Below are 72,089 nucleotides of genomic sequence, written 5' to 3'. Positions count from 1 at the left end.
TACACGCTATCTGCTGCTAATTGTGGTAGATCAAATGCATTCAGTTATTCGAGGGACATCTCCAGTGGTGTAACGAAACTTGACTGGGCCTCCTTGCAAAGTACAGGGCCGCTGTTCGTGCACAGTGCTGGAAGGGGGCCCCTAGAGCTTAGAGGGGGCTAATGTAACACCACTGGACACCTCCACATTTGCCATTCTTTGTGGTTTACTGCAATGGTAATGATTAATTGTGGGCACTGCCTGTAACACACAGAGAATTGCTGTCAGTATGTTACTTTGAGATTGCGTTATCGGCTGATATCCAGTAGGAACTCATTATCCACCCTTTACCTTCTCGTAACTTTCCTTTTCATAATTACAATAATTTGGGTAAACCAAAAATGATCATCCCATCATCTGAATTACAGAAGTGGCTAGTAAACCGATATCATGCAGCAGAAATGGCACTACGCAGACGCTGCATTGGCATAATACATCATTCTTTGAGAGCTCCTAATTCAGAAATTAGTTATCAACAGAAAATATTCAAGAACACCGCTACAAAGAAGAAACTAGAAGCTGCAGCTATGGCACCGAAACTTGAAACACTGCAAAAATCTTGTTTTAAACATTTGACAGTCTGACTTGTGGAGACACATTTGTTCAACCCTCTACAATCGGCAATTACAGACTCTGGGTTGATGGCTATGGGGTAGGTTGGGGGTTCAGACATAATATTGAAGAGAACTTTCTTTAACTTAAGATATGCACAACAAATTGCATGCCAAAAACATAAAGCTCGAGATTCAAGCAGATTTCAGATCTGTAAGACCTCTCTATAGGGTATTCGAAACCTAAGCAGACATGAGGAAGGAGAAACCATGTGCCACCTTAAACTCCCTGCGCCAAATTTAGCCATCAAAGAATAAAAGGGTAACTGTGCAAAGTGGGAGAAGTAATTACCAAACGACATACAGTGAAATCACTAAAACACAGCATGATATGGAAGTCTAAGAGACATAATTGAGACCAGTAGCAAATCATTTGCTCAACATATACAAGTAAGTGAATGTGCAACCGGTGAGGGCTTGGAAAACATTTCGTACAGCAACAAACATTGCATGCTGGAACTACGCTTTCTGCAGTAACGCCCACAACCCACTAATCTAAGGATAACTAGAAGTGCTTCAGTGCCAAATCTAAGAATGTCAAATTGGTTCAAAGAGTGACCAGTCCTTAATGCACAGAGGTTTCTCAGTAAGATACAGCAGCACCTTGCCCCCTGAGGCCTCCTTAACTATCTTTCAGTTACTATCCTGTATATTAAAATTGGTTTGACAAATATCCAACACAGAAACGAGCACTGAATACCTACACTATCAGACAAAGTAACTATCACGTTATGGAGTCTTACAAACGCCTGTTATGCTTGACTCAATTACTATCATGGAGAAGTTTCTCTTGGGACTACAAAACCGTCCAGAATAAAAGGCACACAATTTAGGTGTTTCACAATAGTCTGAGTGTTTTTTATGTGTGGTTTTATTTGCAGGAGCATAGTAGATGCAAATATCTTGTTTCTAAAGTGTTACCTTACCATGGATTTGGTTGTGAAAAATCCTTTCTGGAAGAGATCCTTGAGCTGACGCTACCCTGACTTTCTCAAAATAATTTACTAGTGTGGAAATTCAGCACATTGATGGAAATACCTAAGGATGAAAGAGGGTTGTATTTATGGAAATGTTAAGCATCAGTCAACTGGTGTTGGTCCCCATCCCCACATTTTACACAGACGTGGGTCCCGTGCTCACTATATCACTGGATTCATGCTAGTCTGGCTGATGCGGGATGATACCCTGAAACCGGTCCCAGGATGCTTGTTTTTCAGTCCAGGGAGGACCTGGCCTGGCAGTTCAGGCTGAACCGTTCCTATGGGGAGCAGGGTCAGGATTGATTTGTATATGGCTGGGTCCGAACTGGGGTGGCGTGATGAGCAATACCAAAAACCAATGGATTTAACCAAGATCTGTGACTGGGGGTGAATTTTGATTTGTTCTGTATTCCGTCCATCATTTGTGTGTTGTTGCTTTGCCGATATATAGGTCAAGTATTTGTAAGATACATTGACCAGAAGATCCTGGACCCAATATAAACAGCAAAATGTCATCTGTGTAAAGTGCTATATGGTCCTCTGCCCCTGCTCTCCAACCAAACCCCTCTATTTGTTCTTCACATCGGACCAATGTTGCCAGAGGTTCTATGGCAAGAGGAGACAGAGGGCACACCTGTATGGTTCCCCATTCACTAGGAAAGGGATACAGTAAGGCTCCATTTGCCCAAACTTTCTCTTTGGGGTTCTCGTATAGTAGCTCCACCATCAAGATGATTTGAGGTCCAAAGCAGATGCGGTTCAGAACATCCCACAGGAATGCCAAGTCTATGGAGTCAAAGACTTTTTCAAAGTCTGAGGAATAGCATGTTATCTCCCTGTATTGTGTCACTGCCTTTTGTACCCTGCGGATGCAATCTCTGGTGTTTCGTTGGGGCATGAAGCCGCACTGGTTTACATGCACCAGCTTTTGAATGAACGTAAGGAGTCATTAGGAAATGCTTTATTCAATGTAAACACAGTAAATTATAAAAGTGCATAAAACATAGAATTCATCAGTGAAAACCAGCATTGAATGTAAACACACACATCACCTCTCAGTTTGTAAAAACCCGTGATACATAGAAACAATCCTTAATATTAGCTAAAAACTGTAAATATAGCAGTGCTGGCCGAACTTGTTAAAAATCCTTGTTTAATAAAAGTGCATATGTAGGGCAAATACAAACTACATGTAAGGTATTAGTTACACTAGCTATGTTGACAGCTCTGAGGGTCTATGCCAACCTACTAACAGTTGAGGAAACTGATTTGGACAGAAATAAGATAGCAATCGTCTGTGCAAGATTGGCATATCTAAAATCAAGTACATTTCTATATTACTTATGGATTTTACCATAACATAGTGCGCCCCAGATTTTTTGGCCATCATACCGTTGAGTCTTGATTCATGTGCTTTTACTCAAAGCCTCCCTGACCCGGTCAACATCTATTTTACTAATTTGCCCTGGGTTAGAAAATTGATGTTGATTACCCAGATCACATCGGGTGCCTTTGACATAATGTAGCCAAGAAATATGATGACTATATTCTAGTGTCTGATAATATTTCATGATCAATCTATTTAGGTCCAATTATTTTTTCAACAAAACAGTCATCCATAATAGTGAGGCGAACTTTGATAAGATTGGAAATTATATCTGCCCCTAACTCAGCATGCACTATCTCAACAGGCACACTCTGCAGCAACCTCAGTAGTCTCATCAAAAATGTGTTTACTGCTACCTGGATAGAATGACATTGCTTGTACCCACAGACTTCTGAGACTAAAGTAACTTACGAAACACACTTTGCTCTGTAAAGATCTAATATGGATTTAACGTCAACATGGCCCAGACGTCTTGCAAAGGCCTCAATAATATGGGCAATCCTATTAACATGGGTTCTCAATAACGAGTACCAGTTCAATTTACTATCCAGCCAGATACCAAGATAACAAAATGTATTTGTATTTTCTTTAAGATGACCATCAACCATACAAGTCTTCGTTTTGGCATGTTTAGGGCCTATCACCATAGCATAAGATTTTGAAAAGTTTGTTTTTAGGCCCATTTCGTCCATAAAATCATAAAAACAATCTTATAAAAGTTGCAGGCTGTTTGCTGTACGTGCCATAAGTACAGTGTCACCATCGAACAGCAAAGCTGGAAGCAGCCTGTTGTTTACCCATAGGACATCTTTGCATCTTTCCAATAAAAATCGCTCTAACTGATCGATGTAAAAGATAAAAAGAATGGAGGCTCAAATACATCCCCAGGAAACTCCCTGACCCAAACTAAAGTGCTCTGTACATTCCCCTGAAGGACCATATCTAACTAAGGCCTCCAGAATAGCATGTAGATTACACAGGAAATCTACAAGAGATCTCCATTCTCATGTTTTCCAGCTAAACCCACAGTTTTGATCTCTCCACTGTGTCAAAGGCTGTGCTGAGGTCCATGAAAGCCAGATGAACAGACTCCTTAGCCACAGTATATTTAGAGATCAATAAGTATAGTTTCAAATTTTGCTCAATCGTCCCCCGCCTTTGTGTGAAGTCGTATTGAATGTCTGATAAGATCCTTCCTCCCTCAGCCCAGTCAATAAGTTGCTTCAGCACTAACCGGCCAATAATCTTTACCTCATCGTCCACTATAGTGATAAGCGGTAAAAGGCTATGTCAGCCCGATTACCATTCTTGAAAATTGACACTATAACAGATTTGTTTCCGGTAAGGGGGAATAACGCTCTCCCACATCCGAACCTCCCCCATGGGGCTCTGTACCCTCCCACCTGGAGCGGCACCCCCAGAAGACAAACTGGTAGGGGCACTGTTAGTAGTTGCCCCTTCCCACAGGTCAGGGGGGACACCCTAAACCTGGTCCTCCAACCCAGGGTCTGTACCCTCAGACTGACCAGAGGTCTCGGGCGAGGCTCTCCTCTCTTCACCTCTCCCCCTGGGGTCCTGCACACTCCTCCCAGGAGAAGCACCCACAGAACCAAAAACTGTCAGGACGCTGGAACCGGACCTCCTACACAATTCTTCCACCATTTCAGAGCCTTGACCTCGCAACTGATCCACCACCCTCGGATCTAAACCCTCAGGTTGAACCAGGGTCAGAGGCAAGGACTCCCTCCCTCTGCACCCCCTTTCAGAGTTCTGCACCCTCCTACCTGGAGTGGTATCCCTGGAAGACAAACCGGTCAGGACACTGCTTACAGTCGTCCTTCCCTCCAGGTCAGGCAGGACCTGAACCTGGCCTCCCAACCCAGGGACTAAACCCTGCGGCTGAGCACCTGCCGGCGCACCAGGACTTCCTTGGGAGCATGCATGCCCCCCTGAAGGTAACGCAGGACTCCTGTGTTGTGTGAGAGTCTGCCTGGGGCAGATCTCCCAACCCCTGTCCATCTGACAGTACGCGAAGATCCCCCAGGACTGAAGTGGTGTCACCATGTTCACTTCTAGGAGGCTCAGCCCTTTTGGCTGGCCCCTGACCCACTGGTTTTCCCACTGGGGAACGCATCCCCCTCTCACCCCTCAATCTGGACTTCTGCACCCGCCGCTTAGGAGTGGCAAAGCCAGACACCAGACCCGCTGGAGCTCTGTTTACAGACACTCCACGTTCTCCTGACACTTGGAGATCCCCCTCAAATGGACTACTAATACAGCCTAGGCTCCCTACCTGGTGTTCCTTTAAGGAGCCATCCAGGCCCTGAGACTGAGTTTCGGGCACCTTGGGACGCATCCCGTTCTCACTCCTTCTCCGCAGAGACAGGACGTGAGTCTCTGCACCCCTCCCACTACACCGGGACCCAGCTGGGCTACTCTGAACCTCTCCCACCACCCTTGGTTGGGAAACACCTAAGCCACTTCCTTCCGGGTCACCCCCAGATACTTCTCCAGACCCTCTGGAATCCACCAAAAGGTCTGCCTCCAGTGCAAGCTCCCTGGGTCAGAGAACTCGCACTCCACTGTGTGTTGGCATAGCTCTGGAAAACAGGGACTTAAAATATGCTCTCCTACAATTGAATCATACAGCCCCACACAGGTGTTAACCACACTGCCGTTCACAAAACCATCCAGTGCCTCAGAAAAGTACTCCACATAATTCTCACAAGACTGGTGAGACAGTGTCTGACTGTTGCTGTCTTTTGACCCATACTATTCTGGTTGGTCTCCATACTCACTTCTATCATGGAGGAATCCCTCTCCCTGCACCTCTCATCTAGGGTCAGTAGAGTGTCCCTCCCACTACCAGGAATATGATCCCCTGTGCAAGTTCCCCAATCCACCTCAGGGACACTGTGCGTCACTGGAGTAACCTCACAATCTTAAACCCCCTGGTGTACGTCAACCCCCTCCTTGAAGCAGGTCCCCAAATCTGTGTGTGCGTGCACCTCACTTGCAGTACTGGACACTACATTTTTGCTGCCACCATCTGGGCTGGGCCTAGCCCCATATGCTTCCCAGTCCAGCTCTCATTTTAAACTCATGGTCTAACATCATCTTCCTTTCCTCCATGGCTATTCTTTTGTCTTCCCTCTCACTTTCTATCCTGAGTTTTTCCAACTCAAACTTCCTCACTTCCCGCCTGTCCTCCAGCTCCTCTGGGGACAGACTGCTGCTGCCTGGTTTAGAGGGTACATTCCCTCCCAAAAGCACATCCACCCTTGGAATAGGCTCCTCTGCCTCCATGCCAAGATCTCCAGACAGCTCACTAGCATGACTGGCTGCTACCCAGGCCCTCAGCGCCTTTTGTAGCTCCTCCTTTCTGGTGAGGCCCCTGATTTGGATTTTGAGGTTTTTGCAGATCGCCTTCAATTCCTTCACATTGTGGGTTTCTAACCTCTCCTCCTCAAAGGCCACTTCCAAGAATGCAACAGATGATGCAATTGATTCAGGCATGATGAAGTAGCAAGTGCAAACTGGCAAGATCAAAAATGGGCCAAAAAGAAAAAGAACCAGTATGTGGCACATAATGGTCTGCGATATAGTAGTAGTGCACACCAATCACTGTAAGTCAAGTGCAAACGCAAGTCCTATCCTCACCGCTAACAACCAATGTTAGAAATAGGATTTTTGGTAGGCTAGGGCATATGCCAAAGCCAGGCAGAAACCACCACTCTAGTCAGGATAAGGGAGTTACACTCCTAAAATAACCCCTGCTCACCCCCTTGGTAGCTTGGCACGCGCAGTCAGGCTTATCTTAGAGGCAGTGTGTAAAGCAGTGGCGCATAACCAACAGTAATACAATGTAAGCACTACAAAAGGACACCACACCAGTTTAGAAAAATATCCAATATTTTTACATACTTAAGACCAGACCAAAAACGATAAAAATTCACAATACAATACAGTACCTAAAAATCTTCAGTTATCAAAATATGCTTGAAAAACAGTTCTTTAATGTCGATAGCTCAGTCCTGGGCTATCACGGCGTCGTGAGCAAACAAATCCAAACAGTTCTGGCTGACCGCGGTGTCGCGGGCCAGCTACTGTGTCGGGAAGACCCGCAAACAGTACCTTTTAGAAATGCAGGGCATCGGCGACCTCTCGTTGGGCGTCCGAAAGCACGGCATCCGCAGGCGTCTGTTCCAGAGGTTGTTGCAGGAGTCGTTGGGGCCCTCGAAGTCACACGTGTTGCAGGTCGAACTCCGCTCTGTTGAAGTCAGGAGTGCTGGAGTCGGGTGCTGCTATGCCAAGTGCAGCGGTGCCCTCAGGTCGCAGTGTGAGCAGCGGCTCTGTGGTGGCGTCAGATGGCGTCGTCGGTGAGACCAGGATCGCCGTGCGAAGTGAATGCGGTGCTCGTCGCGGTGCTGGCAGGTCGCTGTGCAAGCAGCGGCGTTGTCGTTGCTGAAGCGCTGTAGTTGGCTGACGAACTGGAGTCGATTGCGTCGGTAGGCCAAGGCTGCGGTGTGGGATGAGGGTGGTGTGTCGTATAATTTTACGAGCGGTGCCCTTGAACCACGGTGCAAGCAGCGGCATCTATTTCGGCATGGAGCGATGTAGTCGGGGAGGCCAAGAAGTAGTCGTGAAGCGAGGTGGTGCGGAGTGTGGTGCCCACAGGTCGCGGTGCGAGCAGCGGCTCGGTAGCGGCGTCAGCATGCGGCGTCAGTGAGACCAGGGTCACGGTGCAGCGGTGCCCTCTGCGTTGCCCTCTGCGGTGCCTTCAGGACACGGAGTCCGCAGCGGCATCATAGACGGTGTCAGGTTGCTTTTTCTTCTGTTGCAGCACAAAACACACAGTCCCCAGTGCTGAGGGCTGAAGAGCTTGAAGTCTTTGTTGTTCCTGAGACTTCGTGAACAAGGGGCAAGCTCTACCTCAAGCCCTTGGAGAAACTCACAAAAGTAGATTGCAGAAAGTTCAGTCCAGTCCTTTCACTGCCCAAGACAGAAGCAGCCACTGCAGGCCAACACAGAAAAGCACACAGCAATGTGGTAGTTCCTCTTCACAGCTTCTCCAGCTCTTCTTCTTGGCAGTCTTCTTGGTCCAAAAGAGTTCTAAAGTTCATGGGTCTGGGCCCCAATATTTATGTCCCAAAATCCTTTGATCGCTTAGGCAGAGAGTGTCTGTGCCCAGCCAGAATCAGTTCTGCCTTCTCTGGTGTGACGTCCTGGTAGGAGGTGGAAACGGCATTGTCAGAGGCAGACCAGGCCCTTTGAGGTACAACGAAATCTCCTCCCCCTTCCCCAACTGCAGCCCAGGTCTATTCAGCCCTTTCCTGACCCACCTAGACTATCTGGAGCCACTCCTGCTCCCCAACCTTCTGTCATCCAAAACCCATACAGGCAATGACTGAGCAAGAAAATACCTACTTTTTAAAAGTAGTATTTTCAAAGACAGAATGTAAAAATCACCTTCACTAAAAGATGCATCTTTAGATTCTGAGTTCAGGCATACTAAACTTTATTTTCATATCTAATTCCCCGGGCCAGTTATGTTTATAAGATGTTATAAACAAACTTCCCATTCTGTCCTTTGGGGAACAGGTAGCCTTGCAATAGCGAAAAACAAAATGGGCCGTAATTCGCTACTAGGACACGCCACACACACCAGGGCATGTCCTACCTTTCACATACACTGCACCCGGCCCTACAGGGGTACCTTGGGCCTACCTCAGGGGTGGCAGACATGTACAAAAAGGGAAGGTTAGGGACTGGCAAGTGTGTGCACTGGCCAAGTCGACATGGCAGTTACAAACTGCGTGCAGACTCTGCAATGGCAGGTCTGAGTTACCTTTTCAGGGCTGCTCACGTGGGTGGCACAATCAGTGCTGCAGGCCCTCTAGTAGCATTTGATTTACAGGCCGTGGCACGCTCAGTGCACTTTACTAGGGACTAACAAGTAAGTCAAATATCCAATCATGTAAACACCAATCCATATCACAATTTACAGAGAGCATATGCACTTTAGCGCTGATTATCAGTGGTAAAGTGCCCAGAGTCCTAAAACAAACACAAACGGGTCAGGAAAAAATAGGAGGAAGAAGCAAAAAGTTTGGGGATAACCCTGCAAAAAGGGCCATTTCGAACACGAAGTTTCATGAAAATTGACAGAATAAGGCCAGTACAGAAATGTTGAGTTTCAGGCAGCTATGACAGTGGAGCATCAAAAAGGCCAAGACTTGAAGCCAATCCCTTGCTGCACATGGTCACAGACTTTGCATAGCAGAGGTTGTCTGACTGCGAGCCCTGGGCTCAGAGCATTGCCTGGCTAAGTAATAAGTGTTGGGCGACCTTGATAGCAATATATAACTCTAATTTGCTAAAATATATCTGTATGTATGTATATTGTATTGTAATTGCATTTATATAGCGCTTACTACCCCTTATGAGGCGTCAATGCACTTTTTCGGCAACTAGCAAGCTACTCCGGAACCCTTAAATGATTAGTGGTGAATTAGTATAGTGAAATATGAAAGTAATTTGAGTGGTGGATATGTTAGTCTGTCATTTGGATTGAGAGGGATAGTGAAGGGATTGAAGAGGGAAAAGGTTTTCATTTATATAGTGCTTGCTCCCACTGATGAGGGGTTGAAGCGCTTTTTCAGCAAGTAGCACGCTACTCTGGAACCCATAAAGGATTAGTGTTGAATTAGTATAGTGAAATATGAAAGTATTTTGAGTGGTGGATATGTTAGTCTGTCATTTGGATTGAGAAGGATAGTGAAGGGATTGAAGAGGGAAAAGGTTTTCATTTATGTAGTGCTTGCTCCCCCTGATGAGGGGTTGAAGCGCTTTTTCGGCAAGTAGCACGCTACTCTGGAACCCATAAAGGATTAGTGTTGAATTAGTATAGAGAAACATGAAAGTAATTTGAGCGGTGGATATGTTAGCCGGGTATTTGGATTGAGAAGGATAGTGGAGGGATAGAAGAGGGAAAAGGTTTGCATTTATATAGCACTTGCTACTCCTGATGAGGTGTTGAAGCGCTTTTTGTTGAGTAGCACGCTACTCTGGAACCCAAACGGGATTAGTGGGGAATTAGTATAGAGAAATATTAAATTAATTTAAGTGGTGGACATGTTAGTATGTTATTTGGATTGAAAAGGAATAGTGGAGGGATAGAAGAGGGAAGAGTCTACATTTTTCTTTATTTTTTGGAGTTCATAGCAGTAGGACAAGGTTTGGGATGAGTAAAGGGGAGGTGGAGTGGGAAGAGTCAGAGGGAAAGGGTTAGAAAGGGTTGTTTGGGAAATATGAATAGTAAAAGGTGTGAGGAGGGAAGAGTCTAGAAAGGGTTATTTTGGGGATCATAGTGGTATGGGATTTTGGATGAATGGGAGTGGAGGGAGAGGGTATATTGATAGAGGCATAGGATGATAGGGTGGTGCATTGGAAAGAGTAGTAGAATGAGGTTTAAGAATTAGTGTTGAGGTAGAGAATACTTGAGTGGTATAGGGTGATGTTGGAAAGTAGGATCTACTTCTTATGGTTACCCCCACCTTGTGCATGATGTGATGCTGTTTTTGACCTTAAACTGTTATGTTATGTACTTAGGTACACTCCAGATTGGATACTGGGGTACCCTTGTCAGTTCCTAGTATATAGTACACGTGTACCCAGGGCATAGGTACCCCAGAAGCCTCCCATGGTCTGAAGCATGTATTATGCCACCCAAGAGAGGCCATGCAAAATGGAACTACAGGCCTGCCATTGCAGCCTGTGTAAGTTGGTGCATGCACCACTTACTTAAGATATAGGTTTATTATACCTAGGGGTCACTGCACTTAAAACCTAAAAGTCACCCCTATAGCAGGCCTTCACAATCCTAAAGGCCAGGTGCTTGGTTCTAAGTGAGAGGGTGCCACTGCATGAGCAGGACAACCCTGCAGCCTACAGAGTCCATTCTCCCGGGTTGTCAGTGAAGCAGCCATATACGACATAGAGGGGCATTATGCGACGGCATGATGACCAACTCTAAAAGGGCTGAAACAAACCCTATTGTGTTTGGTGGCAAACATGTTGGAATCATTCCACCCCTCAGAAATGAGCTTTATGGGGTCCCTGGTGTTCCTGGTACCAGCCTTCTAGTCCCGGACAGCCCAAAATGGTTGCTCCCGAACAGAGACGCATGTCTGCCCTCCTCCTGCTGCTGAGCCAAGCTTGAGCAGGGGAAGGCAGAACAAAAGGCATCCTGTCACAGAGAGGTGTGACCACCTCCCAGACGGGATTTAGTGTATTAGGGCTGGGTGGGCGCACTTGCCAGCGACAAAGTCTGTATGAGGAGCACATTTGGTGTCCCTGTGCATAGTCCAGTTCAAACCAGTCCTGGGAGCCGTTGGCTCCCGGTCTTGGTGCAAAACTGGACAAAGGACATGGGAGTAAACTCCCCACTGTACAGACCCTCCCCTGGGAGGGTCCCCTGAATCTTGCCAACCCTCTTGCTTGGGTACTTAAGGGCTTACTTAGCTGTAGGACCTTAGATTTGACGTGGACAAGATTCTGAACAAGAAACCACTGCACTTCAACCTCCTGGGGACACTGGACTTTGTTTGTGCCCGACTTAGTCTCCCTCTCAGTCTGCTGCATCGTTGGTGCCTGTGCACCATACTGGATCCGTGTAGGACCTGTGGACCATCAAGGACAACCAAAGATAATCTCCCTTGGCGTGAAGGTGTCACTCCCCTGCATTCACGGGCACCTCAACACTGCTGACCGGTCTGCTGATCCCGAGCTCCTACAGACTCTGAAGGATCCAGCAACACGGGAGGTGGGTTTCTATGTCCCTTGACGCCCGAGCTGCCCTCTTACCGAGTTTGAGGCCAGTGTCCCTCATGGGGGCTGCAATACCCGGACCCCTGTGCACCGCATGTATTTGAAAATGCATATGCTTGTTGGCATTTCCCGAACAAATGTATTGGGCTCCGAGTAGCCCCAACCTCTGGCACCATTTCCTACAAGAACTTCGACCTCCTCGCACTGAGTGCTCCGTGGGCTGTTGTTTGGTGAAATCGCTCGAGGTCCTCTTGCGACTCCTGTGCCTCCGATTGAGGGTCAACTCTGCTTTTCTTGGGCTCTCCTGGATGCTCAAGGCTCGCCCTGACTCCCCTGTGTGTGGTGAGTCTCCTGGGCCTTGCTGATCCGAATCGTACACCTTCTTGACCTTCTGCGTGGGTTGCAGTTGCCCAGGCTTGTTGGTGCTCCCGCAGGACACCGACCCCTCAGCACTCAACTTCCTTCGTGGTACAGCTCGCATCGGACTCCTGGTCATCATCGACGTATCCTGGTCCCTGCAGCTGCAGAGTCAAGGACTCCATCAACCAACCTCCCCGGTGACCCAGACTCTGTCCCCTCTGCTTTCAGGTACTCCTCAACAAGATTCCACCTTTGGGTTCCAACGGACACTTTTCTCCCTTCCAGCAGTGGCTCTTCTTCGAAGTCCTCCATTGGGTTCGACGGCGGTTTCTGACGCCACTTCAGACCTATGCACCCAGCTTGGGATAGGTAACTGCGGCACCTCAGTATCCACGGGTGGTGTGGCTCTCCAACCTTCAGTCTTCCACTGGGTTTCTTCGAAGTCCACTGGGAAGGGTCCTTAAACTCTTAAAACTTCAACCACGACTTCCCCATAGACTTGTACGGAGCATGCGGTTGTGTTCCCACCCTGCACACCCTCCGTGGGCCCCTATCAACTCACCTAGGGTGGTTCCTTGGGGTCCCAGCAATTCTATGTCCTCTTGACACTGTCTTGACTCTAGTCGTGGTTCTTATACCACTTACAAAGTATATGGTTTGGTCCCCCCCGGGCCCACTGTTAACCCTGGGCGGACAACTACGCTACGCTCGCGAAGTTTGCGTGGTTTGTGCTACTTTATGCGAATTGCACGTAACACAGTGCAAAATCGCGTAGCGTAGTTGCCATTTTTTGCTCGCTCACGGTCCTCAACGTCAAGTTGGCGACCGCGAGCGAGCAAAATGACATCCCGGCGAGACTTTATCCTCATTCGCGATCAGCAACATCAAGTTGCCGATCGCGAGCGTGGAAATAAACCTCCCGGCGAGATTCTCAATGCGGGGAGGTCAGGTTTCTCATTGTGAGTGGTCGCGTATGCTTGCGACCGCTCTCAATGAGAAACTACCAGTCCCAGTTGAGAAAGCTGCCGCTCGAGTAAAAATCTACTCGAGCGGCAGAAAACGACCACTTGCACTGTGCAAGATGCCGTTTGCAATGATTGCACAGTGCGGACAAGCATCCGGCACTGTGCAATCATCGCGAACAGCGTAGCGTACTACGCAGTTCGCGTAGCACTACACGTATCTCACGAAGTGCACTTCGCGTAGCGCTACTACGTGAACTACGCCCAGGGTTACCCACTGTGTATTAAGTATTGTGTTCTTTGTGATTATCTCTGTGTAGGAGATACTGTGTCATACTAGATAGTATTATATTAATAAATACATATTTCAATGACTACTGTATGGTTCTCCTTTCATTTAGTCAATACTATAAGGTTGCATTCTGGTAAAAAAAAACTGCTTTAGATTCCTTCAAAACTAAGCCTGAAGGCTGCTCACCACAGCTACCACTTGGATTGCTTTCAAAGGTTATCTTTGACCTCTTAAATCACCATGAGGGTTGTTTGGACTGGTGCACGGTGCCCACTTTAATTAGTGGACAGCATATACCAGGCCAACTTCTCACATTGGTGTGCAGCAGTTGGGATTCAAGCCTGCATTGTTTTACCAGATAAATCTTTGTATTGATTAACTGAAAAACCACTAGTACTAGGTACCTAAAATACAGGCTTAGAATAAGTAAGTATTACTGAACTTAGGGTTGGGTAGGTCAAGGGTCTAGCACACCCTTTCTCCAACCTCGGGGAGTTTAGTTCCCACTAGGTTATGAAGGTGCAACACCACACCACACTTAGTATTTCTGCTAAAGGAGATGTCAGTTGCTCTCTGCCTTCTAGATACAGTGAGCTTTCGTTCCAAGAACTGTAAGCTCTGTGTGCCTCTAGAAAGTTGAAGACAGGGAGAAGTGCCAACACTCAACACCTGTTATAGCAGTTGGCCCTTGATAAAGAGTCCCTAGAAGTCCAGAGAGCTAGAACAAAGTTGGTACTAGAGTCCCATGGTGGCAGTAACAGTGTTTCTAGAGTTAAGGAACATTCCTTTGATAATGGGAACCTGTGCAAGATAGTCCTTCCTACCATGGTGGGGATGAGATCCACAAATGGATAACTGCTTTAGAGAGGGCCTGTAAAGTTCAGAGGGTCCATCAAGAGCAGTGGGCAGCTATCTTGTGGCTCTCCTTTGCTGACAAAGGTAGAAATAAGCTCCTCACTGTTAGAGAAGAAGATGCTGACAATTACTCAGTCTTGAAGGGTACTCTCATTGATGGGATTGGCTTAACCACTGAACAGTACAGGATCAAGTTCAGAGACACCCAGAAAGCACAGAATCAGGACAGGGTAGACTTTGTGGATAGTGCTATTAAGGCTCTGGAAGGCTGGTTACTTGGCAGCAAAGTACATGATTTTGAAGGATTGTATAGTTTGATTATGAGGGAGCAGATGCTTAATAATTGCCAAAATCAGTTATTTCAATACCTGGTGGACTCTGATCTGACTTCTCCCCAAGAATTGGGAAAGAAGGCAGATAAATGGGTGAAGCAGAAAAACCAGAACACTGGTGGTGGCCAGGCAAAGACACACCGGGAGGGTAATAGAGCGGGATCCCTCCTGGCATGGTTAGTCAAACAAGACACAACACCACACACCTCATTACAGAACTCATGGCCTCAGATGGACAGCTTAAACACTCTCAGGCAGACATCCTGCACATCTTTCACAGATACAACGCGGCATTGTACCGGTCCACACATGCCGGGCCACCGAGGGATCTGGTTAGTTTCCTATGTCCATGTCCAAGATCCTCCCCCCCCCCCGCAGACAGAAAGGAACTAGACAAGAAGATCAAACCCGCGGACGTAAAGCACGCGACCAAATCGCTGGCGCGTAAGAAGGCACCAGGCACGGACGGATTCCCACTCGAGTACTATAGTACGTTCGCGGCACAACTGGCGCCCCGACTGGCCTCCATATACGAGGAGGCGTTAGCCCACAAAATACTCCCGGAATCGCTGCGGACATCGATCTTAGTGACCTTCTTGAAGCCACACAGAGACCCCACGCTCCCGGCTTCCTATCGACCGATAACGCTCCTAAATACTGACTGCAAGATCCTGGTGAAAATCTTAGCGGAACGATACAGTCAAATACTTCCAGCATTGGTACATCCCGACCAAAGTGGGTTCGTTCCCCGACGCAACACCTCGCATAATTTGCGTCGTTTATCTCATATCCAGGATCAAACAAAAGAGGGATATCCCTGAGCGGCATGTCTGATTTTAGACCTAGAAAAGGCGTTCGATACCTTGTCGTGGCCCTACCTGTACGCGGTCTTGCAGAGCATAAATGTTGGTCCCACACTACTGGCCTACACCCAGCTCCTGTACAGAGATCTCATCTCCAGGATGCGAATCGGCAAACTTATATCGGCTCCATTACCGGTGACCCGAGGGACCAGACAAGGGTGCCCCCTCTCCCCTCTCCTTTTCACTTTGGCGATGGAACCCTTAGCCATCAGACTACGACGGGAGGGGGAGGCATGGGGGATTCCCATAGCGGACACAACCCATTGCGTGTCGCTCTACGCGGACGATCTCCTGATATATGTCCGTGACATATCGGACGACCTTACACCAATATGGACAGTGTTGCGGGAGTTCGGAGAGATCTCGGGACTCAAAGTAAACTGGAAGAAATCGTCGGTTTTCCCACTGGGTGCCCAAACAGAGCCTCGGGTGATAACGCTGGGCGCTCAGACACTGTCGTGGGACGAGACGGCCCCCAGATACTTGGGAGTGTGTCTGTACCACTCCCCCAAAGACCTCTTCGAGGGTAATCACCGAAGGGCGCTGACAGGTCTGAGGTCGGCGGTGGGATTCTGGAAGACGTTGCCATTAGCACCCATTGGTCGTGTCGCTATAGCAAAAATGATTATGGTGCCGAGAATGCTCTATTACTTTGCGAACCTTCCTATAATCCCACCAAGATCCTTCTTCCGGGAGTTCGACACACTATTAACAACCCTGATTTGGGGAGGCGGCCGCCATAGAGTGGCGTTACGCACGCTATACCTACCCACGACAGGCGGAGGTCTGGGTGCACCGTCCTTCGAATCATATTTCCTCACGGCACAGCTCCAATGGTTGTCCCACTGGACGGCGGAGAGACACATGGGAGAGACAACCACCGAGAGAGGCAGAATGCCCCTTCCCGCGATCAGACGAATGCTCTTGCCAGGTACTAAACCGGCTCGCACGCACCCGTTGCAGGTCGTCATAGCCCGCAGATGCATGATGTGGATACACCGCTTATCCAAGGGACAACCACTATATTCCCCCTTACTTCCCCTGGTGGGATTCCCCCGGAGAAGCAGGTACTACACCGCGGGAGCCCTCCGAGTATGAACCGACCATGACATCACAGAGATGGAGGCGTTATTCCATGAGGGACAATTGAAGACATACGCCCAGCTGGTCGAATGGTATGACCTTCCTCACGGACGGTTCCTGCGACACAGACAAATTTGGGAAAGTGGTAGCCAACTCTGGAAACTACGGGATGGGGAACCCCCGACACATCCAGTATTACATACGGTGTTGCGCATGGGGGCAGGCATGCACCTAATCACGTGGCATTACAAAGCGATCCGGGAATTGACGGATGTCTCCTTGGGCAGGCTACGAGGTGCATGGGAGGACGATGCGGGCCGAGTGTTCCATGACACAGAGTGGCGCAAAGCTCTGGAATTTCCCAAAAAGGTATCCAGAAACGCGCGATTCAAAAACATTCAGTTCAATATCCTACACCGTGCGTATCTTACACCGGACAAGCTTCACCGGTTCTACCCCGATACGCAATTCCGATGCCCCCGCTGTCAAATGTTAGAAGCAGACTTCAAACATATGTTTTGGACTTGTCCCTCCATACAAAGATATTGGAATAGGGTGCACCAAACCATTCAATCGACGACCAATCTCCCGAATGCCCCTACGTGGGAGGCGTGCGCTCTGGGGATATCCCAAAAACGGAAAAACGCAAAAGTACAATGGAAGTTCACAACTTTAGCCTTTCTCCTCGCGAATAGGAACATTGCTATGCACTGGAGGGCGCCGGCGGGGCCCTCGGAATCAGCCTGGACGGGAGCACTACTCAAATGGGGTGCGGCGGAGGAAGAGACACTGCGAGAGGAAGAGGTGAGGGGCACCCGCAAACATCCAATATCCATGGAATGGGCACAACTCCTAATAAACTTCAAACAGAAGGGGACGCACAAGACACACCACAACCCGCTTCCCGCGCTTCTCCCGCTCCCCCCGCCACTCAGGACCCTCAGACAGCGCCGGCGGTTCAATAGATAAGTAGGGCGCTTAACCAGGAGAGGCGAACGAAGATCCCCAGCCCTTACGGCGCGCCCGCATATAGACCCGCTCCCTCCCCAGCTTACCCCAGAACACGTCCAACACACCTGCACTCAATCTACGCACAGTTCACCGCGGTAGCTTATCCTTGCCCGCCCTACACCTTCTCCCCCCCCTCACGATCCTCTCCTTAATTTCCCTTCACCCCTGTTCAGTTTCTCCTTCCTACGGTCTTTTTCCTTTCCTCCCCACCGTTCGAAGTTGATCCCATCAGCAGTTCAAACACCGATGCACCAGTTACACGAAATAGACGAATATATCTGATATGAGGGAAGAGCTACACGGACAGTATAGGGGAGACCGAGTTGACCCTAGATAACACATGACAAGTAGGCATAGTTGCGACGACTTACATGACGGTCTATCGGACCGCTTCAGTAGGAGACATATGGTATTAGTAATATCTGGATGTTCCAAAGACTAAGTGATTAATGCAACCACCCATTGCACCCAGAAATGATAAATCACATTGTTGCATAGAAACGATTAGTCTGTAAAATCAGTTGAAACTCAATGTGGAAAGTTGTATGCAAAACCCTAATAAAAAAATTTAAACAAAAAAAACACTGGTGGTGGCCGGAAGAATCAAGATTCTAAAACCCAAGATAAGGATGGGGACAAAGGTAAAGACAAAAAAGAGTCATTAGGGCCCCAAACACCTGCATCTATGGGGGGGGGGGGGGGGGGGGTCGCAATCCAACAAAGGTAAAGGCAAAAAGAAACCTTGGTGTTACTTTTGTAAGGTAAAGACCCATTGTCCAAAAGATGCTGATTGTCCAAAAGCCAAGGAAAATCCTCCTACCACCACTGCCCCTAAGGCAACTGCGTCCCCTAGTACAAGTTGTGGTACAGGGAACAAGGGATTAGTAGGGTTAACCTTTGGTTCTGAGATGGGTTCTAGCCTAGTCAGAACTCCAGCTCAAGCCGTGCTTGTCTGGGATGGTGGTATGGATATGGCCACCCTATTTGTCCTTACCAGTAATCTGGGCAAATACAGACAACAGCTTTTAATAAATGGTAAAGAGGTCACAGGGACACAGGTGCAAGTGTCACTATGGTGACAGTGTATCTTGTGGCCCCTGACCACACAGGGACACAGGTGCAAGTGTCACTATGGTGATGGAGAATCTTGTGGCCCCTGACCAAATCATACTTGGAGAGATGTACCAAGTGACAATGCAAACAATGTCAGGACTGACCATTCCTTGGCATTTGTTAATTTCAGTTGGGAATAGGGAATACCAAATGCTTGAACTTGAGAAAGCTAGGTTCGGGCTCAGACAAGAGCAGCTGGCCCTTGACAAATAGTCCCTAGAAGTCCAGAGTGTTAGGAAGAAATTGGTATTAGAGTCCCATGGTGGCAGCAACACTGTACCTAGAGTTAGAGAAACTTCTCATGACCATAGGAACCTGAGCAAGATAGTCCCTCCCTACCATGTTGTGGATGACATCCACAAATGGATAACTGCTTTAGAAAGGGCCTCTAAAGTTCAGAAGGTCCCTCAAGAGCAGTGGGCAGTTATCTTTTGGCTCTCCGTTGCTGACACAGGTAGAGATAAGCTCCTCGCTGTTAGAGAAGAGGATGCTGATAATTACTCAGTGTTGAAGAGTGTTCTCATTGATGGGTTTGGCTTAGCCACTGAAAAATACAGGATTACGTTCAGAGACCCCAGAAGGCACAGAGTCAGGACTGGGTAGATTTTGTGGATAGCACCATTAAGGTTCTGGAAGGCTGGCTATATGGAAGCAAAGTGTATCACTACCGAGGATTGTACAATTTAATTATGAGGGAGCAGATCCCTAATAATTGTCAGAACCAGCTTTTGCAACAGTACCTGGTGGCCCCGAGGGCCCCGAAAACCGGCATCTGGGGGGAGAGTAACAAACATTCAAGAAAGACAAGAAGAAACCTTGGGTGTTACTTTTGTAAGGTGAAAACCCATTGGACAAAGGATGCTGAAGTCCTACTACCACTGCCCCTAAGGCAACTGCTCCCCCTAGCACAAGTACAAATGATCGTACAGGAAACAAGGAATTAGTGTGGTTAACATTGGGATCTGAGATGGGTTCTGACTTAGTCAATACTCCAGTTCAGGCTGTTTTGGTCTGTGATGGTGGCATAGATCTTGCCACCTTTCTGGTAAATCCCACTAATGTGGGCAAGTACAGACAACAGCCTTTAATAAATGGAAAAGAGGCAATGGCCTACAGGGACACAGGAGCCAGTGTCATTATGGTGACAGAGAACATTTTGCCTCCTGACCAGATTATATTTGGACAAGCGTACCAAGTGACCAATGCTAGCACCCCAGTTAGTTGACGGTTAGTTACTGGCTGCAGCCCTATAGCCTCTACGATACCCCTTACAGGGGATTACTCACATTGCACGGCCCCCAAGTGGCGAGGCGATCACTGCGCGCTCCAGTAGGGCATACCCAGAGGCAGATCCCGGACACATGCCTGCAGCCCAACTCAGGGTAGAGGCGAGAAGCCCGAGGGCCCACGAGATTGAGAGACCGAAAGGGATGCGACTGGGCTCTCCTGATATGTAAGCCTATATGATAATAGCGCTATCGCCTGTGCCTAAGTGTATAACTGTTTATAAATGCCAATAAAAATGTTTTACAAAAAAAAAAGTGACCAATGCTAGCAATGTCGGGACTGACCATTCCTTGGCAGCTGTGAATATCAGCTGGGTAGGGTAACTGGACCTAAGAATGTTGTGGTATCTTCAGACCTACCTGTAGATTGTATGTTGGGTAATGATTTGGAAACTTCAGCCTGGGCTAAAATAGAGTTCAAGACTCATGCAGGCATCTCTACAGGTGTATTTGCTGTCACCAGGGTTCAGGCCAAACAGCTTACCACTGAACAGGCCCTGGATCCTGGAACAATGGACCAGGTGCTTACCAAGAGAAGGAGCACGAAGGGTAAGGCTTTGACCTCTTCACAGACTCCCTGTGAAGATCAGTCTCTTGAGGGAAATGATCTTAGCCCCTGTGAAGGAACTGCCTCAGAGGAACTTGGACCTGATCAGGCTGAGTTCTAGGGGGCATTGGACCCTTCCAGGGCAGGTTTGAGTTTGGAGCAGCAGACCTGCCCCTATCTTGAACCCCTTAGACAGCAAGCTGATGCTGAGGCTACAGGGTATATCAGGGGGTCCCATAGGATCTACCGAGATGAAGAACTTCTTTACTTAGAGGATAGAGACCCCAAGCTTGGTGCTACCAGGAGGTTGGTTATGCCCCAGACGTTTAGAGGTTTCCTACTAACCCTTGAACATGATATTCCTCTGGCAGGACACTTAGGGCAAAGCAAGACTTGGGACAGGCTTGTACCTAATCTTCACTGGCCCCATATGTCTGAAGACACAAAGGAGTTTTGTCGCTCCTGTGCCACTTGCCAAGCCAGTGGTAAGTCAGGTGGCATCCCAAAGGTCCCCTTAATTCCACTTCTAGTGGTTGGGTTCCCTTTGAGAGAGTAGGGATTGACATTGTTGGTCCCATGAACCCTCCGACTGCATCTGGGCACAGTTATATCTTGGTGGTGGTGGACCATGCCACTAGCTACCCAGAAGCTATTCCCCTTAGAACCACTACAGCTCCTGTAGTGGGAAGGGCCCTCCTGGGAATTGTTTCCAGAGTGGGCTTCCCTAAGGAGGTCTTGACTGACAGAGGTACAGACTTCATGCCAAGTTACATAACTGCAATGTAGAAGGTGTGTGGAGTGAATTACAAATTCACCATACCCCATCATCCTCAATGCAATGGGCTTGTTGAAAGGTTCAACAAGACCCTAAAGGGTATGATCATGGGTCTCCCAGAAAAGCTCAGGTGAAAATGGGATGTTCTACTACCCTGCCTTCTCTTTGCCTACAGGGAGGTTCCTCAGAAGGGGGTTGACCACAGCCCTTTTGAGCTTCTGTTTGGACATCCAGTTAGGGGTCCTTTGTGTCTAGTGAAGGAGGGATGGGAGTTACCTCTCAAACCTCCCAAACAGGACATAGTGGACTGTTTACTTGGCCTGCGTTCTCGCATGGCTGAGTATTTGAAAAAAGCCAGCAAAAACCTTGAGGCCAGCCAACAACTTCAAAAAGCTTGACATGCCCAAAAAGCTGTCCTGACTGTTTAGCAGCCAGGTCAGAAAGTGTGGGTGTTGGAGCCTGTGACCCCAGCAGCTCTCCAAGACAAATGGAATGGACCCCACACTATACTTGAGCAAAAGGGTGAGGTCACTTATTTGGTGGACTTAGGTACTCCAAGAAGTCCCCATAGGGTACTTCATGTGAACAGGCTAAAACCTTTTGTGGACAGGGCTTGCTTATAGCAACTGATGAGGGACAGGAAGAAGAGTGACCCTCTCCCTGATCGCCTCTCTCAGAACCCTGATTATGGATCAGTATGTGGAGTGGCCTTGGCAGGCAACCTCACTGATCAGCAACAGATTGATTGTAGGAAAGTCCTCAATCAGTTCAGACATATGTTTTCCCTGTCACCTAGTCAAATCACCTGGTGTATCCATGAAGAGAACACAGGTGAGTCTACCTGTTAAGAATACTCTCTACAGGCAGCCTGACCATGTCAGAGATTGCATCAGGACAGAGGTCCAGATGATGCTGGAGTTGGGAGTAATTGAACCCTCAGATAGCACTTGGGCTAGTCCAGTAGTACTAGTACCCAAACCTCACACCAAGGGTGGAAAAAGAGAAATTAGGTGTTTTGTAGTCTACAGAGGTCTCAATGCAGTCACTAGGACTGATGCTCATCCAATTCTCCTAAACGCGTTGACAGTTTTTGCATCCAAACAAGTGTATTTTATATAACAATACTATGGCTTAAAATTAATATTTTTTGATGAATCTGTGATTTCTCTCAGAGCCCAGTACTCTCACTGTTTGGTTCTAGCCCACTAGAAAATATGTATGCCTTACCTACAATGTACATAACATTTAAAAAACAGAACCTAGGCTGTTCTTAACAGAGTTTCTTGCACAATCGTGACTTTCATTCAATTTAATTTGCTTGTAAAAAAATCTGAATTGTGTTTTCTTCTTTTCCTTTATGTAATATTTGTATGAAGTTGCTGTCCCCCTGTGTAGTGTCAAGTTTTTTGGAAATGCATTTATAAATTGTATTTTGAAATTAAAAAAAGAGCAGATCAAAAGAAAGACTAATAGTAAATAAAATAATATATGGTTGTTGATCATAACATGTATGTGTGTGATTGCATGACGGAGTAAGTGCATGAAAGTGTATCAGTAGTGGCATCTGTGTTGTTTCATTGATTAACCCCTTCTATGCCCATGACGAGATAGTCTCGTCATGGAGCGCGGTTGCGCTGTGCCCATGACGAGACTATCTCGTCATGGACCCCGCCCGCTAATGAAAGGCCCGGCACAGGAGGGGGAAAGGGCGGGGCACTCAAGGGGTTAATAGGGCCTAACCTCACTCATTATGGGCCGAACCCTGTGTTGTTTCACTCATCCAATTCTTACGGCAGATGAACTTATTGATACTTTGGCCTCAGCCAAGTTTCTGAGTAGATTTGACCTGACTCCTGGCAAATCAGACTAGCTGAGGATGCCAAGCCAAAGACGGCATTTTCAACCCCTAGTGGGTACTATCAATTTATTGTAATACCCTTTGGTTTGAAGAATGCACCTGCCAAATTCCAGAGGTTGGTGAATAAAGTTTTCATAGGCCTGGAAGCCTATAGTGCCGCATATCTGGATAATATAGTTGTCTTTAGCTCCATCTGGGAGGATCACCTGGTCCACCTCAAGAATGTTCTGCAGACTCTGCAGAAAGCAGACCTCCGTATCAAGGCCACCAAGTGCCAGATAGGGCAGAGCAAGGTTGTGTACTTGGACCACCTGGTACGTGGAGGCCAAGTTCAACTACTACAGGGCAAAATCCAGACCATAATGGAATGGATTGCTGCAACTACCCAGACTCGGGTCAGAGCTTTCTTGGGCCTTACTGGGTATTACAGAAGATTTGGTAAGGGATATGGGTCCTTGGTGACGCCCCTGAATGATCTGACATCAAAGAAAATGCCCAAGAAACGTCAGTGGACAGTAAGCTGTCAGAAGGCATCTGATGACCTCAAACGGGCCATGTGCACTGCTCCCATTCTGCAGAGTCTTGACTACTCTAAAACGTTCATTGTCCAGGCAGTTGCATCTGAATTGGGGGTAGGGGCTGTGCTATCACAACTGAATGCAGAGGGCCAGGATCAACCAGTAACTTTTATCAGCAGAAGGTTGACCCCCAGAGGGAAACGTTGATCAGCTATTGAGAGGGAGGCCTTTGCTGTGGTCTGGGCCCTGACGAAGCTGAGGCCATACTTGTTTGGCACTCACTTCATGGTTCAGCCAGACCATGAGCCCCTCTTATGGCTTAAACAGATGAAGGGTTAAACTACCAAACTTTTGAGGTGGTCCATTTCCCTGCAGGGGATGGGCTATACAGTGGAACACAGACCTGGGAGTAAACATGCTAATGCAGATGGACTCTCCAGATATTTCCACTTAGAAAATAAGGACTCAACTGAGCAAGGTTAGTCTCATCTCCTTATGTTTGGGGGGTTGTGTAGGAAAGTAGGATCTGCTTTTATGGTTACACCCACTTTTTGCCTGGTACTAAGCTGTTTTTGACTAGTCTGGCTGGGATCCTGCTAATCAGCACCCCAGTCTCTGCTTTCTCCTCTACATTATGTTCATTACTTAGGTACATCCCAGATAGGATACTGGGGTACCCTTATCAGTCCCTAGTATATGGTACTAAGGTACACAGGCATGGGTACCTCAGAGGGCCCTCATGGGCTGAAGCATGCATATGACACCCATGAGAGACCATTCAAACTGTAACTACAGGCCTGCCATAGCAGCTTGTGTAAGCTGGTGCTTGCACCACTTATGAATTATATAGGTTTCCTATATCTAGGGTCACTGCACTTAAAACCTATAAGTCACCCCTATAGCAGACCTTATTAATCCTGAAGGCAGGGTACTTGGTTTTAAGTGTGAGACACCCCTACAGCAAAAGTAGTCTATTCTCCCGGGTTGTAAGTGAAGCAGCCATATACCATATAGAGGGGCACCGCGTAATTACGCGATAACCATCTCCAAATCAGCTGCAACTAAGCCTATCATGTTCGGTATCAAACATGTTGGAATTACACCCCCACACCGTATACGGTGTGGGGGTAGGATTCCAAGCACTTGAAGAGCCCTCCGTTAGGCTCTCAATACTCCCAGTACCAGTCTTCTGGACCCGGACAGCACAACATGGCTCCTGCCTACCTGAGACACGAGTCTGCCCTCCTGCTGCTGAGCTAAGCTCGAGCAGGGGAAGGCAGAACAATAGGTATCCTGTCACAGGGAGGTGTGACCAACTCCCAGAGAGGATTTAGTGTATTGGGGCCGGGTGGGTGCGCTTGCCAGCACCACTCAGTCTGCATGAGGGGCACGTTTGGTGCCTCCTTGCATAGTCCAGTTCAAACCAGCTCTGGGAGCCTTTGGCTCCCACTCTGGCACGAAACTGGGCAAAGGACATGGAGGTATCCTCCCCCTGTCCAACCCCTCCCCTGGAGGGTCCCCTGAATCGTCCGAACCCTTTCCTAGGGGTACTTAAGGGCTTATCTGTGGGTGGGTCGCTAGATTCGTCGAGGGACACAATTCAATTCAGACACCACTTCAACTTCTACCATCTGGGCACTCTGGAATTTGTTTGGGCTCGACTCCCCCTTGCAGTCTGCTGCATCATCTGTGCCTGTGCACCATACAGGAACCTTCCAGGTCTGTGGGTATCCAACACACTCGAAGGAATCTCCCTTAAAGTAAAGGAGTCACTTCCCTGAATCTGCAGGCACCGCAACCAAGCTGACCGGTCAGCTGATCCTGAGCTTATACGGACTTCGAAAGGTTCAACAACACAGGTGGTGGTTCTCCACAGCTCTCAAGGCCTGCCCTGCCCTCTCGCCAAGTTTGAGGCCAGTATTCCTTGTGGAAGCAGCAAGAACCTCTGTGCACCGCATCGACTTGCTGTTGCAAAGGCTTCAAGTAGCCCCAACCTCGAGCATCTCCAGTGACCAGAATCTTCGTCCACACCGCATTGCACCGTGGTCTGCATCTTTTGGTGAGCTGCTCGACTGTCCCCTCTGCTTACAGGTACTTCTCATCCAGAATCTACCTTCAGATTCCACCGGACACTTTCTCCTTCTCCAGCAGCGGCACTTTCCTGAAGTCCTCCATTGGGTTCAACTGCGGTTTCCGACACCACTTCACACCTATGCACCCCGCTTCCCTGGTGTAGGTAACGTAGGTACTATGGTAGCCATGGGTGGGGTAGCTCTTCAACATTCTATCTTCCACGGGGTTTGCTCAGAGTCCACTGGGAAGGGTCCCTGATCTTTAAAATTGCAACCACAATTTACACGTTGATTTGTATGGAGAACGCGGTTGTGTTCCCACACTGCACACAGTGTCCGTGGGGCTCCTAGTCTCGCACCTTGGGTGGTTTCTTGGGTCCCCAGCACTTCTACGTCCTCTGGACATTGTCTTGACACGAGTCATGGTTCTTATACCACTTTCTTAGTATATGGTGTGGTCCACTATGTATTCTGTGCTATTTACGTGATTTTTATGCAAAGTATTGAGTACATTGTGTTTATCTCCGGGTAGGAGATATCTAAACGTGTTAGAGAGTATTACGTAATAAATACATATTTTTATAAATACCATGTGTGGTTCTTTTTCGTTTAATCTATACCTATAAGATTTCATTCTGGTAAAGCAAGCTGCTTTACACTCCTTCTGGACTAAGCCTTAAGGCTGCTCTCCACTGCTACCACTTAAAGAGCTTTCAAAGGTTGTCTAAGACCTCTCAAATCACAAAAAGGGTTGTCTGGACTGGTGCAGGGTGCCCACTTACATTAGTGGACTTCATATACCAGGCCAGCCTCTCACGGCCATTCTGAGGTTTCTTACTTCCTTTGATGTTTTAGGCGGTGTTCCCAGACCATCAGGCCAGGCAGCGAGTGGGTCATAATTTTTCCATTCGCCACATGTGAGTGTTTCTGTTTTGGAAGAATTCCATTTGAGATGGCTCCATGTCATCCATGGATCCACAACTCTAAGACAACTTAAAATTGGTGAGTTTCCAATGTCTTTGGGGCATTCCAGTTGAAGTAGTATTTGTGTGTCAGCTGCATAGTTATAGCATGTGAGGTGATATTGATTGATCAGTGCCAGTAATGACTTCATGTACATATTGAAAAGTAAGGATGTGATGATATCGCCTTGAGGGACCCCTGCTTTTGGTAAGTGCAGTTTGTATGAGAAAGGGGGGTATGGATGAAATTAGGTCTTTTGTGAAGGTAGAATGTGATCCAGTCTAGCCCCTTCCATGCTCATGACGGAACGGTTCCGTCATGAGCCACGGTTGAGCTGTGCTCATGACGGAACCGTTCCGTCATGAGCCCGCCCGCGCTCGAACCCTTCAGCACCGCGGCGGAATTCGCCCAGCGCTGAAGGGGCTAGAGCAATCCCTCTACAACAGCTTTGTAGAGTCTTTGTATCAGTGTCATGGTCAACCATGTCAACGGCAGTTGAGGGGTCCAAGAGAAGTTGTGCAGCAACCCCGCTGCAGTCAAGTGTGTTCTTAAGGTCATCTCAGATGGCAACAAGGGAAGATTCTGTGCCTCTTCATGGACAAAATCCCACTTGGCAGTCTGATAGTATGGCATGATCTTCAATAAATTGTGATGTCTGGCCGAATGTTTCTCTTTCTATCAGTTTTCCCAGGAAAGGTCCATTTGTAATCAGTTTGTAGTTGTCTGGGTTCAGCGGGTCCAGGTTTTTTTTTCTTTAGTAATGGGCGTATGTATGACTTTTTGAGTTCTTCTGGAAATATTCAGGTAGTTATAGAATTGTTGATACTTCTTCTTACTGTTGTGGCAGCAGAGGTTGTTAGAAGAATTGCCTTGAAGGTGTGTGGTGGACACTGGTCAGATGGCCTGCCAGCAAGCCTGGTTGCTTTAACCAGGTCCATAAATTCATTGTGTGAAATTTGTTGGAAGGAATAGAGAGGCTGAGTTAGGGCATTCTTGGATTGTTCTTTTGGAAAGGGGTCGGTGGTGCTGCTGCTTTTTCTTTGTTTTAAATATGAGTTCATTGTGTCTGCTTTGGTCGTGTAATGATTTGCCAGTTTGTCTGTGAAATCTTCAGTAACAGGATGAGTTCCTTCTAGGCAATTTAGTTTATGAAAATCAGTAAGAATTTTATAGAATTCTTTATTGCACATTTAGCATTTTAAATTCTGTCTGAGTAGTACCTTTTCTTAGCTTTTTTGATAGCTGACTTGCATAATCTATAAATATCTGTAGGCCAAGTTTGTCTTGATAGGTGTTTGTTTTGAGCCAGGCACGTTGCACCTTTCTAATTTGTTGTTTTAACCTCTTCAGTGCCCCGCCCTTTCCCCGCCCTGTGCCGGGCGTTGCATTAGCGGGCGGGGTTCATAACGAGATAGTCTCGTCATGGGCACAGCGCAACCGCGCTCCATGACGAGACCATCTCGTCATGGGCACTGAAGGGGTTAACTCTTTTATCTCTGTATTTCTTCAAGGCGCCCATTTTCTTTTCTTCAGTTATGTTGTTTTTAGTGGTATTAGGATATCAAAAGCTTACTGTAGCCACTCCTATAGTATTTTAACGGAATTTATTGTGTCTAGAGCTGTACTGGATGTTAGCTGTGTTTCGAAGTGTTCCAAATTGAGTTTTTTCCATGGTCTATATGTGGAGGCACGTAAGGTGGTTTAAGGTGCCTTGCTTTATGTTGTTTATTGTTGGAAAGCAAGCAAATGGTGGTCTGATCATCTGACTGGAGTCATTGTTTGAAAGGTAACTAGTTCTTTATTTGCAAATAATGACATCTAGGATGTTCCAGTAATGTTTGTGGCGATCTGATGCAGGTTCAGTGTGTCTAGGCCAGCACTAATTGTTTTTGAATAAGGCATATTGGGTTTGTCAAACCAAATGTTAAGTTCACCCAGAATGCATAGGTTGGAGTGTAGTGTGATATGGTTTGAAACTGTTTCTAGAAGTGTACTTACGAATGTTGCATTGTTAGGCGGAGATCTGTAAAGGAGCAGGAAGTTACAGGAGGAAGATGGTGTAAGGTTGCATCTGGTGATGAGGGCCTCACAACCTTGTATGGGGACATCGTCGGCTTTAGTGTTATTTAATGTTTGCCTGAACACAACAGCTAGGTCACCTCCTCTTTTGCCTATACAATTTTGCGTGATAGTTTGATAGCCTAGAGGTATGGCTTCATGCAAGACTGGAGCCATACCATCTCCCATCCGTGATACAGTTATGAAGAGTATGTCAGGTTTTGTGTCAGTGAGAAGGTTGTAGATGTGATGTTTGTTTTTAGGGAGCGATCAAGCATTTATTATTAGACTGTTTAGGGAATGTGCTTTGGCAATAGTGTGACTTTGTTTTGTAGAAGAGCGAGCAGTATTTTGTGGGCTTGTAGCAGGTGTCTCCTTAGTGTTTGTATTAGCTGTATAAGGTTAGCAATTGTGTAGCTGTTCTGTATTGTGTTCCTCGTCCAGCAGGCTAAGAAGGCATTATGATGGGTCTGCGTGAAGGTGGTGGAGACAGTGGTTGAGAGTGAGTCAGCGAGCTGTGTTGTTTTTGTAGTGTAACCTTGTTGTACAGTAGACATGGAGAAGCGAATTTGTGAGAAGTGGCATGTTGCTTATTTTGTTTGTGTCTGTTTAGGGCAGAAGGTGTATGAGTTAGGGGTGGTGGTGCAGCATGTGGATCATGTAGTAAGGTTCTAAATTGTCCAATGGATGAGAGGCAGTTAAAAGAGAGTTGCTGAGTTGCTGTATATGTGTTAGGTATGTGGGAAGAGAGAAAGCTTGGCATTGGAGTGTGTTCATGGTGTGTATCATTTGTGTATTCTGGAAGGTGGTTATGTTTGTGATGGAAAATATTATGAGATGTTGTGTGAGAGATTTTGTTCTGTTGTGTGTGATGTTTTGTTTTTGAGGAGTAGGGAAAGGAGGTTCTGATGCTTTTGTTTTCTGAGAAGAATTTGTTTCTGTATATATGGTAATTCTATAGCTCAGACCTAGCTATGAATATGGAATAACTGGACCTATAAAGGAATCTGGTTCATTTGCTCAACGGTCTGGAAACTGAAAGAGATGCTGATATCAATCCTATATTCCACATTGTCAAAGTTTCATACGTGGCTGAAGGGGCATTTTTTCACCCTAAAAATGTATTAATTCAAACTGTCTTTGTACACCTCTATAAGGAAACTGAAAATGCATCCTTTCAACGACTATCTTTGCAACTGATTCTATGCAAGTGACGAACAGCTGTGCATACCAGGGAATATCTGCCCAACCAGCTAGGGTGTGTGTGAGATGCTGGCCTGGTATAGGATGTCCACTAATGTAAGTGGGCACCCTGCACCAGTCCAGACATCCCTTATGGTGATTTAAGAGGTCTTTGACAGCCTTAGAAAGCTCTCTAAGTGGTAGTTGTGGAGAGCAGCCTTCAGGCTTAGTCCAGAAGGAGTCTAAAGCCTCTTGTTTTACCAGAATGCAAACGTATAATATAGATTATGAGAAAAAGAACCACACAAGGTAATTATAAAAATATGTATTTATTATATAATAGTGTCTAACACGTTTAGATATTTCCTACCCGGTAGTGGACCCTGAGGGGGACAAAACCATATGCTAAGAAAGTGGTATAAGAACCATGACTCAGGTCAAGACAATGTCGAGAGGACGTACAGATGCTGGGGACCGAAGGAACCACCCAAGGTGAGTGACTAGGAACCCCACGGAGAGCGTGTGCAGTGTAGGAACACAACCGCTTGCTCTGTGCAAGTCGCTGTTGGATTTTTAAAGATTGAGGATGCTTCCCAGTGGTCCCTGAAGAAACTCAGTGGAAGACAGAAGGTTGAAGAGCCACCCCACCCGTGGATACCCTAGTACCCACGTTACCTACACCAAGGAAGCCGGGTGCATTGGTGTGAAGTGGTGTCGGAAACCGCAGTTGAACCCAATGGAGAACTTCAGGAAAGTGCCGCTGCTGAAGAACGAGAAAGTGTCCGGTGGAATCTGAAATGGGTTGTAGTTGAGAGGTACCTGTAAGCAGAGGGTGCCAGACCCTATGTCACTTGGGAGTGACCAGGAGATCTTGAGAACGAATGCCCTCTGATGTCTGGTTTTGCCGGAGAGTTGACGGTGACCTTGACTCTACAGCTGTGAGGGCCAGGCAATGGTGAGGAAGACCAGGAGCTGTGCACAAGCTGTCCCACGTCGGCTGTCGAGTGCTGAGGGGGTCTGTGTCTGGCGAGAGCACCACAACAAGCCTTGGCAACTGCAACCAATGCAGAAGTAAAAGCGGTTGCAATGTTGGGACCAGCAAGGTCCAGGGTACTCACCACAAGCAGAGAAGTCAGTGCAGGCCCTGAGCAATCCAGGGAGCCCAAAAGAAGCAAAGATGACCCTCAATAGGACCTTTAGGCCGTAGGCACTGGAGTCACAGGACGACCTCGAGCTGCTCACCTAAAGATGCAAGCCACGGTGCAAACGATGCGAGGTGGACTAAGACTTTGGTCAGGAGATGCTTGAGGTAGGGGCTATTTGGCGCCCGAAGATCTTGGTGGAAGGCGGAATCGTGTCTCTGGTTGGCAGCAGACATTTTCTGCTGTCCGGGTCTAGAAGGCTGGTACCAGGAACACTGAGAGCCTAAAGGAGGGCTCTTCCAGTGCTTGGAATCATACCTCCCACACCATTTACGTTTGATACCAAATATGATAGGATTCGTTGCAGCTTTTTTAGAGATGGTCATCGCGTAATTATGTGGTGCTCCTCTATATAGTATATGGCTGCTTCACTTACAACCTGGGAGAATGGACTCCGTAGACTGGAGGGGTCACCTGCTCATGCAAGGGCACCCTCACACTTAGAACCTAGCACCCTGCCTTCAGGATTACAAAGGCCTGCTAAAGGAATGACTTATAGGTTTTAAATGTAGTGACCCTAGATATAGGAAAACTATATATTTAGTAAGTGGTGGTTGCGCCAGCTAACACAGCCTGCAATTGCAGGCCTGTAGTTCCATTTTGAATGGTCTCCCATTGGTGGCATAATGCATGCTTCAGCCCATGGGGGACCTCTGGGGTACCTATGCCCTACGTACATGTGTACCATATACTAGGTACTTATAAGGGTATCCCAGTATCCAATCTGGGATGTACCTAAGTACTGAACATCACAAATTAAGGGAGAAAGCAGATAGATTGGGGTCCTGATTGGCAGGATCCCAGTCAGACTAGTCAATAACAGCTTAGCACCAGGCAAAAAGTGGGGGTAACCATAAAAGCAGATCCTACTTTCCTACACAGCCCCCTCCCCCATCGTAAGGAGATGAGACCAAACTTGCCCAGTTGAGTCTTCATTTTCTAAGTGGAAATATCTGGAGAGTCCATCTGCATTGGCATGGTTACTCCCAGGTCTATGTTCCACTGTATAGTCCATCCCCTGTAGAGAAATAGACCACCTCAAAAGTTTGGGGGTTTCACCCTTTATCTGTTTAAGCCATAAGAGGTGCTTATGGTCTGTCTGAACAATTAAGTGAGGCCCAAGCAAGTATGGCCTCAACTTCTTCAGGGCCCAGACCACAGCAAAGGGTTCCCTCTCAATAGCTGACCAATGTTTCTCTCTGGGGGTCAACCTTCTGCTGATAAAAGTTACTAGTTGATCCTGGCCCTCTGCATTCAGTTGTGATAACACAGCCCCTACCACTAACTCAGAAACATCTGTTAGCACAAAGAAAGTTTTTGAGTAATCAGGACTCAGCAGAATGGGAGGAGTGCACATGGCCTGCTTGAGGTCATCAAATGCCTTTTGACAGCTTACTGTCCACTGATATTTCTTGGGCATTTTCTTTGATGTCAGATCATTCAGGGGAGTCACTATAGACCCATACCCCTTCACAAATCTTCTGTAATACTCAGTCAGGCCCAAGAAAGCTCTGACCTGAGTCTGGGTAGTTGGAGCAACCCATTCCATTGTGGTCTGGATTTTGCTCTGTAGTGGTTGAACCTGTCTCCACCTACCAGGTGGCCCAAGTACACAACCTTGCTCTGCCCTATCTGGCACTTAGTGGCCTTGATAGCGAGGCCTGCTTTCTGCAGAACATCCAAAACATTTTTGAGGTGGACCAGGTGATCCTCCCAGGTGGAGCTAAAGACAGCTATATCATCAAGATAGGCTGCACTATAGGCTTCCAGACCTGTTAGAACTTTATTCACCAACCTCTAGAATGTGGCAGGTGTATTCTTCAAACCAAAAGGCATTACAATAAATTGATAATGCCCACTAGGGCTTGAGAATGCTATCTTTGGTTTAGCATCCTCAGCTAGTCTGTTTTGCCAGTAATCAGCAGTCAGGTCAAATGTACTCAGAAACTTGGCTGAGGCCAAAGTATCCATAACAATAGCTTTATTCTACAGTTTTGTCATAAAAGCGAAACACGTACATTACAACAAATGTGTTAATATAATAAATATTCTGAATCTAAAACATTTAAAAAACAATTAAACAATGAATACTGCAGAATAAATTAGTTCTAAAAAAATTAGGATACATATACGCTCAAATTATTCCAAACAATACATAACATGGTTTAACCTGTCTTCATAACTGAGACCATACAATCAGATAGCCTGAGGCAACACCCTAGATCTGATAGACCAAGCCCAGCCTAAAAACTTGGCCATAGCAATTGCTATTGGCTGCGATGAATCCGTTAAGAGGATTCTTAAGGCCTCATCATGCTTCCTGAAACCCAGAAGTCTACAAATAGGTATAACCCACATAGCACGAGGTTTTTTATACAGTGGGCAAAAAAACAGCAAATGACTAACCGTTTCTTCTTTGTCTAAACATTTTGGGCAGACTTTCATAGTATCCCCAACCCAGTTGCCAGTAAATGATCTAACGGGTAGGGTACCAATCCTCATTTGGAAGTATAACTTCCTGTCTAATGGTTTTTCTATAAAATCCCAATAATGTTCTAATGCAGGTTTTGACTTTAGATCAAGGAACAGACCTGTCAATTGTTTAGCTGCACCCTGTGCTCCAGATGATGCCATTATCATGTCCCAATACTTCTCCTTCAATATCTTCTTAGACGGAAAAGAAGCATTTTGGGGATCCTCCCAAAGTTCTCTCAGACCTAGGTTCACCAGCAACAACCTTATCTCCCCTAGCCATTTAATCCTGTGGAAACAATCTGTGTCTATAACATCTTTTAACCCTCTTGCGTAGTGTGAAAGTTCGACCGTACACCACAATCTTCGCCAATATAATAGAGGGCGGAGTTTGGCCAGATCCCTTATTTTTTTCCTTCCCAAGTCTATCAATAATGGACACATGGGAGTACTTTTTGGGACGCCGATAACCTTACGCAAGAACGTGTTTTCAGCAACTGTTATAGTAGCAAGGTTCTGGAACCCCCATAGTTCCGCACCATACAAAGTAGAGCTTAGCACTTTCAGACCGTAAATCTCCATCAATGGGCTAATCGGTTTGGAGAAGGAGGTTTTAAAATTAGCTGCAAGAATCTCAGCCTGTTGTTTATGCTTCAGGGTAGCTGTGTTAATTTGTTTAGTCCAGCTCATATCTGACTGAAGCGTGATCCCCAAATACGTAAAGGCATCTACTTTTTCAAGAGAAACATTTTTCATAAAGACCTTACCCCAAAAGGATTTGTGCTCATTAAAAGTCATAAATTTAGTCTTTTCTGTATTAATTACAAGACCCTGGGTCAAGCAAAAATCCTCAAACCTACTAAGGGCCTTCTGTAAGCCACTGGGGGTCTTGGAAACTATCAAAGTGTCATCCGCGAACATGAGGAAAGGTATGCGTTCTTTCGCCAACACTGGGGCATCGGTGGGGGTCTCCGAGAGGAAATCAGCCACCCCGTTCACGAAGAGCGAAAACAGGGTAGGCGCAAGCACGCAACCCTGGCGCACTCCCCTGTCAACGGGGAAGGAATCAGTGACCTCACCCCTAGTTCCCCACCGAACCCGCGTGTGATTATCCTCATGTAGGCGGATGACCAAAGACAGCAGATCAACAGGCATCGCCATTTCACTTAAAACACCCCATAACCTACGACGTGGCACCAGATCAAAAGCTGCTTTCAAGTCAACGAATGCCACGTACAGGGCTCCTTTCCCTAAAACGACTGTCTTCCAATACATGTTAATAAAGCGGAAGACCTGGTCGATGGTGCTTGTAAGGGGGCGAAAACCCGCCTGCAATGGGGTAAGAATATGTTCATCATCCATCCATAACTGCAGCTTATGTAAGATCATTCTACCCATGATCTTTTGGATGGAATCTATAAGACTTATTGGTCTATAGTTGGCAGCAACGGATTTATCCCCCTTTTTAAAAACCGGTATTATCTCGGCCCCTTTCCAAGAGGCCGGGATTGGAGCCCCGCAAGCAATGGCATTTGTTAAATATTTTATGTACAAGCGCCATGAGGTTTTGTAATTTATAAACACATTTCCTGGAATATTATCCGTTCCGGGAGCACGACTAGGGGTAATGGTATCCAAAGCCCTATCTACATCCCCCAACGTGAACACATCGACAGAGAAAAAGGTTATATCAATAGGACCCATGGATTGTTCATCTTCCATTGAAGCGTATTGGGTTTAAAATGTTCCACCCAATGATGGTGGGCAACATTGTTCTGCGGGGGGTCCGGAGTTCCCCCCTATCCCACTTATACGTGTCCCAGAATACTTTAGGGTTTTGTGAGACACATGCTTCTTTAAGCTCTATCCATCTTGCCTGATCCCAATGTTTTTTTGCAGCTTTAACTGCTCTTTTATTGGAGTCCCGTGCCAACCTTACTTTCGCTGGGTCTCCTTCAGCTATGGCTAGCCCCAAGTTTCTTCGCAACTGGCGACAATTATCAGTGAACCATCTATCCTTTTTCTTCTTCTTACCCTGGCGGTATTTGACAGGTTTGCAAAAGAACTGTCTTCATTGTTCAAACAATGCTGTATGCATCTCGGTAACCTGGGTCAAGGGGATCTGGCTTCTATTGCCAGAACCCCAAACTTCTAATACCCTATCCACCTCATTATTAATAGCTGTCAATGTTACCTGAGATCTTGAAACGTTTTTCCATCTCAAGTAACGGGTGTCGTTAGACAAAACCAGGTCTCTGACACCTTCCACTGGGCTAACTGGCACAATTTCACCTAGCAACTCAGCGATTGTGGCAACAAGTGGGTCATGGTCGCTTTCCACTCGGGTGACTACGGCCATGTCTCTCACGCAATGCCACAAAGGCAGGCCCACCAGAAGATAATCAATGCGACTCGCCCTGCGTCCATTGTTAAAGGTGTTGGCCCCCTGCTTGTCAGACAATGTGCGCCCATTTGCGGCCCTCAACCGTTGTCCAATACACAACCCTTTCAATTGTATTGCCGCCTCTGTCCATTTTTTAATTGGCTCAACCTCAAGTGTAGGTATACCCCAAATTGCATCCTCATCCTCCGTTAAATCTTGGTCCTTTAGCCCCAAGGGTTCAAACGTAGTATTAAAATCCCCCACGACCAACGGGCCAAGATCCCTTGGTATGTCATCCAACATCCTATCCAGGTCAGCTACAAAGTAGGAACGTCGTCCACCGGACAGTCCTATAGCATAAACATTATAAATACATAGGCTGGGACTATGTTCTGGAGTAATTTTTATCCCGAGGATATCATTACTATTTATGGGTATTTGTGTGATTTTACACCTAAGTGCCTGCAGTACCCATATGACCAAACCCCCCATTGGGCGACCCTTCTCTTGTCTTATCGCAGGGACCTGAAAAGATAGATACCCCAAATGAAACAGGGGCTCTATTGCCCAAGATTCCTGAAAGAAACAAAAATCATGGGTATCAATAAAGTCTGACCATTCAGATTGTGCAAGTTTCGAACCCAACCCTGCAATATTCCAAGATAAAAACTTTAAGGTTATAGGTCTATTGGTACAAGAATCATTAAACATAGGCCAACCCAGGTGAATAGGGGAAGACCCAAAGGCATGGTCGTCCCCAACGACAATGGTGTCTCAATGACCCCATGTTCCCCATGGAACTTCCAGCTATGTGCAGATTGAAATTTATTTGCTAGAGACCGATCTAAAGAATGATTAAGTACAATTGGGTTTCCTTGGTCCACACCGGGCGTCTTCAAGCCTAAATCTGAAGGGTTGGTACCTTTAGAAATACATTCCAGATTGTGGTGATTAGTCATGATTTGTGTTCAATCACACTCCTCTAAGCCAGATAAAACACCAAACCTATTACGTAACGGAACTCCTGGTTCCCCCCCCCCCGGGCCACCCTATAAATCCACTTCTACTTACCCTAGTTTTCCAGGGGCCTAAGAGGGGGGCAGGGTAAAAATATGTTAGGGGAAGAGGTTTTACCGTAGAGACCATACCTCGGTGATGCCAGCTACAGATATATTCCGCAGCACTAGCATCACCAAAGTTGATGATAATACAATCTCCCTCAATCGTTTTCTGTCTTGGCCCAACCCAGTCCACCCTTCTTGCGAAAATAATTTTTGCCAAAACTCCAGGTGGTAATGTTCGATTCGTGTTAAGCCAATGGATACACTTATTTTTTAAATCTGTATAATCCTCACGTTGTCCCGGTCTCAATGGGGGCACCCCCGTCAGGATACACACATAAGGAGTAGAAGCAGGGGGGAGGTCTATACGTGGAGGGCTGTCCAAAGATATAACATATGGCACCCTGCTACCCCTGTCTAAGTCAGGGGGGATTACGTTTTCACCAACCCCCACTGCGCCCTCCCTACGTGGGTCCTGTGCTCCAGTTGGAGCATGCAAAGAGGCCAGGGGGATAGGAACACTCTGTCGCGGCGAGGTTACTTTCAGGTACCACTATTTGTGGGGACTGTGCTAATGGATTTAGCCTTGAGGTGATCTTCGTGGTCCCCACCATGCGCAGCCCACTACTAGCACTAACCCCAGACCTCACACTATTGGTGGTTTTAGCTTCTGCACCTTCTATTAGCTCGAGTCTTTTTTCAATGGAGCTCAGTCTTTTATAAATAGGGGTACAGATTCTATTGACTACCAGTTCGATTTTATCCCATATAGCCTGTGTCAAATCAAGCAGGGTATCTATCCCTAAAGGTGTTGCTTGACCTATCTCAACCGCCATTGGAGGCAGGATATCAGCGCTATTATCTAGCGATACCAATGTGCCTCCACAAGATTCAGCTATAACATTTGACTTCTGGATTCTTGCCTTCCTGCCCTTCTGAGCCATACTCCCGCGCTTCCTCTTAGTTAATGGCAATGGGTGCGCTGGTTTTGCACCACGATTATAACGAGTCCTGGCATTACTCTCCTTAGGAACAGGCGAAATACTACCAACTGGGGAGCCTATTTGACCCTCGGATGGGGATACAGATGTTGATATAGGCTCCGACCCCCTATAGGATTCGCTAGGAGCTGGGTGTACTAGAGCAGTATGAACACCCCGATCAAAGCAATATGCTCACCTGATTGAGCAACTAAACCTGGGGTTGTAATAGGGATAGCTGGAATACTAATACTAATGGACGAGATAGGAGACACCGCCCCAGCTAGGAGACCCATTGAAGACCTTCGATTGGCCGCAATATCCAATGATAGTCTTTTTTCAGTGCGGTCAATTTCATAGGCCAAAATTGAGGAAGCGCGTACAATAAATTGATCCAGTGTACCCATAACTGAGCCTGTGGGGATCACCTTACCACCCTTGGCCACCTTGCCCGACTTGGTTGCCATTACTTCCAACTGTGAGAGCTCCTCTTTCCCTGTCAATTCAGAGAAGCGCACCAAACTCCTGGTAGGTAAAATTATAGATTTCACCTGGCGTAATAGCAACAATACAAAAAAGCAGAGCAAGCTGGACAATGTCTAATGATAACAAGAGAAGGGAATTCCCTAGAAGGCAAAAGGACACAGGTGCTGAACGGTTAAATCTTCCCCGGCAATAGCAATATGTCAGCAGTACCTTATAAGTGCCAGTGGAAGGACAGCGTTGGAGGAATGGCCCAGCCCTGCCTATTCCTGGCAATGACGGGCAAGGGACGGGCCCGCCCTTGGCCCGGGCGAGCCCGCGCGCGTCCCGCGCAGCGGGAGGCACTCTCTGCTTATGAGGGCTTCCTGCGCCCTCTGGTGTCGATCGTCGCGCTGGTAGCGCTGAGCCCCCTGGGTATTGGAGTCCGGGCCAGCGGAGTTGCGGCGATTTTCAGAGCCGTTCCCCTCACGGCGGCAAATACAGGCGGAAGATACTGTTGGGTAAATGGAGGCAACCACAAAAAGCAAAGGTCTCGCGTCCCGAGCAGTGGGAGGCTCTCGCTGCTTATGAGAGCTTCCTGCGCCCTCTGGTGTCGATCGTCGCGCTGGTAGCGCTGAGCCCCCTGGGTATTGGAGTCCGGGCCAGCAGAGTTGCAGCGATTTTCAGAGCCGTTCCCCTCACGGCGGCAAATACAGGCGGCAGATACTGTTGGGTAAATGGAGGCAACCACAAAAAGCAAAGGTCTCGCGTCCCGCGCAGCGGGAGGCACTCGCTGCTTATGAGGGCTTCCTGCGCCCTCTGGTGTCGATCGTCGCGCTGGTAGCACTGAGCCCCCTGGGTATTGGAGTCCGGGCCAGCGGAGTTGCGGCGATTTTCAGAGCCGTTCCCCTCACGGCGGCAAATACAGGCGGCAGATACTGTTGGGTAAATGGAGGCAACCACAAAAAGCAAAGGTCTCTCGGCCAAAGTATCAATAAGTTCATCTGCCCTGGGAATTGGATGAGCATCAGTCCTAGTGACTGCATTGAGACCTCTGTAGTCTACACAAAACCTGATTTCTCCTTTTTCCACCCTTGGTGTGAAGTTTAGGTACTAGGACTACTGCGCTAGCCCAAGGGCTATCGATGGGTTCAGTTACTCCCATTTCCAGCATCTTTTGGACCTCTGTCCTTATGCAATCTCTGACATGGTCAGGCTGCCTGTAGATTTTATTTTTAACAGGTAGACTCCCACCTATGTCCACTTCATGGATACACCAGGTGATTTGACTAGGTGACAGGGAAAACATATGTCTGAACTGATTGAGGACTTTCCTACAATCAATCTGTTGCTGATAAGTGAGGCTGCCTGCCAAGGCCACTCCATCTACTGATCCATAATCAGGTTTATGAGAGAGGAAATCGGGGAGAGGGTCACTCTCTTCTTCCTGTCCCTCATCAGTTGCTATAAACAAGCCCTGTCCACAAAAGGTTTTAGCCTGTTCACATGAAGTACCCTATGAGGACTTCTTGGAGTGCCTAGGTCCTAACAAGCACCAAACCACTTTTGGAGAGGAGCTCACTGTTCTGACATAATCTATATTCCCCTGATGAAGGCCAATCGGCCGAAATGCATTGGGACAACGATTAATATGTAAATCCTGGAATGATGCAGTTTGGGAACTGTAGTCAACCCAAGAAAGAAACTGATTGTGAATAAAACAATACGCATTGAAATTAACTTTTGAAAGGAATTTGTTGAGAAGTAAATACTGTTGAAAGTGGAAAAAGCTCCTAAGAGAGCTTTCTTAACCTGTGCCTTGGGAGACATACCGCACGGATTTGGGGATGCTACCACAGTAATACAATATGAATAGGAGAATGATATGCTGCACGTTTCCGGATTTTGAGGAATACTGTGCATACAGCTATTACATTTCTTGAGCTGCGATGCAATACACGTGGTTTGTTTGATTGTTAGTCACCGTATTGGGATCACGCTACGATGACTAGATGAATCTGCCGTATTTTGTGCTTCCCATTTTTATCGCTATATTGAACTGCTACGCCCTCCTAACCTGGAGTGGTTTGGTTACAATTACAGATACTGACCTAAATGAGCTGTACTTTATCATTGCCAAACGGATCTGACACTGTTTTCAATCCCTGCGTGACTTGGGTCTTCCTATTTTGGAGCGGCTCGGGTTCGAGTTCTGCTTCTGCCAGACCACTGATTTCAGCCGATAGGTCCAACAGATCACTATTGGATCTATTTCTATTTCTGGGCTGTGGATTGGATATTCTCTTCTTTACTATCCTTAAACAGGAACATTTGTGAGTACTACATACTTCTTGAGAACAGCGACCGGTGTTCTTTATGACAACGAGCTCTTGCACATCTGGCAGTTAAACTTTGTGATTGGTACATCACCATATGATACTGTTTTCGCCCTGAGGAAGCTCCCTACGTGTGAGCGAAACGCGTTGGCTGGATGATTTAAAATCAATGTTTTTTAAAAGAGATTTTCAAATAAAGAAGTGACTTTTCTACCTACTTTGGCCTGTTGGACTTTGTGAGCTGAGCACCCACACTTGTTAAAATTACCACAGTAATACACTTCATGGGTACACCAGGTGGTTTCACTGGGTGTCAGAGAAAACATATGCCTGTATTGATTGAGGACTTTCCTGCAATCAATCTGCTGTTGATCAGTGAGGCTGCCTGCCAAGGCCACTCCATCAACTGATCCATCATCAGGGTTCTGAAAGAGGAGATCGGGGATAGGGTCACTCTCTTCCTCCTGTCCCTCATCAGTTGCCATGAGCAAGCCCATGTCAGCCCTGTCCACAAAATGTTTTAGCCTGTTCACATGAAGTACCCTATGGGGACTTCTGGGAGTCCATAGGTCCAACAAGTAGGTGACCTCAACTCTCTTCTCAAGTATAGTGTGGGGTCTACTCTATTTGTCTTGGAGAGCTGCTGGGGCCACAGACTCAACACCTACACTTTCTGGCCTTGCTGGTAAACAGTCAGGACAAACTCTTGGTCATGCCAATCTTTGTGAAGTTCTTGGATGGTTTTTGCTTGTCTTCATGTATTCAGCCATGCAAGAACGCAGGCCAAGTACATAGTCCACTATGTCCTGTTTTGGAGGTTTGAGAGGTAAGTCACATCCCTCCTTTACCAGACACAAGGAACCCCTAACTGGATGTCCAAACAGAAGTTCAAAAGGGCTGTAGCCAACCCCCTTATGAGGAACCTCTCTGTTGGCTGTAGTATGGCCGATACGGACATTTCCGACATTGCTAAGCTAGCATGAGCCCAGCTGCCATGATGCTTCTTTTGCGCACGTTACTTCATGACTTTATTTTTGCAAGATTCTCTTTATGCCTTTCACATGAGAACTGTATGCTTGGTGAGTTCCCTGCTGGTTCCTGAAGTTTAGTCTGAACACTGTAAGTAAGGTCGATAAACAATCCCCCTTGTTATTCTGTTCTGGCTAGTCCCTAGTACCTAGACAAAACATGCTAACACAGCTGCTGCTTTTGGAAACGCATGCTTTGATATTATGGGGATGCATGTTTGGTCAACACACACTTGGGGAGGGATCTTTCCAGGGAGAAGAGCCATGCGGTTCCTATGATGTAGATATACCATCTAGGCACTAAGGTATGGGGTCTGCTGACAAAGCCCCGAGATCCTCCATTATATAATAATACTTCTTCTTGCCAAGGGGAGTGTGGTTAGGCCTTATAGTCCTTTATCCACTGTCTTTATATGATGACATTTCCCATTATGATATATTGTATTGTAATTGCATTTATATAGCGCTTACTACCCCTGATGAGGCGTTGATTCGCTTTTTCTGCGAGTAACACGCTACTCCAGGACCCATAGAGGATTAGTGTTGAATTAGTATGTTGAAGTATGAAAGTAATTTTAAGTGGTGGATAGGTTAGTCAGTTATTTGGATTCGGATGGATAGCAGAAGGATATAAGAGGAAAAAAAGGTTTGTATTATATAGCGCTTGTTACCCCTGATGTGGTATTTATATAGCGCTTTTTTTGGGGCGAGCAGCACACAACTCCGGAAACCCATAAAGGATTAGTGGTAAATTAGTATGGTGAAATATAAAAGTAATTTGAGTGGTGGATATTAGTCAGTTATTTGGAGTGAGAAGGATAGCGGTGGGATAGAAGGGCCTAGAAAGGTCGGCATTCATATAGCACCTGTTACCCCTGATGGGTGTTGAAGCACTTTTCTGGCGAATAGAACGCTACTCTGGAACCCACATATGGCCTTGCTGCAATGCTAATTGTATTGATATTATGCATTTTGTTGCTGTATGTGGCTTGAATACTGTGTTTTAGAGCACGATAGTTAAAATAAAGATTTTAAACTATATTTGTGTCTCGTTCAATTCTTATTGTGGACATGTACGAGTGAGTGAGTGAAAAGGTGTGTCTTGTTACCGCGATTTCTGGGAGATCCTGGAGTGTTGTGTTCTGGGGTGTCTAATCATTTGCATATTCGTAGATGTGTAGGAGAGCGAGTGAGACACTATAGCTAGTTGGTCCTGGGATTGTGGGTACTGAGGCGGTAGGAAGGCATAGCCCCTGTACACCGAGGTCCTGTATGCCTGCGCATAGTTCTGTGTATGTGCAGAATCCCTGCAACAAGGCAAAGAGAAGGCAGGTTAGTTGGATATCCCATTTTCAACTAACATTTTCTGGGAGGCCCACAATCATAACATTTAGGGTCTTGGTGAACCGCTCAACGTGCCCATTTCATCGAGGATGATAGGGTGTTGTGAATTTGTAATTTACTCCACACTTTTTCCACATTGCAGTGATTTAGCTTGACATAAAGTTAATACCTCTGTCAGTCAAGATCTCCTTGGGGAAGCCCACTCTGGAAACAAATTCCCAAATTGGTCCTTACCGCTACAGTAGCTGTAATGGTTCTAAGGGGAATAACTTCTGGGTACCTAGTGGCATGGTCCACCACCACTAGAATATAACTGTGCCCAGATGCTGTTGGAGCATTCATGGGACCAATTATGTCACTCCCAACCCTTTTAAAGGGAGCCCCAACCACTGGAAGTGGAATTAAGGGGGCCTTTGTAATGTCACCTGACTTACCACTGGCTTGGCAAGTGGCGCAGGTGCAACAAAACTCCTTAATGTCCTCAGAATTATGGGGCCAGTGAAAGTGAGGGACAAGCCTGTCCCAAGTCTTGCTTTGCTCTAACTGTCCTGCCAGAGAAAATGCATGTGCAAGGGTGAGCAGGAAATCTCTAAACTTCTGGGGTATAACCAACCTCCTGGTGGCAGCAGGCTTGGGGTCTCTACCCTATGTTCATGAGAGGTTTCTCTAACTCTGGGGACACTGTTGCTGCCCCCATGGTACTCTAGTCCCAATTTCTTCCTAGCTCTCTGGACTTCTAGGGACTCTTTGTCAAGAGCCAGCTACTCTTGCCTAAGCTTTCTTAAGTTCAAGCATTTGGTATTCCCTATCCAAAGCTTTCCCCCTTACTAGATATGGAGGTCCCTACTAACTGTCCTGAGGAATTGGATTCTGTAGAGGAGGATCTAGACCTCATTGGTCTACTCTGCACTTTCCCAGCAGGAACAAAGGGGGCATCCTCTTGGCCACCTATAGTATCCTCTGGGAGGTCTGAGTTGTCAAGGGGGGAGTAATCAGGCTCCACCTGGTCAGGGGTAGATTCTAGGTAACAGAGGGGTCCCCCTCCTAGCCTATCTTCAGTTCCCTGCCCACCCACTCTTTCCTGTTCATCTGACCCATTGGCTTTCCTTAGATCATCTAACAGTAACACCTCTAGGAGGCGTTGAGAGTTGGCACTTTTCCCTGCCTTCAGCTTCCTAGAGGCACCCAGGGCTTTCAGTTCTTGGAATGAAAGCTCACTGTATCTAGTAGGCAGCGAGCCACTGGCAACTCCTTTAGAAGACATACTAAGTGAGGTGTGGTGTTGCACCTACCTAACCTAGTGGGAACTAAACTCTCTGAGGTTAGAGAAAGGGTGTGCTAGACCCTTGGCTTACCCAACCCTAAGTTCAGTAGAACGTACTTTTCTAAGCTTGTATTATATGTGCCTAGTATTAGTGATGGTTTTTCAATTAATCAACACAAAGATTTATCTGGTAAAACAATGCAGGCTTGAATCCTAACCACTGCACACCAATGTGAGAAGCTGGCCTGGTATATGATGTCCACTTATGTAAGTGGGCATCCTGCACCAGTCCAGACAACCCTTATGGTGATTTAAGAGGTCTTAGACAACCTTAGAAAGCTCTCTAAGTGGTAGGTATGGAGAGCAGCCTTCAGGCTTAGTCCAGAAGGAGTGTAAAACAGCTTGTTTTACCAGAATGCAATCTTATAGTATAGATTAAGTGAAAAAGAACCACACAATGTATTTATAAAAAATATGTATTTATTATAGAATACTCCCCAACACATACAAATATCTCCTACCTGGAGATATGCACACAATACTTTGCAAAGAAACACAGTAAATAGCACAGAATACACAGCAGACCCCAAGGGGGACCAAACAATATACTGAAATAAAGTGGTATAAGAACCATGACTCGGGTCAAGACAATGTCGAGAGGACGTAGAAGTGCTGGGAACCCAAGGAACCACCCAAAGTGAGTGACTAGGAACCCCACGGAGAGCGTGTGCAGTGTGGGTACACGATCACGTGCTCCGTACGAGTCTATGTGTAAGTCATGGTTGGATTTTTTTTTTTTTTTTTTTTTCTTTTTTTTGAAACCGTTTATTGCAGGTTGTAAAAGTTACAGGTATGGGCCTACAACCACCCGGCCGGCCGCTAGAATGACAAAAGCATATTGCATACATACAGCAAAAGTCTCTCGGCAGTGCAGAGCAGTGAAACAGGAGTAATCAATGGTGCAGGCCACACAGCTCCAAGCCCACAGTACGGTTCCCTTTTCTTGAAACAAGACAACACCAAAAAACCACACCCGCAAGGCAACCCGCGATCCAAAGTAACAGCACGTGCTCCATAAGTGGGGGATCCAAACCAGCAGCAGAACTCTGAGGAGGGGAATGGGAGTAGGCCAGGGACTGGGGGACCACGCGCCCGCGGCCGAGGGAGGGGGGCCGTCTAGGGAGACGGAGCAGGCGAGGCAGCCGGTAGCAGTGGTGGCTCACAAATACCCCCGCGGTAGGCGTTCCAGGGGCCCCAGAGTTTCACCCACGCCCCAGGCTTACCCCTCGCCACATACACCACCTTTTCACGAAACATACACCAATCCATATGCTCTTTCCAGGCCGACACCGCAGGGGGCCTCTGGGATCCCCACAATTGAGCAATGTCACGCTTAGCTATCATGTATCCCAGAGTCACCCACCGCGTCTGCGGGACCGAATAATCATTCGGTTCCCATACATTCAGCAAACATCTCCTCGCTTCAGGCAGCAGCGCGACACGCGTAACCACACGCAGGACCTCATGCACACCACGCCAGAATCGCTCCACCTTCGGGCACTCCCACAGTATATGCATGAAAGTCGCCAGCGCACCACAGCCACGCTTACACAGTCCGTCACCAGCAAAACCCATACGCAGAAGCCTTGGCCCTGTCACGTAAACCCGGTGAAGGATCTTGACCTGGACGAAACGAAGGCGAGCCGGGATGGCCACCTCTTTCGGAGAGGCCACCGCGGAGATCCAATCCTCGTCGTCCAGCTCCAGCCCGTCGGCAACCCAGGCCTCGCGGAGACTAGTCAGCAGGCACGATCTATCGTTGATCAGTTTTTTGTATATGAGGGAGATCGTGCTGTCCGGTACATGGCCGTCCAGCACTCTGTCCTCCAGGGGGGAAGACTCCGGAATGGATGCGACGTCCGGGAAGACGGAGCCCAGCGCATGGCGGACTTGTAGGTACCGAAAGTACTCACTGCCCTGCAGCTGAAACTCCGCCTGCAGCGTCTCAAAAGTTTTGAATCCCCCCCTCGTCCAGAGATCTCCCACCGTGCTGATTCCGATCGTGTCCCACTTCTCGAAGCCCTTCGACGTCCATAGGGAGCCCAACCTCTCAGACCCATACAGCGGTGACGCCCGGGTCAAACGGTCCTTCCACCCCATAGCTGCATTAGCCGCGTGCCAGACACGCACCATAACACGCGTCGGTCCCGTCAAACGGGAGTCGGGCGCGCCAGAGTAGAGCGCGCGATTGTAATCGCCACCGGGTAGGAGCATTTTATCCATCTCAAATGCCGGGTTCAAGGCGGGCCCATAAAGGCCATGATTAATTGCAGCTAGTTGGGAGGCCCAGTAATACCGTTTAATGTCCGGGAGGGCGACCCCCCCATCGTACCACGGGAGCGTCAATTTAGCCAGAGCAATGCGCGGCCTCCCGTCCCAGAACAGGCGCCGCTGGAGGCCCTCCACCTCACGGAAATAGCGTGCCGGGACCAAGTCCATAGTATTCTGGAGGGCGTAGAGGAATCGCGGCAGGGACATCATTTTGAACAAAGCCGCTCGGCCGAGCGGCGAGAGCGGCAGACGCCGCCAGCGCACCACGTCCTTCCTCAAGCGCTGGAGGGGGGGCAGCAAATTCCGCTCATAGCGGGCCTCCGGGTCAAGTGTGATATAGATACCCAGGTACCGAAAACCTTGGGAGGCAATCTGGATCGGACAGTCCCGTGGTAGGGCCGGAGCCTCCCCGGAAAGCACATAGACACAGGATTTCGCCCAGTTGATGACCAGGCCTGAGTTGCGACCGAATGAGCGCAAAACATCAACCAGGACGATCAGTGAGTTACGCGGGGAGGCGAGATACAGAAGGATGTCGTCAGCGTAGAGGGACACACGGTCCTCATGCTCGGGGGTCCAGCGGAGACCACGGATAGAAGGGTGCCACCGCAGCCACTCCGCCAGGGGCTCCAGGGCCAGGGCAAACAGGAGAGGCGACAGGGGGCAACCCTGTCGCGTACCCCTCCCCAGCGCGAATGGGGCCGAGACTCGCCCATTCACTACCACCTGCGCCAATGGGCCCGAATATAGCAATTTGACCCAGCTAATGAAACCCGGGCCGAACCCGAATTTCGCCAGCATCGCCCAGATGTATGGCCATTCAAGCGTATCAAACGCCATGGTGGCGTCCAAGGACGCCAAGATGGCCGGCTCCCGCACAAACGGGACACGCGCGAGCACCCCGTGCAAGCGCCGCAGATTGAGCGCCGTGTTGCGGTGCGGTATAAAGCCAGATTGGTCTTGGTGGACCAGGTCGCCCACCACGCCAACCAACCGGTTGGCCAACACCTTGGCCAGGATTTTGGGCTCCGCGTTCAAAAGCGAAATCGGCCTGTAGGATGTGACCCGTTCACGGGGCTTCCCCTCCTTGTGGATCACCACAATTGTGGCCAGGCGCTGGTCCGGCGGGAGGGAACCCTGCGAGTGGGCCGCCAGGAACATCGCGCGCAGGTGGGGCGCCAACACATCCGGGCGTAGCTTGTAGAGCTCGATGGGAATACCATTGGGGCCCATGGCCTTGCCGGATGCAACCGAGCGAATAGCCAAGGCAATTTCGTCCGAGGTGGGAGGGGCGTCCAGCGAATCCCTGTCCTCCACCGTTAGGGAGGGCAGTGCGATGTCCCGAAGCAGGGCATGGGAATCTTCCTCCGAGCAGGGGGAAACCGGGGAGTAGACTTCGCGGAAATAATCCGCGAAGCAGGAGACAATGGCTTCCGGCTCGGTGACACACGCACCATCAACACTCTCAATCAAAGGCACCACGCGGCTCGCTCTCTCCCTCTTATCCAACCACGCAATCAATTTGCCAGCCTTATCACCCACATCATACAATCGCCCCTGCTGCTCTCTACTGAGGCCCCTGGCCGCCTCCGTGACGAGGGCCCGATAGGCCGCCTGCTTTAGGTGTAGAACATGCAACTTGGCGTCTGTTACCCCGCTCCCCAGGTCACCCTCCAGTTCTGCAATCTCGGCCTCTACCCGGGTCACCTCCTCCCGCTCGAGCCGCCGGGCATGGGAGATAAAGGAGAGGGCCTCCCCTCTAAGGACTACCTTGAAAGCCTCCCACAGGGAGATGGCGGAGGAGACCGACCCCACATTCTCGTCGAAATATCGCTGTAAGGATTTGATCAAGTCGGCACGAATGGTGGGGTTGCGCAAATACCATGCGTTGATTGGGGCCACCCCGCCATCCCCCCTCGGGAAGACATCGAAATGCAACAACAATGGGGAGTGGTCTGAGATACCCCGCGCTAGATGGCGCACCTCCCCCACCCTCCCTGCATGGGCCGCCGGGACAAGGATGTAATCAAGCCGCGAGAGGCTACCATGGGCACCCGAGTGGAAGGTGTACTGTCGCAATGCGGGATGCTTTAATCGCCAGCAATCCACCAGGCCCAGCGTGTCCAGAAGGCCGGGCAGCCACGCCTGTGCCCGGGGGAGATCCCTAGGGGGATGGCGATCCATAGACCCAGAGGCTACCGCATTAAAGTCCCCTCCAACCACCAGCAGGCCACTCGGAAGGTCCAGAAGGAGGCGCCCCAGGTCCGCGAATGTGGTGGCTTGTAACCCAGGCGGGACGTACACTGATATAAAGATAAACACTCTACCCTCCATTCTTCCCACCAGAACCGTGTAGCGTCCCCTCTCATCATGGCGCACCTCATCAATCTCCAACGGGAGCGAGTTCTTGATCATAATACCCACCCCCCGCGAGCCCGAGGTGAAGCCGGAATGTGCCACCAAACGATATCCCCGCCGATTCATTGCATGAAAGGAGTTACCTATAAGGTGCGTCTCCTGCAGGAAGACAACATCTGGTGAAATACGTTTTAAGTACTGCAGGACCACACCACGCTTAATCCTATCCCCCAGGCCGTTAACATTCCATGACAACACAGTCAAGTCCCTACCCCCCATCATACGTCGAATCAATCGGTCGTCCCCCATCGAGCATCCTAATAACAACAACATAGTAGCGGGTTTGCCCTGCGGTGCTAACAAACAACACACCCCCCCCACCCCCCGGTCCCAACAGAACTCCCCCCTCCCTGCACCCCTGCATGAGCCCAGACAGCCCCCCCAAAGTGCAGTGTGCCTGTCGCCCCATAGCTAAAATACTAACTAGTCCCCCAGAGGAGGAGGGAAGCCCCCAACAGACCCCACGCAACCTCCATAGGAGGGGAACATACGCAAACAATAAATGGTGAAGGAACAACGTCCAGAGCAAGGCCTATTCAGTCACCCCTCAATTCTGGTCCGGCGGGCCCTCCTCGCCAGCCGCGCCCCCCCGCCCCCCCGGCCCCGATCTCCAGCATGGTTGGATTTTTAAAGATTAGGGACCCTTCCCAGTGGACCCTAAAGAAACCACATGGAAGACAGAAGGCTGGAGACCCATCCCACCCGTGGATACCCTAGTACCCACGTTACCTACACCAGGGACGCCGGGTGCATAGTTGTGAAGTGGTGTCGGAGACCGCTGTCAAACCCAATGGAGGACTTCAGGAAAGTGCCTCTGCTGAAGAAGGAGAAAGTGTCCGGTGGAATATGAAGGTGGATTCTAGATGTGAGGTACCTGCAAGCAGAGGGGATAGAGTCTATGTCACTCAGGAGTGACTAGGAAACTTGGAAGATGAATGACCTCTGATGTCAGGTGTTGCAAGAGAGATAACCATTACATTGGCTCTGCAGCTGGGAGTACCAGGTGATGCTGAGGAAGACCAGGAGCTATACACAAGCTGTTCCACTTTAGATGTCCAGTGCTGAGGGGTCGGTGTCTGGCGGGAGTACCAACAAGCCTTGGCAAATGCAACCAACACAGAAGTCAAAGAAGGTGCAGTGTTAGGACCAGAAAGCAGGGGAGTCAGTGCAGGCCCTGAGCAATCAGGGGAGCCCAAAAGAAATAAAGATGACCCTCAAATGTACCCACAGGCTGGAGGCACTGGAGTCGCGAGAGGACCTCAAGCCGCTCACCAAAAGATGCAGGCCGCGATGCAAAACGATGCGATGTGGATAAAGATTCTGGTCACTGGAGATGCTCAAGGTTGAGGCTACTTGGAGCCCGAAGATCTTCTTGGAAGGAAGCCAACAAGCTTTTGCAACTGCAAGTTCAAGCGGTGCTCAGGGGTTCGGTTATTGCAGCCCCCACGAGGGATACAGGCCTCAAACTTGGTGAGAGGGCAGGGTGGGCGTAGAGATCTGTGGCGCACCACCACCTGTGTTGCAGAACCTTACAGAGTCCAAAGGAGCTCAGGATCAGCAGACTGGTCGACTTAGTTGCTGTGCTTGTGAATGCAGGGAAGTGACTCCTTCACTTCAAGAGAGATTCCTTAGGGTGTATTTGATGCCCACAGGCCTTGGAAGGTTCCTGTATGGTGCACAGGCACAGACGATGCAGCACGCTGGAAGGGAGACGAAGTCGAGCTCAAGCGATGTCCAGAGTGCCCAGACGGTAGAAGAAGTGGTGTCTGATCTGAATCTTGTCCCACGATGAATCTAGGGACCAACACCCAGGTAAGCCCTTAAGTACCCCTAAAGAAAGGGTTGGGATTATTCAGGGGACCCTCTCAGGGGAGGATGTGGCTAGGGGGGAGGTTACTCCAATGTTCTTTGTCCAGTTTCGCGTCAGAGCGGGAGCCAATGGCTCCCAGGACTGGTTTAAACTGGACTATGCACAGATACACCACATGTGCCTCTCATGTAGACTTGGTGGCGCTGGCACGTGCACCCACCCGGTCCCAATACACTAAATCCTGTCTGGAAGGTGGTCACACCTCCCTGTGACAGCATACCTATTGTTCTGCCTTCCCCTGCTCGAGCTTGGCTCAGCAGCAGGAGTGCAGAATCGTGTCTCTGGTCGGCAGCAACCATTTTGTGCTGTCCAGATCTAAAAGGCTGGCATTGGGAACACAGAGCTTAATGGAGGGCTCTTCCAGTGCTTGGAATCATACTCCCACACCATTTATGGTGTGGGGGTATGATTCCAACATGTTTGATACCAAACATGATAGGATTAGTTTCAGCCAATTTCGAGATGGTCATCGCATAAATACATGGTGCCCCTATATATAGTGTATGGCTGCTTCACTTACAACCCAGGAGAATGGACTCCGTAGGCTGTAGGGGTGTCCTTCTCATGCAGGAGCACCCTCACACTTAGAACCAAGCACCCTGCCTTCAGGATTGATAAGGTCTGCTATAAGTTTGACTGATAGGTTTTAAGTGCAGTGACCTTAGATAAAGGAAACCTATATCTTTAGTAAGTGGTGCTAGCACCAGCTTACACAGGCTGCAACGGCAGGCCTGTAGTTGTATTTTGAATGGTCTCCCATGGGTGGCATAATGCATGCTTCAGCCCATGGGGGACCTCTGGGGTACCTATGCCCTGGGTAACTTAGTACCATATACTAGGAACTGATAAGGGTACACAGATACCCAAACTGGAATGTGCCTAAGTACTAACCACAAACATTTAAGGGAGAAAGCAGATAGACTGGGGTCATGATCAGCAGGCTTCCAGTCAGACTAGTCAATAACAGCTTAGCACCAGGCAAAAAGTGGGGGTAACCATAAAAGCAGATCCTTCTTTCCTACAGTTTTCTCAGAGTCCCCTACTCCTCTCCAAACCAGAGACATCAATGGTGGGAAGGGGGAAATTCGCCTCAGCTGAGTAGGTATACTCTATGTATTGGGTGTAGGTCATTCAAGTTTGTAGGATGAAATGTTACCACATTGTGTTAACCCTATCTCCATAAATGTATTTAATTAATTCCCTTTTTCTTTGAATAATGACTGAACAAGGTGAGTACATTGAAGAGCAAGCAGCTAGACTAAATATTACAGAAAATTGCAGACATGCAGTTACTATGAAACTACTACAATTTGGCCTCCCGGCAACAGGTGGAGATGTTACCTTCGTGGTCGAGGCACACAAAGCATTCAGAACAGAATTATTCTATTCTTGAGTTAAATTCCCAGCTACGGATGCACACACATAATTGAAGATGAAACACCTGAGGACTACTTCCCATATCTTGACATAGAAATTCAGTTAACTTGCCAAGAGCATCCGGGCCCCGGCACAAACAAATCAGCATGTAATTACTCAGTTCCTCCGCACGTTGCAAATTCCCCATATACCACACGCCGACAAAAAAGAGTTAGAGACAAAGATCAAAGCCCCAGATGTCACCCACGCCATCAGAGCACTGGTGCGAAACAAAGCCCCGGGAATGGATGGCTTCCTGCTCGAATATTACAGTACATTCTCTGCTCACCTAATCCCCAGGGTGGTAGCCATGTATGAGGATGCACCTGATAGAGGGGAACTCTCAGGCTCACTCCGAGAATCCATTCTGGTCACATTTCCCAAACCCCATAGGGACCCCACCCTCCCAGCCTCGTACAGACCAATAACGCTGCTAAATGCAGACTGTAAAATATTAGGAAAAATCCTGGCGGACCAATACACCCAGAGTCTGGTGCCGCTAGTTCACCCCGACCAAAGTGGATTTGTTCCGAGGCGTAACACCTCGCAGAACATACGCAGATTGTTTCATGTCCAAGACAGGGCAAAAATACATTTCCCAAATGCGGCGCGTCTGAAACTAGATCTTGAAAAAGCCTTCGATACTCTGCTGTGGCCATACTTATTTGCTGTTCTTCGCAGGTTTAATGTGGGACCTATCCTGATGAAGTACAAAAAACTTCTCTACAAATGCCTAACGTCACGAGTGAGGATAGGTAAATATATCTCCGCTCCCTTCCCGGTTGAAAGAGGGACTATGCAGGGGTGCCCATTGTCCCCCCTCTTATTCGCCCTAGCAGTAGAACCCCTAGCAATAAGGTTACAACAGGAGGGTGACGTTTGGGGTATACCGATAGCAGACACACTGCACTGTGTATCACTATATGCAGATGATCTCCTGATCTATGTCAGGGATGTCACAAGTGACCTTACCCGCATCTGGACGGCGCTGAGCGACTTTGCGACAGCCTCAGGCCTCAAGGTCAATTGGGCCAAATACTCAATATTCCCACTGAGCCCACACTCGACATATCGGTAGGAACCCACACACTCGCCTGGAGCACTGCTGCACCTAGATACCTGGGGGTGAGACTGTTTCACTCCCCCACAGATTTGTATGAAATCACCACAAGGTATTAGCGGGATTACACACGTCAGTGAGCTTCTGGAAGACATTACCTCTCGCCCCCATCGGACGAGTGGTCCTTGCAAAGATGATAATAGTCCCTAGGTGCCTTTACCATTTTACCAACCTTCCAGTGATACCGCCACGTTCATTTTTTTCGAGAATTAGACCCGCTCCTGACCACTTTGATCTGGGGAGGAGGAAGACATAGAGTGGCCTTAACTACACTTTACTTACCCACAACTCAAGGAGGACTGGGAGCCCCGTCATTCGAAGCATACTTTCTGGCGACGCAACTCCAATGGCTATCGTACTGGACAGCGGAACGTTACATAGGAGAAACAATCACGGAAGAGGGGCGGATACCCCTTCTAGCCATACGGAGACTGCTGATGCCCGGTATCAAACCCCTCCGCAAGTGTCCATAGCACGCACTGTATGCTGAAAATACATTGCATGTCCAGAGGAAAACCCCCTACTCCCGCTAGTGGGATTCCCCTGTAACGACCAATATTATACAACTCGCGCCCTCCAAGTTTGGACTGATCATTCAATTACGGAGGTAGAGTCCCTGTTCGAGGACGGACAGTTAATGACATATGCCCAACTGACTGATCAATTTGACCTTCCCCCGGGGCAGTTCCTACTACATCAGCAGCTACTAGACAGCAGCCGTCCATATTGGGATCTAAACACGGGGGAGCCCCCGACACACCCGGTAATACACACTATATTACACATGGGGGTGGGTAGACATTTAGTAACCTGGCTATACAAAGCCATTCGGGAACTGATTCTCCCCCCATTGGACTCACTACGACAGACATGGGAAGATGAAGTGGGTCGGTTATTCAACGATAAAGAGTGGGAAAAATCCCTAGAGTACCCCAAAAAGGTTTCCAGAAACGCACGTTTTAGGAACATTCAATTCAATATACTCCAAAGGGCATACCTCACCCCACACCTCCTCCACCGTTTTTATCCTGACACACACTTTGCCTGCCCTCGATGCCAGACTCTCGAGGCGGACTTTAAACATATGTTCTGGGACTGCCCCGTCGTACACCAATACTGGGACAGAATACACAAAACACTCCGTGAGACGACCAACATTCTGACCTTGTCCTCATGGGAAGCCAGTGCCCTCGGCATTTTCCGCAGGCGGAAAACCGAGAAGGTACAGTACCACTTCGCCTCCTTAGCCATTCTCTTAGCGAAAAGAGGTATAGCCATGCACTGGCGTGCGCCGGGAGGACCCCCCAAGGCAGCCTGGATAGGGGCCATGAAGAAATGGGGCGCGGCAGAGGAAGAGGTACTGCGGGATGAGGAAGTGAGGGGAATGCGGAAATACCTAATCCCCCTAGAATGGGCACAATTGATGCACCGATTTACTCACAAAACACAATCGTCTTCACCGACAGCCACACAATCACAGACTCCACCTCTATCCCCTCAGAGGCCGACGGAAGATAGCATACGACCAGACACAGACACCTAGGACGGACACTGCAATGAGACGACCTCAGACCTCTGAAGGACACATAGAGCCAAATCTCCACGGGCTCCCCACCCCATGTATCTGATATCGTAACATAGACTGCAACTACAACCAAACACATAACCATATTACACTAGTAGCTCCGCATCAGTTTCCCCAGTTCACCCCCGAGGTTAATGGTTTTTCCCCTACATTGGTGGTTCCAATGATAGCTTAATGGGAACACACAAGTCCAACGCCAAACAAGAGCACACCACAAAGGAACACAAAATAATGATCCCTGATTAAAATTGACATACTCAGCCGAGGGCTAGTACATATACTACCATCAAATCAGAGGTCGGGCATGGGATAACACTCAGAATGTTCATTATGCCATGTCGGAACATGTAATAAGCGATGACTTCTGTTCTTTTTAAAGTGATCTCTTGATTGATAATAGACATATGTTAATGTAATTCATGATGAAATGATTTTTATTGATATTACGATTGAAGTAATAAAATACAAAATCCCAATAAAAAAATGTAAACAAAAAAAACTTGCCAAGAACATATAAATTGGTTTAAAGGGTCCCTCCCCATACCGTAGAAAATGTGAGACTCCGTCCGCTAAGTAAAGAAGCAGCGACTTGGACAGTCCTAGCTGCTTATAAGCTAAATCCTAATCTTGATGATTTAGATGCAGCAGAACTAGCAACACTATACAAAGATCTAGTTAAAATTTACTGAAACATCACGCAGTATATTTTGTGAACACTCATAGTTGACCCTTCGTGGATGGCTCAGGCTGCACATCCACAATTGGCTGCTACTGCTATCAGCCCTCAAACATTGAATGCTGTTATGGGAAAAGTTCCCACCAGTCAGGAGCCAATTCCATTCTGGATAGCACAAAAAACAAGCCAGTTTGAAGTGGGTTTTGCCCATACGGGACCGCAGGAAAAACACAGAATATTAACAATTTGCTTGCTGATGGGGCTGGCTCCTCCGGTGGAAGATTGTGCCGCTTGGGGTACAGTCTTTCCTGCAGTTCACACCAGAACTCATGGCACCCCTTCAATAGCAATTTTACCTGAGGTACTGAAACAAGTACAAAATGATTACAGGGCAGGACCTGCCCAGGACTTTGGGGTGAAACTGGTGGCCAATTATGCTGTGGTATCAACAATAATGTTAAGTGACATAAAGGAGAAAGCAGCAGATTAGGCTATACACCAACTCCTGAGGGAATTTACTCCTACACAGCAGGAGCGGGAAATGCCTAAAATTATCTAAGAAATCTATGCTATGCTAGGCGGAGATAATTTGGGAGGCTGACCTGGGAAACCACAGGTTAAGAGTAATTCTGAAAAAAGATAACTGTAAGCAAGCATCTGATTCTTCCAAGAAGAAAATAGAACAATAAAGAACAATAAAAAAAAATAAGACGCAATTACGGGTGGGTCTCCTCTACAGGAAACCACTGAGAAAAAACTACAATTTGAGAAACTGTGATAATATTAGAAAGCCTGACAGGTATCTGGATACTGATACACGTACCTCACGTTACTTTCAGGATTCATCCGATATACGTTCAGAGAGAGGTGGACCATCAGAGCCCATGAAGCCGAAAAGGGAAACACATTGCACTTAAGACTACATCCTTAAAGAGAACAGACAAAAGACTCCTAAACCTCAATTTGAAAAGAAGAAAGTAGCAGGAATTAAAATAAGACATGCCCAGGCTACTGAGGACTCTGCGTGTGAACGGGGAGTGGGCAGTGACGATGCTGTACAGCGCAGCAGAAGTCACAATAGCTCGCCGGAACCTTTAGAATTATCTGGTTATAGTAGTGCTGAGTGAACATATCACGGTGGAAACTCATGATACAAGGGTAAATGTCCCCATCATTTATTCGATATTACACTCCAATTGGAATGGGGCATACTCGGAAACATCGAGGCTCTCTTTGGGATAACCTAACCTATGGTAACGATATTGTTTTGGCTGATAAGGATTGGCCACCTGAGTTCTTAATGGAGTGCCCAATGGGAGAAACAGTAATTTTACCTGCTTTCTCTGGCCTCTTTCCAGAATATTAAACATTCATACCTGCAAGAGGGGGCGTTAGCGCTAGCTCATGCACTATACCGCAATCATGTAGTTTCCGAGATGAGTCTCCTCATCACGAGATCCCATTAAAAGCAACTCCTCAGCCCCAGAGACAAAACACTATAACGCTTGAAGCTAAAAAAAAAAAGTTAAGGAAATCCTAGAACAACTTGAATACCATGGTGTAATAGAAAATTGCACCCCGTCCATGAATAATCCCTTGTTTCCTGTAATGAAACCAGACAATTCATACCGTCTAGTTTTAGACTTCCAACATTTAATCACCTCTACATGCACATTTGCAGTACAAAATGCACATAGTGGCAAACTAATGAATTGCGGAACGAATACAAAACAACATTAGATAACTCAAATGGATTTTTCTGCAAGAATATAGCACCTGGAAGAAGATATTTGACAGAATTCTCAGCGCTAGGTTCACAGAGTCAATTTTGCAGTTTTCCTCAACGGTATAAAAACAGCCCTCGGCTATTCTCAGCCAGGGTAACAGACGAGGAAGCATTTCCTATGTAGATGATATTTATCTGACGGACGATGAGTTAATGGAACACTTGGCTAGAGTAAACCACATAATTCTTGGGTTCGCTCACCTGGGTTACAAATTTAGTTGAAAAAAATCAAAAATTGCCCACCTCAATGTTCTCTTTCTTCGATATGAGATGTCAAGTGAAGACAAAAACTTTGGCAACACATTTTTTAGAAAAATGCGCTCTACTCTAACGACTCTCAAAAGACTACAATCCATTAGTTATTCCTAAATTTTGGCAAAAGATACATTTTGGATAATGTAGAACGAGTAAAACCCTTCTACGACTTAATCCAACTTGATTTTTTTTTTATCAACCATTGGATATAGGAACATACAAATATTTTACATTCCTTACAAGCTGATATGATAGCTTCCTAACATTTGCAGACACGTGTAAACACAACAAACCTGATGATCCGCGTAGTCACTGGACTAACTGGGTACACCTATATCACTTTCAATGAAGGTAATGCAGTACTTATTTCATACAAATCACATTTGTACACTAACGCTGAAAGGCGTTTTGCACCAACTTAGAAAATGCTCACAGTAGTACAGACTACTTTGGAGAGAAGAGAGAGACAAAGAGAGCATTACATCCACGATGAATTCAATGGTCTAACTCTCAGAGATTTAGACTACAGATTTGATTCTGCATTACAAACAAAAGCATTTATACCGATGAATCTGCTCAGCCTGCCATTGGGACACAACAGCAATATTCCATGGCATGCACAATCGTAAAGGGGCGCGTGCATGAGTGAAAGTTCCAAGATGAAAAAACAGACAGACTGTCCCTAGGGGACTGTACAGCACAGCTGGCAGAACTAAAAGCCTTGATACGTGCACTACAAAGTTTGGATCCCAATATCCACACACTTATATTGTGTGATTCATACTACTGTATCCAGTCCTATAATGAAGATCTACACTATTGGAGCCAAAATGGATTTAGAGATTCCAAGGGTTGCACAATCAAGCACAAGCTGCTTTGGGAACAGGTGGCGGAGCTGAAAGAATGCTTGCCACAGGCTCATGTTAGCCCTACATTGAGTCATCCGCATGTTGGCATTCATGTTGAAGGAGTTTCTTGGCTGATGGAGCCACTAAGGCAACAGCCCGCACTGCTGCCGTTGCTGCAATCACTCATTCAAGTACGAGATATCTTGGTGGCTGTCAATGCGGCCCGCAACATCACCCACCTGCCTAAAGGTTTTCCACTCAAGTACTCCTACAAGTTAGATGCACAAAATATTCCGTAAGCTCAGATTCCAGGAGTGGGGGATAGAGTAATACCAAACACTGATCGCAGATTGGGTTCAACACTAGCTGCACACGACATTCTGGGTTCAGCACACGCAGGACTTACTGCTATAGTCTCGTTCCTGAAGCAGCGCTATTGGTGGCCAGGTCTAACTAAACAGACCAAGGACTTTATCCTCAAATGTGACATCTGTCAACAGATGAAAGGCTCAACCGTAGCACGTCCACCTTAAACACTTCTATTGATCTCAGACAAGCCTCTGGCAGTTGTTTATTTGGATCACTGTGGCCCCTTACCCTCAAATAGGTCCTACAAGTCCATCTTGGTGGCAGTGCATTCATGCTACAGATTCCTGTGGGTTTGGTCACAGCGCTTGGCTAACGCTTGAACTGTTATAAAGAATTAGCGACACTTCATCGGGACATACACAGTTGGCACACTACATTCTGACCAGGGCCTGGCATTTAGCTCTCGGGCTTACAAAGAACCAAGGGAAGGTTAGGTGTGGCCTTGCCATATTCCTCACCCTACAATCCTGAAGGAAATTCTGTAGTTGAGAGGAAAAAACGTGACTTAAAGCAGTCCTTATCAGCAAGAATATTGGGCTTTGGCAACAGTTGCATCAATCACCTATATGGGGTCCAGAGCGCATTCAATAACATGCTAAGAAAATTCCTGGGGGGGTTGTACTCCTTATGAACTCCTATTTGGTGTAAGAATGTGGGTACCAGACCTCAATGTCAGCACAGTGGCGGCAGAAACACCATTTTACATCAATGAATGTTCAGGTGTCTTACAGGAACTCAATAAATTCCAGGGCACACAAAGCAACTTCCAAGTAAAACGCCCCTGTAGAATTGAAGGTCGTACCGGCAAGAACTGCCTGGGTCCCAAAGATTGGGGATCTGGTCAGAGAAAAAATAGTGGACAAAAAAAGAGTTTGGGCCTTCTTAAAGAGCGCCTGTCCTGGCTGTTGAAGGTACTAGAACTGTACTTCTTCCGCCCCTTGCTGGTCACAGAGACAAAAGGTTTGTCTTCATTGACCTGATCAAACCATACTATGTGGCTGATTCTCCACAGTAGACCGTGTGGTCTCCTGGGTAGCCACCCACTCCTCTCGCTACCATTCAGGAAGTTCAGATGGAAGCCTTAATAACTACAGAAGATTCCCCTCTCCAAAGAGAAGCTGGAAACAACAATGAAGTATTACTTCTTCCTGTGGAAACAACTACAACTGTACAATCAACGAGTACAGAAATCTCAATTCGAAAAATTGACGACATCTTTGTGAATATGCCACAAATAGTCATCTCCCAGTTCTACAAAACCTGCTAAGCTGCCAAAAATAAACCGGACGGCGTCTGGCTATTCGTGCATTATGACAACTTCTCATCGGATTCCAGTGAACCTTACCTGCTCTCCCTTTCAAGCTATGAGTGTATGCCCTCTATCTTTGGCCGAAAAAGACATACTTTGCTGCTTCATGGATACATCACTGGATTACAATTGGATTAATTTTCTGGTCCTCTGGATTGGTTTGGTAACTGTCTTTTACCTGCTTCTAAATGGACACTATCTCCCAGGATAATTTGCAGTACAACTTGTGAACTTGGTTTTAAAACCAAATGCATCATCACACCGTGAACCAAGGGCCCGTCTCTATTGAACAATACAACAGTTCCATTTCCGGAAGGAATAGTATGGGACAGGGTATCGTATGATGTGTATGGTCCTACTGAACTTTTAGAAATACCATATTTGTTTAACATTTTAATGAATGATATCATCACCTCTAGTACTTTCTTTGATTATTGGGACATTAAAAATGTGCACAATTTGCTTGCAGATCTAGAGCAATTGGCTGCATTTTCTAATGATGAATTGTATGATGCTACATCTAACTTTGGCAAAATGTTATCAACATCATGGTCACCATTTCTTATACAAAGCTAGTATCTCATGTGGTGTTTACAATTACACTCAATGGGAACATCGCCCTACACCACCAAAAGGTAGCTCAGAAATATTTGCACAAATGTTTGCTTATTTTTCTGGTTTTGACACATTAGACCTAGCCTCTTATTATTATAGACTACAGCAATTTGAAAAGGATGGTTTACTGTATTATTCTGTTTCCAGCCATAATTCAGGCAGTCCAATGAAAGAACATATAAATAATGAACAAGAATAAAATTCAATTGCCAGGAGTCTTGAGAATGTGTTCACTATCCAACTTTTATTCATTTTTCAACACATGATATTTTCCAATCAGCCCAGCCAACGAATTTCATCCCCTAGGACTTTATCCGGGTTTGCGCTCCAATCTCGTGTGATTTCTAAATGGCATGAAGTATGACCTTCTCTTGCAGTGTCTTCATAAGGGTTAAATCCCTTTTTGGGTTTCCCGTGACATTTGAGCTCTGACACATGAAGGATGAAGGTGATTTGGGGGCACTATACCACCCAAAAAGGGATTTAATTCAGTGAGGCCATGAAAAGTAAAGCGTAAGATTGCTCATGATATTCAGTACAATACACTTGTGCAACATTAGGGCCTACACTGCTGGTTCTTATTATTATAGGCTTGCACTTACACCTGCACAGAAAAATATGCTTAACAAACACCAAGCTGATATACTCTGCTTCCTTTATTTCTCAACTCTCTGTATAGGGTTTCGAATTTTGGAAAGACACCATTTACATGAAATATGTCTGGGGGACAAAAGATTGGCAGGTCCAGGGACCTGAGGCCTTATTCAGAGCTTGCCTCATAACACATCACATTTTTCCTGAATGAAATAGTGCAACAAACTTCCTGTCTTGGAATAGCCAAGATGAAGGATTTGAACACATCCCGTATTCCCGCATGCTTACATTTTGAGAACTGGCAGCACTTAACATACTTCAGTGAGGATACACTAGATACCATGAGAGGTAATGGTTCCTTTAATTCACCAGACCCCAATTGGAAAGGATGATTGGTTTGGCCTGTGGATACTAATGGGTGTCAATCTGGATTTCTGGGCAACACTGAAGGGTTTAGGATCAATAGGCTTGATCAAGGATATGTACAATCGGAACACTCGGGTGGTGACATCATATAGTGTGTTGGGAAGTCGTGCCTTGATTGGCTGAAAACCTCAACACTTTCTCAGGTGAAGCAACACTTGTCCCTTCTTTCTGATGACATGGATCTCAGGGATTTTCTATTAGGCTCCCGGAAACCACCTCAAAGGTGCTTCTTATATGGAATATATAACAAGCTGTGGAACATTTCTCAACAGGAAGCGGCTGAGAGATTGTGCAAGATCAACAGGGATACTTTGAAAAAGGCTTTGGCTGTGGTTGACAACGGTATGACCAGTGGCGGTGCGTCCATTGGGGGCGTTGGGGTGTTGCCCCACTAATGCCATGGCCCCATTTAGAAATCATTCTACTTCTGACGATAATTGCAGCAATCAGGACTCCTGATTGGAATTAGCGTCAGAAGTAGAACACGGACGCTGAAGGGGGTGGGGCTGCGGCAGCACTCTCAGGGTTGAGTGACAGCGCAATAGTGCGCATGTTCGTTTTTGGGCTGATCATTTTTACGATCAGCCCGAACATGCGCACTAACCTTCCCCTTAAGAGACCGAGGTTTGCTTCATGTGCAGCCCCCGGTCTCCTAATGGGCAGGGAGTATCCCTGCCCTCAGCCAATCCTGGCGCTGATGGAGCAGCATCTGGATTGGCTGAGAAGGGTTGCCACTGCCAGCCACTCACGCAGAAGACACTGAAGGCGCCAACGCACCGGGCCCAGGAGCAGACAGCAGAGGTAAGTTTTTTTTTTCTCAACTTTATTTTTTTACCCTCCCCGGGCGACCCAACCCCCCCCCCCCCCCCCCGCGAGTATTGCGAGCCGAGACTGCACCCTATCCAGTCCCCACCCCCGCTTGACCATTCCTCAGTCGTCCTTTATCTGAGTGCCTTTAGCCGCCGCTCCTGTTGCACAGGGAGTTCCATATTTCACAATTTCAGAGAGGTGCGCTTTTCTTTGCTTCTAGCTCTGGGCTTTAAGACAAAGAGTTGGAGGTGGCGTCTGTGGATTGCCCTGTCCATCATCTTGATGGACGGGGCTGTCACTGGATGCTCAGAACAGTGCAGCCGCGGCCATACAGGGTTGTGTGAGGTGATCTTCTGTAGTTGTTGTGGAACATTGTGTAGACAGACGTGCGCACTGGGGCGGTGTTTGTGTTAGTAGTATAGGACCTAGTGTATTCCGTAATTCCACACTCTTTGAGGAATGATCTCTCATATTTGCAGTAAAGAACACAGGAAATCCACAGTTCTAAAACTGGGAGGAACTCATGTGATTACATTGGCGAAAATTGTGCGAAATGCCGTATAATTCACAATATTCCACACTATTATGTTATATCCAGGTCTGGCATTTTGTGTTATTTGTGAGTTCGAAATGCCCCCTCGCATTACCTTTCGGGCCGGTGGAGGCCTGCAACGCATTTTTGATCCTGCACGCTGGGATGGGACTCAGTCCCCCTGTGTGTGATGGGTGGAAGGTGAGAGTGTTCCGGAACGGAATGCGGTGACTGATAGTGCTCACAGTCAGGGGCAAAGCACAGACTTCCGGGTATGCTTTCTGCAAGGGTCTCTCAATGCATAGATCCAACACGGTGTATAGCATCTGTATAGCCCTGCACCATTGTGCCGCTCTGTCTCTGCATCTGTCTCCGCAGGTTTGGTTTATTTAGGGTCAGAGCTCACGGCAGCAGGTGATTTTTAAGCCGCTGAACAAAGGGCCTGCCTTCCTGAAATAAAGGCCCAGCGCATTTAACCAGCACCGCGCTGGGGACGCTGAGAGTGGGAAGAAGAGACAGAGAGAAAGAAAGACAGCAGGGATAAACCAGAGCGGCGGAGACAGGAGTCGCAGCCATCCATAATGCAGCAGGGTCAGTGGCACCGAGGCCCAGAGGCATGAGGGGGACACTTTACCTCAATTAGTGGCTGTTTTTCTATTTTGCAAAACCACTGGATGGAGAGCCCAATTTCCTTCCCTGCACCCTTGGTACGCTACTGGGCAGAGAGTGGGAACTTGATAGCTGCAAGGAAGAACTGGAAGAAGCAGGTACCAGCCACAGTAAGTTAGAGAAAGTGAAACACTGATGTTTGTAAAGGAGAGGCCTGCTAAACAATACAGAGCAATACAGTCCGCCCTGTTGGCATGCCTACAGATGCAGTGCTGGTGAAACTGATCTGTACCTTTAAATTCAAACACACACCGTTTACATGTAGAGTCAAGGCAGTACTCGGTTGATATGCTCAATTATATATTCAAATTCAGGGCAGTGAAAGAATAAGGAACCGAGTTTGACTCACAATCTTTTGCTGAGACTGGTGTTTTCTAGGCTCAGCCTGCCTGACCTGTATCTGCTGGGCTGAAGTGCGTTCAGGCCCAGGGCACACTCAATAAATGTGTTCTTCATGTTTTGTGTAGAATGTTAATTAAGGAGCACCTGATTCACAATTGCTTTATTAACCTTCCTGCTATTACAAATTTGCTTGAAAATGCACCATTTGCCCACTCTTTTTTCAACCCCCATAGGTGGTTTGGGCTCACTCGCTATGCTCGCTTGCAAATTGCAATATGGCTATTGTTTTACGCCTCACTACTTTAGAATGTCACCAGCCGCCACTGGGTATGACCACAATATCCTCCAGAATGTATTCACTGAGCAACATAGTATCTTCTGCGATTGACATAATGCAACAAGATATGTCTATTTTACAACATGGACAGTCACAACTACAGTCCATTATAATACTAAGCTGGACGTTACAAACGTTATGAAGCAAATTGAAAATCTAGACCAATTACCTTTCACCGTGGCTGGAACACCATCCCCAGACTGGATAATCCATGGTTACATCACCCTACCGGTCACGACTATCCAATTCCAATATTGTCAACAATACCAACAGCTAGCAGGTACTAAGCATAAGAGGAAGGATATGTGCATGAGTTCTGGGAATTACTATTCAGGTATAGATGCAGGAAAGTGGACACAGATGTTTTCATTAGTGGTTCCGACTGTGAGGATGCTTTGAGCGGGTCCTTAGTTTGCAAGGACATTTTTCTTCATGGAGTATGCAATGCTTCGGTTGCAAACTTGTCTTGTTATCTGAAGGGTTCCCTGGCTGCCGTGATTCATTCGGTCTTCAAGCTGCTCACAAGTGGGAGCTATTTGATGATGAATGATCAAGTTTGCTGTGGAATGGAACCGGGCATCGCTTATCTGGTAACTGTTAATTCCCTAGTCACTTGTTGCACACAAGTACTGTTTCCACCTACCCGCATAGTTAGGGAGGAAATGTAAATGGCCTTTAATAAATGTTTCCAACATACGCCTTGATTCTTTGAGCAAACTGAAAGCCATGCTTTTTCAAAAGAATGTGGCCTTAACTTCAGCCAGAGAGACGTTTGATCTCCAGGTTGGAAGGTCCTTGTCTGAGATACAGACACTATCCCACACTAACTTCTTTGGGGAGCTGGTTCACCGTATCTTTAATATGTCTGATACGAAAGGAATAGTGCACTTTTTTAAACGTATCGGTTCTGGACTGGTTAGCACCTTTCTGACGATTTTCAGAGGTATACAATCTTTCTTATACTCCTTGTTGGGAAGCGTTTGAGGGCTCCTGGTTGTCCTGCTATTTGTGGGGTCAATCCTAATTTAAAAGTGTCTGCTCCGCCATAGACATCCCAGTTCAACCTGAAATGGAAACAACACTGCTTGTGCTGCGATGCCGTGAGCACATGGTACACTGCTTCAGCACACCTCGGCTTGGAGAACTAAATAAGTACTAGTTTTTGTTCTTCAGGCCTGTTTGGCTTCACTGCGTACAACCGATATTCCATTGCCTGATTTGCAGCTACGAATGCGTATTGGATCTATGCCTAGGATTACAATTGGTTGCGCCACTGGTCATTGATGTACTGATGGACCCCTTAATGGCCTATGGGTATTGTTGTGCCCAGCGTATTCCATTGCTGATGAATGCATTCTTTGAGCCACCCTGGGATGCTTTGGCTCCTAGTAAAATGGACACCTTCTCTACGGTACACTTACAGGATGCAGTCCCTCCCTGCTGTGGGAAAGGATGGAATCACCTTTGCTCCATAAACCTGCTTCAAGGTGCATCTCTAGGTCAGTCGTCTGTGGTTGCGAGCAACAGCAATGTTGCGTCTACCACTTGGAACACAAACAAACGGCTTGTCCGTGTGGTGAGAACTATTTGGCCTGTTTTTTAAACAAAATGAATCAGAACAACTTTTTGCTTTATTTTTGAGGCACCATGGCTTTCTGAGTGCTTAGTATTTCAAATAGGATAATGATTTAAGGATTTTATATGAATACTTTAAAAGGAAGCTTGCTTTTAGATGATTTTTAAGAGTAGTTTTAAAAGTTTTTAACTTAATTTCATTATGGGCTGCTGGCTTTTAGATAGCTTTTATGTATCAACCCTTAGTATGAGGAACGGGTGTTATGTGCCTGGGTGAGGCCCATGTAGAGAAGCAGCTTGTTTCTTACATTGTCCTATTTTTCATAATATCATTTCTGCCATGACCTTTTGCACATATTTGCGTGCACAACAATGTTGGATTAGTTTCTCTGAAACTATTTTATTTACACATCGTGCCTTGCACAACATTATCACAATGCCTTGAACATCATGTACAAGGCCCTTCTACGCACCATCTACAAATGTCGTTCTATCTTCATTCATGGGGTGACTGGGCTATCTACATATCCATAACATCGCTATTCTATATGCACATCACAAGGCTGCTTTCTATTATATATGGAGCATCCCAAAAGATTAGCAGTGGAGACACTTCAGCTGACACCGAGGGTCCCTGCTTGCTGAGACTTCACCACACAGTGGTCTGACATCTTCATGAGGGGGTGTCCAATTTCGTGACCAAGATGGGCTCCTACATTCTCTCCCGCCAGTTAATGGGGTTGGATCGTCCCTTGTGGGGGATTCTTGGTTTTACACCTACACACGCTCTAGGTATACTCAGGGTAGGGCTTTGCATAGTAGGTGTACCCCGGAGAACTGCCTTGTTTTATATGCCTGCATATATACACTGTTTCAGCACCATGGTAAAACTGTATCTACTATTCACGCTTTTGGTGCTTGTAATCACCTTCATCTGCTTCTGTCTACTGATTATCGCAGCACATGTATTTTATACAAGAATAACATTGGTTAAATGAATATATTGAAAACATCCCACTCTTGTCTATTTCACTGAGCACAAGTAAGCACAAGTGACTGTGCAAAAGGTTCTGATTGGTTTCCACGATCCCTGAGGGGGTCAGGGTTGTCATGTTAAGTGGTTGCCGGAAACCATTCGTTCCTTGATAAGGTTAGGGGGGCTTATGGTGGCACTGTGAGCTAGCTAATCTCTAGGCCAACATATCCTGCACCTTACCCAAAGTTTATGTCGTCCACAAAACATGCAGATCCTATGAATTACTAGGAACTGCACGACAAAGGGATACCTTCCTGCACTAAAAATCCTGAGAGACATTTCCCTCTTTCTATGAGTGCTGCAGAATGCAGCACAGGTACAAGAGGAAAAAACATTATGGCTCACCTGGGGAGGCGTAGCATTTTGATGCATTCCCAGGTCTACCACGAATTGTAAATCTGGGAATGTGCCAAAATCCATGGGTGGATCTGTGGGAACACCCAGACTTCACCCATGGAACGCCTCTCTGCCAAAGAATGAAGCAAGGCAACGATTTTCTCTGCCGCCTTGCGTTGCTCTAATGTATCAAGCCATGCTTGGCTTGATAAATCTGTTAGGTTTTGCGTCACCCTTACGTCCCCTTGAGTGGCACAAGGACAACGCACCTGGCCCTCATTTATTAAAGACCAGAATCATCCACAGCCCAGTTCCCCTCCTCTTACTAATTGAATTTATGCTTGTCTTAGCCAGCAGACAGCAGAGAGCTGTACATGGTCAAAGTTTTCTCTATGGATATACTACATACATTCATTAAAGGATATACATGAAATAAATTCCCCCTTATCCTTGTGAACTTTTGACCATTGCTGGGGGTGCCTGAGAAGTAAAGATTCACTTCTACTGGTGATTCCTAAATTAAAATCTACCTCAGCAAGCAAACAGTCATTCTTAGGGGTGGTTGGCTCATCCTCAAACTCAATAGCAGCACACTTGAGGACATTAACACCATTTATGACATTCAGAAAACACCTTATAATACTTATTCATGGATTGTACATATAGTGGTGTGATTTTGGTACCATAGTTTTAGCAAGACCTTTAACACAACTGTTGGACTTGGCCCTTTTGGCAGGTTTACCCCTAAACTTTTTTGCATTTATCCTAGCATTTTTCCCTATGTAGTGTTAGTGGTTTTAGACCCCTAGGCACTTTAGCACTATGTCCCAGTGTAAAGTGCGTGCGCTCTGTGTTACATTTAGTGAGACTGGCCTGCCCTCCCATAGGAATGCATGGGGGATATGTGTGTCCATGGTAATTCCTGATGTGAGAGGAGTGCAGGGTCAAGTTTAGTATGTGGAACTCGTAAGAATAAATGTTGCGCAATGATGTACGCAGATTTATTATAATTGTAGGAGAAGTGTCACTTCTAGAAGTTGGCCTTTCTGTGTGCTGTGTATCTGCCTGCCTGATGTGGAGTGCATGTCTGGATTGTGATTGACAGGTGCTGGATGGTGTGGGGGAATTCCAGGAACCAGGGTGAGTCAACCCAGTGGTGAATAGAGAGATCTGCATGCAGATGGGAGGGTGGAGTTGCACCTGGGACCTGAATAGGACTGTGCCTTCCCTCCACAATACTGGCTCCGCCCCTGTGGTGCGTCTGAGCACCTAGCCCCCACCTGACAATGGAGAGAGGAGCTGAGCACAAAAAAGTGCTCCAAAGCTCCCCCAAACCAGTTGCATCTGGTTTTCCCCCAACCCTGTGCTGGGGGAACAAAGGAAAAATGTGTATAAAAGAAGAGGCTGTGACCCCATGAAGGTGTTCTCTGCTGGGCTGGTCTTGACGCTGGGGGCTCCTGCTGCTGGGCTCCAGGAGGAACCTCCACAAGGGACTGCCTCCCTGCTGGAGGGCCCTGTGCTGTGTGCTGTCCTGCCTGTGCCCAGCCTTGTGCCCCCTGAACTTTGCCTTTATCTGGGAGCAGCGCTTTAATTTTGTCCAGCTTTCCCCTCTGACTTTGTGCTGAATTGGGGGCCCTAGCGCTTAGAGTGCGCTTCTACTGGTAATTTGAAGCACTGAGAGGCTGCCTGGGGATTCCCCCGCATTTCATCGTCTTGCGGGAGCCCACCCCGCGTTATCGCCGCATTGGTGTTCTGCAAACTTGCGGGAGCCTACCCCGCGTTCTTAGTGTCACTGAAAGCGGGTGCTTACCCCGCATCGCCGTTTTTGTGGAAAGGAATTCACCGCCGCAGCCCGAGATCCCGGAAAGGAACTGCCGCGTCGGGACGGGAGATCAGGCGAGACTGCCTGTTTGTGGGCGGGCTGGCCGACAGGAAGCGGAAGCAGTCCGGGAGCCTCGCGGGCTCCAGAACGAAGTCCCGGTCCCGAGACGAGGGACCGGGTGAAGCAAGGCTGAAGGAGTAATCACAGAGTGAGAGGAAAGACAGATTTGAAAACTGAACAGAGTAGTACGTTGTAGGCTGCCATAGATCAACACCATTCACAAGAGTTCCTGCCTGAGGATCCCCAACAGCATAGACCATTATAGGGGAGGAATCACAGCATGACAAAAGAGAGTCTGGGATAGGCTGTCAGAGCCCAGCATCAACCACGCAAAGTGATACCTGGTGTGTCACCCAGCATATAATGTGAAACTCATTACAGGGAGTAACCAAAGCAAGCCAGAGTTGAAGATTAAATTGAGTGTTGTCTCCTGTGTTGGCACCAAGCAACACCCATGCGGTGGAATCATCAGGACAAAAGCATCATATGTAGGAGCGTCCACTGTAATTTCTCGATGAACACGAAGAAAGAATCACCATATGTTGTGCATCGTGCGGATGCTGATCAGACAGGGTTGACTTTAAGTTACCATCCAACATTAAGTGTTTGTACCGACTTTGACCCTCTGTATTTATAGGACGGTTGGTACCACCGATCATTGGATACCTATTTGGATCCTACAGCCATTTTTTGGCACATTTACTCACTACTTTGAATTTGAGGACCTCTTTGTGAACCCTTCTGACGTACCTACAGATTTGTGTTTGACGAATTTCAAGTCTAAGTGCACGATGTTCGACTTATGGTGATTCTTTCTTCGTGCTCATCGAGAAAATACAGTGGACACTCCTACATATGATGCTTTTGTCCTGATGATGACCCTCAAAGTATCCTTGGGTCGAAATGTTGTCATCGCCTGTAACATGGCCTAAATAAGAGAGGACACAATTGCTGTAGTGTGTATTTTTGTTTTATTTTGAAACCTGCTTTTTTGTATTTTTTCTCTGCCATTGTTTCTTCAGTTTACACTTGTTATTATCTATAATCCTAACACTGTTGTGTAACTGTATGAGCACCATTATTATTGTGTATATATTTGTAATATGTTTGTTGTTTAATTTACATTAAATATTAGTTTTCTGATACGATCATTGGTACATGGGTAATGTGTTATTTGGATAGCACTTGTTCTTTATTTTAGGTTCTATTTTAATATAACCTATTTTAGTTTCTAGTTTGGCTCACAAACCATTGTTTGAATTAGAGCATTTATTACCCCAGGTTCTTTTTCTAGGGTTGCCCTTGTTGTCCATATCTCCTGGGCATAACAGACTGTAGTGGTTTGTAAATGCTGTAGAAAAGTTGTAGAAACAGAGTTTTGCGAGCCGCGTACAAAAAAAGAATAAAGTTATGGGAGCCGATCAGAACAAAAGAAAAAGTGTGCGGAAAATATTAGGTGAGCCGCACACAACAAAATAAACAATGCGCGGCCGCCACTGTTAAAGTTTAAGCAGGTGTGCCACTTTGGAAGACAACATTCTATTTTTTTACAATCAGGCACCCCTCGAAGGGGAGTTTCCTACACTGTGTGAAATGGAGCACTCTAAACAAATGCCCAGAGTGCAATCACATTAGGCACACTAAACACACAGCCCCATCAGGCAGATTTACGATTCCTCGTAAATCTGGAAATGTGTCTGGTTCCATGCAGCAACACACTTGGAACACCCCTTTCATGCAAAGTGCTGCGTGCAAAGGGGCCATATTTTCATGGACAGGAAAAGTCACGCAGGGCGACTTTTCCTGTCTTGTGAATATGGAGCAGTAAAATGCGCCACCGGTACGACACAAAAAGTGACGCACCAGTGGCGCAAGGGGCTTGTAAATCCCTTAATGTCTTTTTAAATCATGTTCTGCCTTGTTATGCCATCGTACGGACTTGGTGGTCTTTAATGTCTGGCATCAATATGATGGCCAAAAATAGTCCACGTATGATTTACACAAGAGACCCTCACTGCCACCGTACCTGCGCTGCAATCAAAGCAATAATACATTTGTCAGGCCATGCGGCTTTGGAACAGCAAGGAAAGACCTGATAATGGATCAATGCTGTGGATTCAATGAACGGCAATGAGACGGGTTTGGCACCGTAGGGCTCGCGCGCAGCATCCTGCAAGGACAGAAACCACAACAAACAATCATTGCAAGCAGTCGCATCACTTTAACAAGAAGTGACCGCCATTGCTTAAGGGCAGCGTCTCACGAGTGCTGTGTGCATCCGCCATTGTGAAACTGAAAGCGTGCATGGTGCACTGAAAATAAAAAAAGAGCGGGGTGTTGGCCTGCTTGAAAAAATCCAAGGAGGGAGGTGGACACCACGCTGACACGCTGCTTTAAAGAGGCAGTGCTCTGGCGGGCTGGATATAAAAGAACTGGCCGCCATT

The sequence above is a fragment of the Triturus cristatus genome, chromosome 12 (assembly GCF_964204655.1).
Source record: "Triturus cristatus chromosome 12, aTriCri1.1, whole genome shotgun sequence".
In the NCBI taxonomy this organism is placed as follows: domain Eukaryota; kingdom Metazoa; phylum Chordata; class Amphibia; order Caudata; family Salamandridae; genus Triturus; species Triturus cristatus.
This window is presented reverse-complemented; position numbering follows the sequence as displayed.